Source organism: Musa acuminata, chromosome BXJ3-7 (genome assembly GCF_036884655.1).
Source record: "Musa acuminata AAA Group cultivar baxijiao chromosome BXJ3-7, Cavendish_Baxijiao_AAA, whole genome shotgun sequence".
Taxonomy (NCBI): domain Eukaryota; kingdom Viridiplantae; phylum Streptophyta; class Magnoliopsida; order Zingiberales; family Musaceae; genus Musa; species Musa acuminata.
In genome coordinates this window covers 22413129-22485217 of record NC_088355.1, presented here as the reverse complement: position 1 = coordinate 22485217, position 72089 = coordinate 22413129, and positions in this window count along the sequence as shown.

Sequence of the window (72089 nt, the reverse complement as noted above, 5' to 3'; positions counted from 1 at the left end):
ATGTCCTTGTGATCCAAGTCGATCCCATGTCCAACTGCTTGGGAGCTACTTGTTATTTCTTTGCCTAATTTGATTCCTTGCGGATGTGCACTAAATTTGTCATTGTCATTTAGCCAAATAAGTACATCTGAAGGGTTGTTCCTGATTGGAATAGCTGTGATAGTCGGCCAAAGTGATAACATGTCAGGAAAATAGGAGTAGGGAGACACTAGTTCCATTAGCAATGAACTAGGAAACCTTCTAATCTTTGGGAGCCCCAAGGTCTTTTCGTATTCTATCACCATATAATTGAAATATACTTTTCCCATTCATCCAAGGATCGTACCACATATTAGTATTAGTTCTAGTAGAGATTTTGTAAGAAATGTGTTTGATTAGCCAATTTCTTGCCTTTAAAATTCTTTTCCAAGCTGTAGAGTAGTATGTTCTTGTTGAAATTTTCCAAATCGATTCCTTTGAAAGATACCTAGCAGAAACCCATTTTGACCATAAGGAACATTTGTTTTGCAAAAGGTCCCACAATTGCTTTATCAAACATGTTTTATTCCAATCTCTAGTATTTCTCAAGTTCAACCCCCCTTCTTCTTTCGGTTTGCAGATGCTGTCCCAATTTGCCATATGCATTGTCTTATCATTTGTGCCATTCCAGAAGAAGTTTATTAATAACCGTTCAATATCTTGGAGTAGTCCAATAGGCAGAAGAAATCCATTAAACCAAAATATATAGTAAGAGTACAACACCGAACGGATGAGTTAAAGTCATCCTGCTTTTGAAAGAAGCCTATTTTTCCAGGAGGAAATTCTATTCTTTATTTTTTGCAGGATAGGCTGACAGTAGGTTTTATGAATGCTAGTGGTTTTGAGTGGGATACCAAGATATGTAACTAGCAGATTTCTCTCACTAACCCCTAGGGTATGTGCAATAACATCTTTGTCCTCAATGCAAGGGCTCATGTAAACTTTACTTTTCGTATGATTTAACTGAATGCCAGAAACTATACCAAAATTATTCAGAATATTAGCCAGGTTTCTTACTGAAGTTAAATCATTCCGAGGAAAGATAAGAAGATCATCTGCAAATATTATATGTGATATATGAATAGGGCCAGCATGGGGTACCTTAATACTGCCATCAGAGACCGCATATTCCAACGTATAGCTAAGTCCTTCTATTGCAATAGTAAAGAGATATGGAGAGAGTGGATCGCCTTGTCGGATGCCATTCTTACTCCCAAAATAATCAATAGGTGAGCCATTGAAGATTATTGAAAACTTTGGAGTTTCTAAGAAACATTCAATCCAATTGACCCATTGTTGAGAGAAGTTCATACCGTGGAGCATCTTATAGATAAAGTTTCTATTAACTATGTCAAAGGCTTTTCATAGATCAGCTTTAAAATAGATTTTTGTCCCTTTTGCTTTTGAGTATAGATCCTTGACCAAGTCAATAGCAAGTAGAATATTATGATATATACTTCTCCCTTTGATGAAAGAAGCTTGATTTTGACTAATTATCTTGTGTATTACCTTTTGCAATCTATCTACTAACAGTTTGGAGATGATATTATAAATAAAGTTACATAAACATATGGGTAGATAGTTCTCTAGTGAATCAGCCCCTGCATTCTTGGGAATTAAAGAAATAAAAGTGCAATTCATCTCTTTAAGAATATAACTTGACGAGAAAAAGTGTTGGCAAAGCTTTAATCACATCATTACCAATAATAGACCATGTAATTTGGTACAATTCAGCACGAAATCCGTCTTGACCAGGGCTTTTGTACTTTGGTGACTTAAAGACAACTCTTACTGTTTCGTCCTCTGTAATTAGGACATTGAGGATAGAAATGGCACTCGAATCAAGCTTTCTAGTTGGCTCCACATGAATATTATTAGGTTGCCCCTCTTGGTTGAGTAAGGAATAAAAAAATTGCTCAGTGTATGCTTTAACCTCATCTAAATTCTCAATAAGATTGTTATCTTTGTCTCTGCATTTCCTGATGCGATTAACGGCTCTTCGAGTAGCAATAGAAGCATTAAAAAATTTAGTATTGGAATCCCCTAAAGTAAGCCAATGCTGTCGAGACTTCTGTTTTGCAAAACTTTCCTCCTGCTTTAAGGCTTGCATGAAGTTATTTATAGCTTCTGTCTCTTCGTCGATAAGATTCTCATCATGGGGCATAAGCTGCAGCTCATGTTGCATTGGCAATAGTTCCTTTCTGTAAAATTAAACTCGGGTGGTAATATTGCCAAAGGTATTTGTATTCCACTCCTTAAGTGCTGCTTTGCAGGCTTTGAGTTTTTGACATAAGATGTAAGAGGGGGATCCATGCACATTAACATTCCAAGCTGATTGTTAGAACTCTTGCAGATTCTAAACTTGGGGTTGATCTCTTTAGGGGATCGGCCTCCTTAGAACTCTATAGGGGTTCCTCCCTCCAAGTTGCTGCTCAAAGGCTGTAGAAAAGATTCATCTATTGCTTGAGAAAAGAGGAGGAATAAATGGCTATTTATAGGGCTTCTAAACCCTAACTCCTAATAGAACTCCTACTTAAGACTCTTACTTCTAACCAACTCCTAATAGGACTCCTACTCAAAACTCCTATTCCCTTACAACTTCTAATTCTTCTCTAAGAAAAAACCTCCTACATGAATGTCCCTCTCAATTAGGACTCTCCTAACTAGAGTCCTAACAGAATGTCCCTCTCAATTAGGACTCTCCTAGTTAGAGTCCTAACAGAATGTCCCTCTCAATTAGGACACTCCTAGCTAAAGTCTTAACAGTTTTACATGAATGTCCCTCTCAATTAGGACTCTCCTAGCTAGAGTCCTAACAAACCCGCCCTCTTCAAATCAGCCTTGTCCTCGAGGCTAACGATTCATGAATCTTGGGAATTTGATCTTCAAGTCATCATAGTACTCCAAAGTGGCATCTTCTGTTAGTAGGTTTGCCCACTGTATTAGCAATTCAGTAGTGGATCGTCGTCGTCGAGTCATATTCCGTCAATCAATAATGGCACTTGGCTGAGTCTGAAGTCCTCCTTGGATAGTCATATTTGGTGGGTGGCTTTGGGCTATCTCCAAGCACCTATTTACAACTTCTGTCTGGCCGTCGGTTTGTAAGTAATATGCCATACTCCTTTTCAATTTAGTACTCTTATAGTGTAATTCTTTTGAGTCCCAATTGTAATGAGCTACAGAGCTTAGTGCTACCTCCAATTTTTTTATAATCTTACTAGTCTCTGAATCTTCCTACCATTCCATCTTAATATCCTTAAGGAAGTCGCTGGTCGGAAGTGAAATGGCCAAAACTTCAGCTTGCTCGGGTAGCTGCGAAAGCGCATCTGCAAGAACATTCTCTTTCCCCTTTTTGTAAGTTATTTCATAATCAAATCCAAGAAGTTTTGTTACCCAGTTTTGCTGCTCAGGGGATGATATCTTTCGCTCCAAAAAGTACTTGAGGCTTCTATGGTCGGTTTTAATTTGAAATCGTCGACCAATCAAGTAGGGTCTCCACCTCGTTGCTGCGCGCACAATGGCGAGCATCTCCTTATCATATATTAACTTATTTTGATGGGAGGGAGATAATGCATTGCTAGTGTATGCGAGTGGTCGACCATCTTGCTTGAGAATTGCTCTAATTCTGACTCTAGATGCGTCGGCCTCAATAATAAAGGGTCGGTTGAAATATGGTAGTGTTAGCACCGGCGTCGTCGTCATGGCTGCCTTAAGTTTGTCGAAGGCAACGGAGGCTCTGTCCGACCATTGGAAGACATCTTTTTTCAGAAAGGAAGTAAGTGGTGCACTGATCTCTCCATAGTTTTTCACGAACTTGCAGTAGTAGCCTTTTAAACCCAGAAAGCCATGTAGCAATTTTATGTTCTTCGGGGTCAGCCAATTTTGCATTGCTCCAATTTTGAAGGGGTCTACTGCCACACCTTCCTCTGATATGATATACCCAAGATATTCCACCTTCTTTTGAAGAAAGCAAAAATTTATAGTAGTTATTGTGTGTTCAGAAGGTGGTTTTCGGTATGTCTTCTTCGCATACTCGTATTTGATGATACCCGGATCGAAGGTCTAGCTTTGTGAAGATTCGTGGTCCCTTTCATCTTGCAACTCATCTACTACTGGAATAGGGTATTTATCCTTGATGGTTATGCCATTGAGAGTTCGGTAATCAACACATAATCGCCATATTCCATCCTTCTTTCGTATGAGGAGCACCGGTGAAGAGTAGGGGCTACAACATTGCTGAATAACTCATGTTTTGAGCATCTCTTTTACAATTCTTTATATTTCATCATTCTGGAGATGTGGATACTGATATGGCTGAGCATTTGCTGGAGATTGGCCTGGAAGAATCGTTATACAATGATCATGCTGACGGGTAAGATGTAGATTGCGTAGTTCGTCAAATATATCTGAAAATACAGCAAACAAAGGAAGTAGATTTGGATCTTCCAATTTTGTTGGCTCTCCCTTAGTTTGCTGCTCAAGTTGTACCAAGAAGCCACTGCATGCTTTATGCAAAACCTTCTTCATTTGTTGTGTGTAAATCATCGTTACGTCGCCCCCACGTTTCCCACGCAGTATCACCTGTTTCTCCTTACTGTAAAATTTCATAATTGTTAGGATCGAGAGCACTAAGAGGGGGGGGGGTGAATTAGTGCAGCGGAAATCTTACAGCAATTTAAAAGCTAAAGCTGCGTTCGTCCGATAAAAAATGATTTCGATATAAAAGCAGAATCACAGTGCAGTTTGCGTCTAAGCGCAGTTTTGCGTCTAAGTGCAGTTTGCGTCTAAACACAGTTTGCGTCTAAGCACAGTTTGCGTCTAAGCGCAGTTTGCGTCTAAACTCAGTTTTACGTCCAAACGCAGTTTTACGTCAAAACGCAGTTTTACGTCTAAACGCAGTTTTGCGTCTAAACGCAGTTTTGCGTCTAAACGCAGTTTTACGTCTAAACGCAGTTTTACGTCTAAACGCAGTTTTGCGTCTAAACGCAGTTTTACGTCTAAACGTAATTTTACGTCTAAATGTAGTTTTGCGTCTAAAAGCAGTTTTGAACCTTGAAAAGCGTTTTACGTAGAAAGCAATTTGCAGTTATAAATGGAATCCGAATGTAAGCGTAAACTGTAGTGTGAAGATCGTACGAAAACACGATTTACGTTTGAATGCAGATTCTGAAAGATCAGAGCTTAGAAACTCGTTCGTAAAGGCGCAGAGGGCAGTAGCAATGTAGGAGGTTTGCAGTAATGATAAAGTGCTCAAGGTAAAAGCAAACCAGAGATTTAGAGTGGTTCGGTCAGTCTTGACCTACTCCACTTTTGGCTTCCTCCTCCGACGAGGTCACCGACGTCAACTAGCTGCCTTCCTTCAATGGGCGAAGGCTAACTGCCCTTTTACAGTTTCTCTCCTTTTGACAGGCTTAGGAGACAACCTTTACAGATCTTTTCTCTCCTCTCTTTACAACTCAAGACTTAAAGAACAGAAGGAGGAGAACTTTAGGACTTTACACAAATTTGAGCTCTTAGAATCACTGAAAAGATCAAGAATTCGGTGTGGATCTGTATCCTTTCAGTGTTGAATGGGTGGGGTATTTATAGGCCCCAACCCAATTCAAATTTGGAGCTCAAAACGATCAAATCCCGGAATTCCGGGATCAGGCGGTTGCACCTCTTGACTGGAGAGGTGGCACCGCCTGGCAGAGCTCGAAGACTGAGCTCAGGCGATTGCACCTCTCTGCCAGAGCTCGAAGACTGAGCTCAGTGGTTGCATCACCTGGCAGAGCTCGAAGTCTGAGCTCGGTGGTTGCATCACCTGGCAGAGCTCGAAACTGACCTCAGGCTGATGCACCTCTCTGCCAGAGGTGGTTGCACCTCTCTGCCAGAGCTCGAAGACCGAGCTCAGGCGATGCATCACCTGTCCAAAGAGGTTGCACCTCTCTGCCTATAGCTCGAAGACCGAGCTCGGTGGTTGCACCTCTTGGCAGAGCTCGAAACTTGAGCTCTGGCGGTGCTACCTCTTGACAGAGGAGGTTGCACCGCCCAGTCTCGCTTGGAGACTGAGCCCTGGGCGGTTGCACCTCTTGGCTGGGGCGGTTGCACCGCCCAATCTCGCTGGGAGACATAGCCTGGGCGGTTGCACCTCTTGGCTGGGGCGGTTGCACCTCTTTTACTATTCCAGCTCACTTGGTTTGGCTCCAAACTTGGTCCAAACCAGTCCGAACTTAGGCCTAATTGGCCCCTACTTGGGTTATAGGATTAACACCTAATCCTAACCCTAATTAACGTGCTAACTATGAATTTAAAGACATTTTCTAAGCTATTACAAAGTCCGAAAGTCAAGACTTCTTCTAGCGAGCTTCCGGCAAACTTCCGGCGGTCTTCCGATGAACTCTCGGAAACCATTCTGCGGACTCCCGGCAAACTCCTAGACTTCACGATTTGATCTTAGCGAGTTCCAACGAGCTTCGTCGGCAAGCTCTGATCTTTCTCGGCGAGCTCCGTGAACTTCCAACGAACCTTCCGGCAAGCTTCCGAAAAACCCTTCGGCAAGCTCCCAACTCATTCTCGGCTAGTTCCGGTAGCATTCCCGACGAACCTTCGGACTTCCGTCGAACTCTCGAACTCGCAACAAATCCGTCGCGCTTGACTCCGACACTTTGTTTCGCTTTATGTCTTCATTGTTATCATAGTTAAGCCTGCACAATAAAACAAAACTTCAATCGAGACAATTAATCCTAAGCAATTAACCAAGTTGTCCGACATGTCATTGGTCCCTCGACGCTTCGTCCGATTCTTCGGCGCATCGTCCTCTCGTGCAGCCTATTGCCCAATCGGCCAGTTGACTCCGCAACTCCGATATCCTTGGCACAATACCCGCTCTTCTTGGCCCGATGCCCGAGTCCACGGCCCGAAGCCTTCTGTCGATACGCCGACCGATCCACCGGCCCGACGTCCAATCTTCTGACATGTTCCTTCGGCACAACATGATTTTCCTGCTTTAATTGTCTCATCCTGATCGAAGTATCCTGCGTCACTCAAAACGCAGATTAAATCATAAACATATATCAAGTAGTTTCATCATCAAAATACGAGATTCAACAATAATTAGTTTCATAAAATTCCAAGAAAAATCACCTAATGTTGTCAACCATTTAATTCTGAGCATGGCCTCATGATCATCAAGAGGGAGAAGGAAGAAATCTGCAATTATCTCTTGGTCCTGCAGCAATAGTTTCTCCTGCGAGCGCCTACGATCACACTTCAAAATCCGTCTGTCGGTGACCTTAACATCAAACCTACAACGATTCTCGTTAGGTAATGTCATTCGGATAGCAACCTTACTGTTTAGGATATTATTAGTGCTGCCCGTGTCGATAAAAATAGTGATCGGTTGTAGTTTGAGAAGGCCACCAACTTTCATCATTTAATTTTGAACACACAATAACCACTATGAATTTTTGCTTTCTTCAAAAGAAGGTGGAATATCTTGGACATATCATATCAGAGGAAGGTGTGGCAGTAGACCCCTTCAAAATTGGAGCAATGCAAAATTGACAGATCCCGAGGAACATAAAATTGCTACATGGCTTTATGGGTTTAACAGGCTACTACTACAAGTTCGTGAAAATCTATGGAGAGATTAGTGCACCACTTACTTCCTTTCTAAAAAAAGATGTCTTCCAATGGTCGGACAGAGCCTCCGTTGCCTTCAACAAACTTAAGGCAGCCATGACGACGACGCCGGTGCTAACACTACCAGATTTCAACCGACCCTTCATTATTGAGGCTGACGCATCTGGAGTCAGAATTGGAGCAATTCTCATGCAAGATGGTCGACCACTCGCATACACTAGCAAGGCATTATCCCCCTCCAATCAAAATAAGTCAACATATGAAAAGGAGATGCTCGCCATCGTGCGCGCAACAACGAGGCGGAGACCCTACTTGATTGGTCGACAATTTCAAATTAAAACCGACCATAAAAGCCTCAAGTACTTTTTGGAGCGAAAGATATCATCCCCTGAGCAGCAAAAATGGGTAACAAAACTTCTTGGATTTGATTATGAAATAACTTACAAAAAGGGGAAAGAGAATGTTCTTGCAGATGCGCTTTCGTAGCTACCCGAGCAAGTTGAAGTTTTTGTCATTTCACTTTCGACCAGCGACTTCCTTGAGGATATTAAGATGGAATGGCAGGAAGATTCAGAGACTAGTAAGATTATAAAAAAATTGGAGGAAGCACCAAGCTTCGTAGCTCATTACAATTGGGACTCAAAAGAATTACACTATAAGAGTACTAAATTGAAAAGGAGTATGGCATATCACTCACAAACCGACGGCCAGATAGAAGTTGTAAATTGGTGTTTGGAGATAGCCCAAAGCCACCCACCAAATATGACTACCCAAGGAGGACTTCAGACTCAGCCAAGTGTCATTATTGATCGACGGATTATGACTCGACGATGACGATCCACTATTGAATTGCTAATACAGTGGGCAAACCTACTAACAGAATATGCCACTTTGGAGAACTATGATGACTTGATGATCAAATTCCCAAAATTCATGAATCGTCAGCCTCGAGAACAAGGCTGATTTGAAGAGGGCGAGTTTGTTAGGACTCTAGCTAGGAGAGTCCTAATTAAGAGGGACATTCTTGTAAAATTATTAGGACTTTAGCTAGGAGAGCCCTAATTGAGAGGGACATTCTGTTAGGACTCTAACTATGAGTGTCCTAATTGAGAGGGACATTCTGTTATGACTCTAGTTAGGAGAGTCCTAATTGAGAGGGACATTCATGTTGGAGGTTTTTTCTTACAGAAGAATTATGAGTTGTAAGGGAATAGGAGTCTTGAGTAGGAGTCCTATTAGGAGTTGGTTAGAAGTAAGAGTCTTAAGTAGGAGTCCTATTAGGAGTTAGGGTTTAGAAGCCCTATAAATAGCCATGTATTCCTCCTTTTTTCATAAGCAATAGATGAATCTTTTCTGCATCCTTTGAGCAGCAACTTGGATGGAGGAACTCCTATAGAGTTTCAAGGAGGCCGATCCCCTAAAGAGATCAACCCCAAGTTTAGAATCTGCAAGGGTTCTAACACGACCCCTATTAAAGAGGTGAAGTGGCCGGTTAGGGTTAGGAGGTTATTTCTTAGAGAAGAATAAGAAGTTGTAAAGGAATAGGAGTTTTGAGTAGGAGTCCTATTAGGAGTTGATTAGAAGTATGAGTCTTGAATAGGAGTCCTATTAGGAGTTGGTTAGAAGTAGGAGTATTAAGTAGGAGTCCTATTAGGAGTTAGGGTTTAGAGGCCCTATAAATAGTCATGTATTCCACCTCTTTTCATAAGCAATAGATGAATCTTTTCTGCAGCCTTTGAGCAGCAACATGGAGGGAGGAACCTCTATAGAGTTCCAAGGAGGCTGATCCCCTAAAGAGATCAATCCCAAGTTTAGAATCTGTAAGGTTTCTAGCACGTATCAACCCTCCCGCCACCGTCGCCAGCCCTAGGGGCTGTCGCTGTCATGTTTGATCCCTCTTCTGGTCGCCGCTACAGTATCGTCACCCTTTGGGAGAAGCCGACGTTGCAGGAGGTTTGACCACCACCACAATAGCATCGCCCTAGGGAGATCAGATCGTTGCTACAGGCCTATCGCCCGTGTGAGAAAGCCAACACTGCAGGAGTCAGATCACCCTAGGGAGATCTGATAGCCGCTATAGTACCGTCGCCCTTGGGAAACAACCGACGGTGTAGGAAATCAGATCACCGTTACAGTACCATCGCCCTAGGGAGATTTGATCGTCGCTATAGTGTTGTCGCCTATTGCCCGTGAGAGAAAGTCGACACTGCAGGAGTCAGGTCGCCCTAGATCTAGTCGCCGCTACAGTACCGTCGCCTTAGATCTGGTCACTGCTACAGTGTCGTCGTCGCTACAGTACCGTCGCCCCTATATCTGGTCCTCGCTAAAGTGTCATCACCACTACAGTACTATCGCACTAGATCTTGTCGCCACTACAGTGTCGTCGCAACCTAATAATATTCATGTGGAGCCAACTAGAAAGCTTGATTCGAGTACCATTTCTATCCTCAATGCCCCAATTACAGATGACGAAATAGTAAGAGTTATCTTTAAGTCACCAAAGCACAAAAGCCATGGTCCAGACGGATTTCCTACTGAATTTTACCAAATTATATGGTCTATTATTGGTAATAATGTGATTAAAGCTTGCTAACATTTTTTCTCTTCAGGTCATATTCTTAGAGAGATGAATTGAACTTTTATTTCTTTAATTCCCAAGAATGTAGGGGCTGATTCACTAGAGAACTATCGACCCATATCTTTATGCAACTTTATTTACAAGATCATCTCCAAACTGTTAGTAGATAGATTGCAAAAGGTAATACACAAGATAATTAGTCCAAATCAGGCTTCTTTCATCAAAGGGAGAAGTATACATCATAATATTCTGCTTGCTAATGACTTGGTCAAGGATCTGCACTCAAAAGCAAAAGGGACAAAAATATGTTTTAAAGCTGATCTACGAAAAGCCTTTGACTCAGTTAATAGGAACTTTATCTATAAAATGCTCCATGGTATGAACTTCCCTCAGCAATAGGTTAATTGGATTCAATGTTGCTTAGAAACTCCAAAGTTTTCAATACTCTTCAATAGCTCACCTATTGGTTTTTTTTTTATAGCAAGAATGGCATCCGACAAGGTGATCCACTCTCTCCACATCTCTTTTTTTTTTGGTAAGTAAAAGTAAATTGATTATGTGTAAAAAATTATACAAATAGTTTTATCTATACAAGTCATAGACAAAGCCAAGTAACTCATAGAGTGCAAATGCGATAGTTATGACAACACATGCTGTAGACTATAACTCCTAATTATAGTCAACATAGAAAATGTTTATCCAGATATATCAAAACTACCTATGGGTACATAATTTGGCATTATTCCCAAGATCTTTAGCTAATAGCAAAATTAAATTTGATAAAAATATCTTTTTCTCTTCGGGTAAAGTGCTCCGTTTTGAGATCTTGCTCCATACAGGATCTTGAGTCTCTAATAATCTCTTTCAAGAGCTGAGCATTGTTTGTGTGTTGACATTCAAAGATTCTATTACATCTCTCCTTCCACATCCACCAAATAGCGTATCTGAATGTAACCTTTGCTAGTTGTATAAGAGGCCCTTTTCTTGAGAAACATTGCATGAGGTCGCCTAGTTCTTGGTGGAAGTTTGGTTCTGGAAGTCTATTGAGTTCAAATCGCTGGAGAATCTCCTTTCATATCCAATTTGTATAATTACAAGCAAAATATAGGTGGTCAACATTTTCTTCTTATTGCATACAAAGGGAGCATCGGTTAACATTATAGATACCTCTTCTTTTCATATTGTCTATTGTAGGTAGTTTATTGAGAAGGGCCTGCCATGTACATAAGGAATGTCTTTGTGATCCCGATCGATCCCATGTCCAACTGCTTGGGACCCACTTGTTATTTCTTTGCCTAATTTGATTCCATGCGGATGTGGCACTAAATTTGCCATTGTCATGAGGCCAAATAAGTATATCTGAAGAGTTGTTCCTGATTGGAATAGCTATAATAGTCGGCCAAAGTGATAACATTTTGGGAGAAATAGGATAAGGGAGACACTAGGTACCGTTAGCAATGAACTCAGAACCTTAAAATATTTGGGAGCCCCAAGGTCTTTTCATATTCTGTCGCCATATAATTGAAATATACTCTTCCCATTCACCCAAGGATCATACCACATATTAGTACTAGTTCCAGAAGAGATTGCATAAGAAATGTGTTTGATTAGCCAATTCCTTGCCTTTAAAATTCCTTTCCAAGCTGTAGAGTGGTATGTTCTCGTTGAAATTTCCCAGATTGATTCCTTTGAAAGATACCTAGCAGAAACCCAATGTGACCATAAGGAACATTTGTTTTGCAAAAGATCCCACAATTGTTGTACCATACATGCTTGATTCCAATCTCTAGTATTTCTCAAGTTTAGCCGCCCTTTATCTTTCGATTTGCAAATGCTATCACAATTTACCATATGCATTGCCATATCATTTGTGTCATTCCAGAAGAAGTTCATTAATAACCGTTCAATATCTTGGAGAAGTCCAGCATACAGAAGAAATGCATTACACCAATATATAGAGTAGGAGTGCAATACCGAACGGATGAGTTCGAGTCATCCTGCTTTTGATAGAAACCTATTTTTCCAAGAAGAAATTCTATTCTTTATTTTTTGCAGGATAGGCTGACAGTGGGTTTTGTGAATGCTTGTGGATATGAGCGAGAGACCCAAGCAACTGGTAGGCTTCCCTCACTAACCCCAAAGTTTATGCAATAAAGACCTTATCCTCAACGTAAGGGCTCGTATATACTTTACTTTTCGCATGATTTAACTGATGTCCATAAACCATACCAAAGTCTTTCATAATAGTAGCCAGGTTCTTTACTGAAGTTGGATCATTTTGGAGAAAGATAAGTAAATCATCTGCAAATGTTATATGTGATATATGAATAGAACCAGCAATGGGTACCTTAATGCTACTATTTAAGACTGTGTGTTCCAACATACAGCTAAGTCCTTCCATCGCAATAGTAAAGAGATACGGAGAGAGTGGATCACCTTGTCGAATGCCATTCGTGCTCCCAAAAAAACCAATAGGTGAGCCATTAAAGAGTATCGAAAACTTTAGAGTTTCCAAGCAAGATTGAATCCAATTAACCCATTGCTGTGGGAAGTTAATATCGAGGAGCATCTTATAGATAAATTTCCTATTAACTGAATCAAATGCTTTCCGTAAATCAGCATTAAAACAGATTTTTGTCCCTCTTGCTTTTGATTGCAAATCTTTGACCAAGTCATTAGCAAGCAAAATGTTATGATGTATACTTCTCCCTTTGATGAAAGCAGCTTGATTTGGGCTAATGATCTTGTGTATTATCTTTTACATTCTATTTGCCAATACTTTGGAGATGATCTTGTAAATAAAGTTGCATAATGATATGGGTCGATAGTTCTCTAGTGAATCAGCCCTTGCATTCCTCGGAATTAAAGAAATAAAAGTACAATTCATCTCTCTAAGAATATGACCTGAAGAGAAAAAATGTTGGCAAGCCTTGATCACATCATTTCCAATAATAGACCAAGCAGTTTGGTAAAATTCAATTGGAAATCCATCTGGACTTGGGCTTTTGTGCTTTGGTGACTTAAAGACAACACATACAATTTCGTCATTTGTAATTGGGACATTGAGGATTGAAATAGCTTCCGAATCAACTTTTCTAGTCGGCTCCACATGAATGTTATTAGGTTTCCCAGCTTGATTGAGTAAGGAATAAAAAAATTGCTCTATGTGTGCCTTAACCTCATCTAAATTCTCAATAAGATTATCATCTTTGTCTCTGCATTTGCTGATATGGTTAACAGCCCTTCGAGTAGCAATTGAAGTATAGAAAAATTTAGTATTGGAATCCCCTAGTGTAAGCCAATGTTGTCGAGACTTCTGCTTTGCAAAACTTTCCTCCTGTTTTAAGGCTTGCATGAAGTTATTTCTGGCTTTTGTCTCTTTGTAGATAATATTCTTATCTTTTGGCTGAAGTTGTAGCTCATGTTGCAATGACATTAGTTCCTTTCTGCAAAATTGAACTATGGTGGTAATATTGCCAAAGGTATTTGTATTCCACTCCTTTAGTGCTGCTTTACAGGCTTTGAGCTTTTGAAATAAGATGTAAGGGGGGGATCCATGCACATTAACATTCCAAGTAGATCTGATAACATCAAGAAATTGAGGATGAGTACTCCACATGTTAAAGAATCTAAACGGTTTCTTGTCTCTTGGTGTCGCTTTGTCTGCGTGTATATACATTAAAGAATGGTCAGAAAACAAAGAAGCACCATACTCAAGAAGTGAATCTGGGTAAACTGTTAACTATTCATGATTAATCAAACACCTATCAAGTTGAGCCATTATTTTTCTGTTAGCAGCACCTTGATAACTCTAGGAGAGCCAATTACCCACAGATTTCATAGCAAACAATGCTACAGTGTCAATGTAATCATTAAAGCTTTGAAGCTGGCTTTCTGAAAGTTGTCTACCCCCCTCTTTTTCATTTGTGTACCGAACATTATTAAAGTCTCCAAGAACAATCCAAGGTACATTGAGACAGCCATTTACAATATTAGTCAAGTCAGACCAAAGAGTATTTCTTTCTTGCATACTGTTTGAAGCATATATACCAGTGAAATTGAATTGACAGTCAATCTTTTTGTCCTCTACCTTAAGATAAATGAATTGATCAGTAGTAGAAATAAACCAAGCAATAATAGAGTTAGGATGCCATAAGACCCATATTCTACCAAAAGTTTCATTTGAGTCATTGGTAAACAGTTCTGCGTCCGGCCATATTAAATTCTTTTGAGCTTGAACGCGCGATTGTTTAATTTTCATTTCTACTAGAATAACAATATCACATGCGGCAGACTTGATTATTCTGTTGAGCTCCCAACAATTCTCCGGCTTATTAAGTCCGCGAACATTCTAGGATGTTATCTTCATCAGTAATAAACAAATAAAAAGGTGGTAAGCTATTCATCCTACGACTTTGGATGGACTGTTCCATCCTTTTTCTTATCCTTCGATTTTGTATTTTCCTCCCGCACAATATCCTTACCTTTTATGGCTATGTTCCTATATTTATCCACTTCATCTACAGCTTGCAGATTTTTAAACTTTAAAATACCTTGAATCATGTGGTCTTGATTGGCAGGGTTTGTTGAAGCACGATAAGATTGCTGTAGCATAATATCCTGGATAGTACTTGTTGGAGCAGCCTAGCTAGAGAGGTTTGTTGAGACAGAATATCCTTGTTGGCGATGTTTGTTCTAGCCTGAGTTTGTTGAGGAAGAATATCCTTGCTGGCGAGATTTGTTTGGGCCTGAGTTCGTTGAGCTATTGTGGACGGATCCAATGATATTGGAAGAGATGAAGTTCCTGACTTATGTTTCTCCTGTCCACTAGTACCATGGGAAACCTCTGTTGTGGAAGGCTCTGACATTATAGGAAGAGATAAAGTTTTGGATTTGTCCTTCTTTCCGCGGTGCTTTCCTTGCGAGTCAGAATGCTCAATAGTATTCGCCACCATCGGTGCAACTGCCATTAGAGAAGAATCACTTTGTTGCTGAGGCGCTTGACGTGGTCGATAGACCTTTGTGGTTGGTTTTGGGGTTTGCTAACAAGCTCCATTTGCATGACCAAAAGATAAGCAACACTGACATCTTTGTGGCTTCCAGGAATATGAGACATGTACGTTCCGAGTGTTCCCGTCAAGATCACGATAGAAAACCTCATTAAGAAGATCTTCGTCGAAAGAAACCAGCACACATGCTCGTGCAAATGCTAATCTCGTCTGAGCTACTGTTGCTTTGGCGATGTAGAGTGGCTGTCCTAGAGTGCTGCATAACTTTGCAATAAAACGTCGACTCCAAAGATGTAGAGGCAGCCCTTGAAAGGATACCCATAATGGAATAGACTATAGGCTATCTAACTCCAAACGGACATCAGGAGACCAACGTCGTAGAATCATTGGATGATCGCGAATAGTCCATAATCCTTCGAGGATCCGTTGCAAATCTTCTTCAGAGTATAGCTTGGAAACAAAGAATCTGTTCTCTAGCATATGAAGATCAAATGACGATATTCCCCATCGAGTTTTGATAAATGAGGATAGTGGGAAATAAGATGTTTTGAGACCTACCACATAGCCAACAATCACCATAGACCATGTCTTAATCAGCTCTGCTGAATCAGTAGTCACGTATACAGCAATCTTCTTATCTGCCTGAACTTCTAGAGTAAAGAATTCCAAGCTTAGATCCGGACTTCCAACCCGAGCCTTGAAGAGGCTAGTCCAAGGCCGAGGATCACTGGAAATGAGATCAGGCTATCGCGATCTAGAGCGCGACCTGCTTCGATGCTGCTTCGTCGAAGGAGTTTCTCTTTGGAAAGGATATGGTGGAGGAGCAACTTGAGGGGTAACAGTAAGGAGCCTTGCCATCGTTTCAACCCTCCCGCCACCATCGCTAGCCATAGGGGTCGTCGCTGCCATGTTTGATCCCTCTTATGGTCGCCGCTACAGAATCGACGCCATTGGGAAAAGCCACCGCTGCAGTATATTAGATCGCCACTACAGTACCATCGCCCTAGGGAGATCTGGTCGCAGCTACAGTATCGTTGCCCTTGGGGAGAAGCCGACACTGCTGGAGATCAGATCACTGCTACAGTATTGTTGCCTATGGGAGAGAGCCAATGCTGTAGAAGTCAGATCGCCCTAGGGAGATCTGATCGCCGCTATAGTACCGTCGCCCTTGGGAAACAGCCGATGCTATAAGAAATCATATCACCGCTACAGTACCATCGCCCTATGGAGATCTGGTCGCCGCTACAGGGTCGTCGCCGCTACAGTACCGTCGCCCTAGAACAAGTCTCCGGTATAGTGTCGTCGTCGCTACAAATCTGGAGCCCAAGATCTGGTCGCCGCTATAGTACAATCGCCCTTGGGAAACAACCGACGCTGTAGGAAATCAGATCACCGCTACAATACCATCGCCCTACGGAGATATGGTCGCCGCTACAATGTCGTTGCCCTAGTCGCCGCTATAGTGTCGTAGCCGCTATAGTTCCAGTTCTCCCCTCCCCATATCTCTTTACTATTGCAATGGAAGGACTTAGCTATATGTTGGAATATGCGGTCTTTGTTGGCAGAATTAAGGTACCCCATGCTGGCCCTATTCATATATCACATATTATATTTGCAGATGATCTTCCTATCTTTCTTCAGAATGATTTAACTTCAGTAAGAAATCTGACTACTATTCTGAATGATTTTGGTATAGTTTCTGGCCTTTAGTTAAATCATGTGAAAAGTAAAGTCAACATGAGCCCATGCATTGAGGACAAAAATATTATTGCACATACCCTAGGGGTTAGTGAGGGAAATCTGCCAGTTACATATCTTGGTCTCCCACTCATATCCACTGGCATTCACAAAACCCACTGTCAGCCTATCCTGTAAAAAATAAAGAATATAATTTCCTTCTGGAAAAATAGGCTTCATTCAGAAGCAGGACGACTTGAACTCATCCGTTCGGTGTTGTACTCTTACTCTATATATTGGTCTAATGCATTTCTTCTGCCTATTGGACTTCTCGAAGATATTGAACGGTTATTAATAAACTTCTTCTAGAATGACACAAATGATAAGACAATGCATATGGTAAATTGGGACAACATTTGCAAACCGAAAGATGAATGGGGGCTGAACCTGAGAAATACTAGAGATTGGAATAAAGCATGTTTAGTAAAACAACTGTGGGACCTTTTGCAAAACAAATGTTCCTTATGGTCACAATGGGTTTCTGCTAGGTATCTTTCTAAGGAATCGATTTGAGAAATTTCAACAAGAACATACCACTCTACAGCTTGGAAAGGAATTTTAAAGGCAAGGAATTGGATAATCAAACACATTTCTTATGCAATCTCTACTGGAACTAATACTAATATGTGGTACGATCCTTGGGGGAATGGGAAAAGTATATTTCAATTATATGGTGACAGAATACGAAAAGACCTTGGGGCTCCGAATGATTGGAAGGTTTCCGAGTTCATTGCTAATGGTACCTGGTGTCTCCCTACTCCTATTTCTCCTGAAATATTATCACTTTGGCCGATTATCACAGCTATTCCAATCAGGAACAACCCTTCAGATGTAATTATTTGGCTTCATGATAATGGTAAATTTAGTGCCACATCCGCATGGAATCAAATTAGGCAAATAAATAATAAGTGGCTCCCAAGCAGTTGGACATGGGATCGACCGGGATCACAGAGACATTCCTTATGTACATGGCAGGCCCTTCTGAATATACTAACTACAATAGATAATATGAAAAGAAGAGGTATCCATCATGTTAACCGATACTCCCTTTGCATGCAACAAGAAGAAACTGTTGACCATCTCTATTTTGCTTGTGACTATACTAAATGGATATGGAAGGAGATTCTCCAACGATTCGAACTCAATAGAAGGCCGCAACCAAACTTACATTAAGAATTAGCTAACCTCATGCAATGTTTTTCAAGAAAAGGGCCTCTTACACAATTGACAAAGGTTATATTTAGATGCACTATTTAGTGGATGTGGAAGGAAAGATGTAGCAGAATCTTTGAGTATCAACACACAAACAATGCTCAGCTCTTGACAGAGATTATTAGAGACTCAAGATCATGTATCGAAAATGATCTTAAAATGGAGCACCTTACACAGAGAGAAAAAGATATTTTTATCAAATTCAATTTTGCTATTAGCTAAAGATCTTGGGCATGATATCAAAAGCTATATTGACACGAAATCTTGGCATATCTGAACCTTAAATTTTATTAGTTGGCCACAGTTAAGAGTTATAGTCTACAGCATGTGTAGTCATAACTACCACATGAGTACTATATGAGTTACCTCGCTTCGTCTATAACTTGTATAGATAAAGCTATTTGTAGAAACTTTACACAAAATCAATTTACTTTTACTTATAAAAAAAAAAAAAAAAACTTACTCTAGTGCGTCAATCGCTTCTTCCGGTGAGCTTCCGACGAACATCCGACGAACCTTCGGCGATGCTCCGGCGGACTTCCAGCCAACTCCTGGACTTACGACGATCCACTTAGTGAGTTCCAATGAGCTTCTTTGGCAAGCTCCTGGACTTCTTGTTCCCGTAGAACCTCCGACGACCGTCTGAACTTCCGTTGAACTCTCGAACCCCCAACGTGATCATGGTCTTGACTATGATGTAACTCCTGCTGCATGTCTTTCTTCTGTTAGAACCCTTGCAGATTCTAAAGTTGGAGTTGATCTCTTTAGGGGATCGGCCTCCTTGGAACTCTATAGGGGTTCCTCCCTCCAAGTTGCTGCAGAAAAGATTCATCTATTGCTTATTAAAAGAGGTGGATTACATGACTATTTATAGGGCTTCAAAACCCTAACTCCTAATACGACTCTTACTTAAGACTCTTACTTCTAACTAACTCCTAATAAGACTCCTAATCAAGACTCCTACTTCTAACCAACTCCTAACAGAAGCTCAAATGTCGTCTTTGACGTTGCATTCATATCATTCTTATCCAAAGCATGTACAAAAACACATAACCAAAGCTCTGGATATCATATCAAATATACAGAGAGTGTAGTGGGACCACAGATAGATTGTGATTCATCCATTTCTGAATGACCACCAGACAGAAGTCTCCCACATCTGGGAGCTCCATCCACCCACGTATAGGTGAAGTTAGAGGGGGCCGGCAGAGCATCGCTAGCTCTATGCGTAACTCCCTTTACCATTTCTGGCAAATGTTCACATTATCCCACAACACTAGAGTACAAAAGGTAGTATGAACAAAACATAGCATATATCGGAAGCACATGCGGAACAACAAAATGTACTTGTGCCTTTACGAGTCAATACGATGCAAGCAACAATCTCTCACAAATGTATTCCGATTTGGAATGAAATGAAAGCAAGAGTATACATGGATTCCAAGCAATCATATATAGCTCAATTCAAATAAGAAGGTTAGATGAATTTGATATCCAAAGGAATGAAACTATAATAGACACATATCGAAAGCAAATGCGAAACAATGGGATATACATGTGCCTACACGTGTCAATGCGATATAGCTTAAACGTTACACAAAATGTTTCAAGAATATAAATAATTTATAGACAAAAGCAAACTAGAATCCAAGCACTAACATAAGCATCAATTGAGCGAAGGGGACTGAATGGAATCTATTTCCAAACGAATGAAACAGAATACGCGAAATCGACCAAAACTCGATTTCTGGCAGAATTCAAGAGGCACATTGAACAAATGCTTCAGATTATCAATTATGCTCAAATACCCTAAAAAAGGCTATTGTCAAAATATATATCAATCTATTTTCTATTGAAATAAGTTTCGTATTAATTATGATTTCCAACAAGGAGTTACCTTTGATTTGGTAACACAAGGTCAAAAACACAATCACTGTTTTGCAGAATTCATAGGGTCGGATTTAACAGATAATAGGGTAGGCATTTGAATTCCAAATTTTTCAAACGATATTTCAAAAGAAAGGACTACAAGTCTAATTTCGGACGAATTCAGTTTGGTACAAATCAGAATTTCCAACAGGGACTTATAGGTATTTTAGTATCAAAAGGTCAGAAATTTTGATCCCTGTTCTGCAGCATATATAGGCTCATTTGAAACAGATGTTTGGGTAAGTATTCTGTGTCCAAAATCTACAAAATCAGTGTCAAAAGAAAGATATAAGAGTCTAATTTCAAACAAACTATGTCCTACCAGAATCCACATTTGGTGCTAAATATTATAGTGGAAAAAGTGTATAGGGATCAGTTTACCAAAAAAATTTCAGATCCTTGGTTTTTTGTCCAAAGAGAGAAATATCAGGTTCTAAGCACAAGTCTTTCAGAATCAATATAGGAACATAGACTAATACTTCTGTAGGATGGGGTTAAAACACTTGTCTTTAAGAATTTTGACCCTAAATGAGAAGATTTGAGCAAGAAACCTCAAAGCCCCAATTTTTTTTTCTTCTTCTTCTTCCTCCTTTTTTTTCTTCTCTTCTTCTTTCTTTCTTTCTCCTGTGCTTCCACGTAGCTGCCTTCTCTGGTTCCTTATGAACGAAGGCAGATATGCTTAAATGGTGGGATTTGTATTTTTTTTTGCATTTTGCAGTTTAGTCCTTGTATTTATTATATTTACGATTAGGTCCTCAGATTTTTTTTTTTAACAAATCCTCCAACTCTTATGAATAAGTTCTCAGATTTATACTTTGACTTTTTATCAAATTTAAAATAGATACTTACATTACAATTAGAAACTTATACGAAAATTCAGAAATGAGGGATGTAACATGACCGAACACCACTTTAAATTGGTGTGTTCTCTAGTTTGCATTTACTTATTGTCTTTTATATTACTGCAAACCATCTTCACTTTGATGCTCTACTTCTTTGTCTCCTTCTTACATATCCCTTTAAGTTAAAACGTAATCGAAACGGTTTCAAACGAAACGCTGCTTTTATCATACGAATTTTCCGAAAGTGTTTAAATCGTCAAAAGTTTATCGTACTTTACCGCTGCACTAATTCACCCCCCCCCTCTTAGTGCCGCTCCAATCCTAATAGGAAGGACTCAATGATATGAGATATCCAAGTGCCTCTTCCACGCTAGGATGACTGAGAGGACATCGGTTTAGAACCATGCTCTAAAGATGATTGAGTGGATAGAAAGACTCATAGGTCTAGGACTGGTCCTAGAGGATAACTTGTGTGTGGATCTTGTGCTTTAATCCCTACCAGATTCTTTTTCATAGTTCATATTGAATTTTAACATGAACAAACTTGAGATGACTTTCCTTGAGCTTCTCAATATGTTGAGGGAGGTAGAGAGCACTATAAAAAAAGAGAAGTTTGTTCTCTATACTGGAGGGACCAAAAAGAAAAGAAAGGTAGAAAAGTCTCTAAAGAAGGGCAAGGGCAGACTTGGTAAATCAAAGGTTGCTAAAAGGGACCAAGCAAAGGATAAAGGTCAACGCTTCCATTATGGTGAAGATGTGTACTAGAAAAGGAACTACAAGGAGTGCCTTGTAGAGAGGGCGAAACAGAAGCTTGGAGAAGCTTCAGGTACATTCAGGATCAATCTCAATTTGTCAAACTCTTATGATAACATATAGGTATTGGATACTGGTAGTGCTTATAATATTTATAATTCATTGCAGGTTTTGGCATGACCTAGGAGATTGGCGAGAGGTGAGATGAACCTTAAGATGGGCAATGGAGCAAAAGTTATTGCAGTAGCTATTGGCGAGGTCACCCTACGTTTGCTTGGTAGAGCTATTATTACATTGGATACATGCTATTTTGTTCCTTCTATTATCAAAAATATTATTTCCATTTCACATTTGATAGTTAGTGGATATAAATTAGTTTTTGAGAATAATGGTTGTTCAATACTATTAGATGATGAAATCATCATGAGAGGAACATTGCATAATGGTTTGTTTATGCTAGATACTACTTCACGTATCATGAATGTAAGTGTGTCCAAGAGGAAACAAGATGAGGTGAATAGTGCCATACCTGTGACATTGTAGGCTAGGTCACATCCATGAGGGAAAGATTCAAAAGTTACTAAAGGATGGATATCTAGATCCATTTGACTATAAGTAGTCATATGCAACTTGCAAGCCTTGCCTTCGTAGAAAATTAACCAACTCTCCTTTAAATGGAATTGGAGAGAGAGCCACTGAGCTGTTGGAACTCATACATAGTGATGTATGTGGACCCATGCCAACTCAATTCATAGGTGGTTACTCCTACTTTATTACTTTTACTGATGATTTCTTAAGGTATGGATATGTGTACTTAATGAAGTACAAGTCGGAGGTCTTTGAGAAATTCAAAAAGTATAAGAATGTAGTGGAGAACCAAACTGGAAAGAGTATCAAGACTCTTTGATCAAATCGAGGATGTGAGTACTTGAATATAGAGTTCACCCAATTCCTCAAAGACCATATGATTCAATCCCATTGGATACCTCCTTATACTCCTCAGCTCCATGGTATATCTAAAAGGAGGAATCGTACACTGTTAGACATGGTGTGATCCATGATGAGCTTCGTTGGGCTACCTATCTCATTCTGGGGATACAGACTAGAGATCACAACTTACCTTCTGAATAGAGTTCCAACTAAGTCGGTAATATCTACACTATATGAGATATAAAAAGGGAAGAAGTCCGATTTTAAGGTTTTTAAGATTTGGAGCTATCATGCCCATGTTAAAAGACAACCTCGATAAGTTGGAATTGAGAACGGAGTGGAGCAAGTTTGTGAGATACCCCAAAGAAACTTTTGGGTATTATTGTTGAATCTCATATTTTGAGGATGAAACCACTTGATATATTTTTATGATTTAATCTACGTTTTAAGTGACTCAGGATGCTTCGATCAGGATGAGACAATTAAAGCAGGAAAAATCATGTTGTGCCAGAGGAACATGTCAGAAGATTGGATGCCGGGCCGGTGGACCGGTCGACGTATCGACAGAAGGCTTCGGGCCGTGGACTTGAGCATTATGCCAAGAAGAGCGGGTATTGCACCAAGGATATCAGAGTTGCGGAGTCAATTAGCCGATTGGACAATAGGCCACAGGAGAGGACGATGCGTCGAAGAATCGGACGAAGTGTCGAGGGACCAATGACATGCCGGACAACTTGGTTAATTGCTTAGGATTAATTGTCTCGATCGAAGTTTTGTTTTACATGTGCAAGATTAATTACGATGGAAGTAAGACATGCAGCAGGAGTTACGTGTTGAATCTCGGATTTTGATGATGAAGTCAATTGTCATTTTTATCTAATCTATATGTTGAGATAAGTGTGCAGGATTAACTACGATGAAAGTAAGATATGCAACAGGAGTTACACCGGAATCAAGACAATGATCACATTGGGAGTTTGAATTTATCTAACTTTCGTATTTCAATTGAGCTATATATGATTTCTTAAAATCCTTGTATGCTCTTGCTTTTGTTTCCTTTCAAATCTGAATACATTTATGAAAGATTATGTTTGTATCGTATTGACTCGAAAGGCATATGTACATTTCGTTATTCTGCATGTGCTTCTGATATATCCCAATTCATTATTCACAATACCCTTTTGTACTCTGGTGTTTGTGGGATTATTTGGACCTTTACTAGAAATGATAGAGGGTATGTACTTAGAGCTCGCGATGCTCTACATTATGTTTGGTGGTCATTCAGAAATGGATGGACCATATTATGTTTGGAATCCAACTTCACCTTCTATCTGTTTGATATGAAATTCAGAGCCGACCTAGCACTTGGGCAGGATGAGAGGGCTCGAGTAGGAAAGGGCTACCCATGGATGGAGTCGAGAACTCATCACGGCGTGGAGCCACCACTGAGTTAAACCTCACATGCACTATGCTAGAGTACGACGTTTGAGCTTCTATTTCGTATTTGTTCTTTGATATGTTCTGAAATGCTTCTTATGCTTTCGAAATATTTCCATATGCCATTGATATGTTTTGAAGCATTTCATTTACTATTGATATGTTCCAAACTGTTTCATATGCCATTGATATCCAAAATGCTCCTTACGTCTTTGTTATGCATTGAAAACTACTATATGTCATCGATATGCTCCTTATGCCAATGATATGCTCCAATTATCTTTCCTCGATTGTATGAACAAAATGTGATTCAAACGAAATGACATCGTAATTCTGCATTCATGATATCCAAAATGGTCCTTACGTCTTTGTTATGCCTTGAAATTACCATATGTCATCGATATGCTCCTTATGCCAATGATATGCTCCAATTACATTTTCTCGATTCTATGAACAAAACGTGCTTCGAACGATATGACATTGTAATTCTGCATTCAAACAAAACATGCTACTGTTTCATCGTGTATCTCTGCTTTGTATTTTGATACCTTATTTGTTTGAAACCTGTCTCTTTGCTATGGATATGTTAGTCACTTGCTGAGCTTTATATGCTCACCCCGTTGCTATATAAATTTTTCAGGATAGCTTATCGCTCACTAAAATGTTTAAATTGGGTTGAGGCAGTGGAAGACTAGAAGATTTTGGGACAAATATTTTGTACTTGATAGGTTGATATTGTATAAGTTCTTTTTGGGAGAAATGAAATATCAATGACAAATCTAGATTGATGTATCTTGTAAATATTTGAAAAGTACCTCTTACGTCAGGATTTTGGAAATGTTAAGTCTAAACTATGTACTGATATAAACATATAGTACATGTTGGTTTTGTGATTGCTTTAATTGCCGCACTTAAGGATTTATGATATGGTTATGGTTTAGTTAAGTTACCTTTGGATTTTAAGAATCATCTAATGACATGATGTATGATGATAAACTACACAAGTTTTGTGAATTGTGGATTGTAGAGGTGAATGACTTGAATGTTTTTCTTAGTGACATCAAATGTGTGATTGGATCCTGGATTGTTTGTTGAATTAAATATTATCAATCTTGAATTAGGTTCATACCTCCAGAATGAAAATTATATTCGGGGGGTGGGGCGTGACAGGCAGGAGGTGCAACCGCCCTTGACAGGAGGTGGCAACGCCTAGAGGCTCAGTCTTCGAGCTCTGCCAGGCGGTGCAACCGCCTCAGTCAGGAGGTGCAACCGCCAGATCCCGGAATTCCGGGAATTGATAGTTTTGAGCTTGAAATTCAAACTGGGTTGGGGCCTATAAATACCCCACCCTTTTAGCACTGAAAGGGCACCCAGAAACCACCAAAATTCTGATTTTACTTTGTGATTTTTAGAGCTCAAAAGTGTTGTATGAGTTAAAAGTTCTTCTTCCTCTCTTCTTCCAAGTTCTAATCTGATAAGAGAGGAAAGAAAATTCTATAAGGGTTGTCTCCTAAGCCCGTCAAAAGGAGTGAAACTGTAAAAGGGTGGTTGACCTTCGCCTATTGAAGGAAGGCCTCTAGTGGATGTCGGTGACCTCGTCGGAGGAGGAAGCCAAAAGTGGATGTAGGTCAAGATTGACCGAACCACTCTAAATCTCGGTTTGCATTTACTTTGAGCATCTTATCTTTACTGCAAACCTCCTCAAAAGCTTACTGCCTTCTGCGCATATACGATCGTTTTTCAAAGTTCAGTATTTTCCGAATCGGCGTTTAGACGTAAATCAGTTTTATCGTACGAACATCATATTTCAGCTTGCACTTACATTTTAACTTTCATCATAAATGCAAACTGTCTTCATAGATTTCCTTTAACTACATCTCGCTTGATTACAAGTTAAAGAGATTTACGAATCAGCTTTTCTACCGAAATCGCTTTTATCGTACGAACACTTTTTTAATCGTTGAAAGTTTTCCACTGCACTAATTCACCCCCCCTCTTAGTGCTCTTAATCCTAACATTGCGCCGGAGTCAAGACTATGATAACATTGGGAGTTCGAGAGTTCAACGGAAGTCCGGATGGTCGTCAAAGGTTCTGCGGGAACAAATCCGAGAAGTCCAAGAGCTTGCCAAAGAAGCTTATCGGAACTCGCCAAGTGGTTCGTCGGATGTTCGCCGAAAGCTCGCCGGAAGAAGTGATTGACGCACCGGAGCAAGTTGCAGGAAATATCTTAAGAAATATCATAGTTAGCATGTAGATTAAGTTAGGAATGAGAGGTGATCCCATTAACTTAATTTGGGGGCAATTGGGCCCTTGATAGACCTAAATTATGTCGAGTGGATGAACCCATTCAGACGAGAATTTCTGCAAGGCGGTGGCACTGCTAGGGTCGGTGGTGGCAACACCCAGGAGATGGTCTCTCAAGAAAGCTGGGTAGTGCAACTGCCCTAGCTAGGCGGTGGCACCGCTTGGGCTCAGTCTCCGAGCGAGACTGGGCGGTGCAACCGCCCTTGACAAGAGGTGGAACCGCCAGAGCTCGGTCTACTAAGCGGTGCAACCGCCCCTGTCAGGCGATGGCACTACCTAGAGGCTCAGTCTCTGAGCTATGCTAAGCGGTGCAACCGCCCTTGATAGGAGGTGGCACTATCTAGAGGCTCAGTCTCCGAGCTCTGCCAGGCGGTGCAACCGCCCCAGTCAGGCGGTGCAACCGCCAGACCCCGGAATTCCGGGAGATAACAGTTTTGAGCTCGGAATTCAAACTGGTTTGGGGCCTATAAATACCCTACCCTTTCAGCAATGAAAGGGCAACCAAATGCATCGAAAATCCAATCTTACTTTGTGATTTTTAGAGCTCAAAAGTTTTGTATGAGTTAAAAGTTTTCCATCCTCTTTTCTTCCAAGTTTTGATCTATGAAGAGAGGAAAGAAAATTCTGTAAAGTTTGTCTCCTAAGCCCGTCAAAAGGAGTGAAACTGTAAAAGGGTGGTTGGCCTTCGCCTATTGAAGGAAGGTCTCTAGTGGATGTCAGTGACCTCGTCGGAGGAGGATGCCAAAAGTGGATGTAGGTCAAGATTGACCAACCACTCTAAAATTGCGGTGCTCTCTAGTTTGCATTTATTCTTGCTGCTTACCTTACTACAAATCTCCATATGTGCTTTACTTCCTCTTTACTTTCGCTGCACTCCTTTACGAACTCGCTTTCAAGTTATGTTTCTGAAAATAGTTTTACATCGGAAACGATTTCATCATACGAACACAGTTTTAAACTTCGAAAGTTTTCCGCTACACTAATTCAACCCCCCCCCCCCCCCTCTTAGTGCTCTTGATCCTAACAATTATTTCTATCATCCCAAGGACCAAAAGGTCTTTGTAGCCAAGAGAGCGGTGTTCCTTGAGAAGGAACACATTCTTGGCGGAGGCAGTGGGAGCTGTTAGGATCAAGAGCGGTACTAAGAGGGGGGGGTGAATTAGTGTAGCGAAAAACTTTCGTGAATTTAGAAAAATATTTGTTTTGACTAAAATAATTCCAACAAAAATGGTTTCGATTCAATATGTTTTGGAGAGAATTTGAACTTGAAAGCTTTCGAGAAAGTGCAAGAGAAGATTAAGGAGGTTTGCAGTAATGTAAATTACACAAATGAAAAGCAATCCAGAATTTAGAGTGGTTTGGTCAATGTGACCTACATCCACTTTTGGATTCCTCCTCCGATGAGGTCACTAGCATCCACTAAAGGCCTTCCTTCAATAGGTGAAGACTATTTTTATTTTTTTTTAGTCAATAGGTGAAGACTGAACACCTCTTTACAACACTTTCTTTTTTTCCCAGGTTTAGGAGAGATAACCCTTGCGGTACCACTGTCGTTATTGGGCGGTACTACCATTGCTGATCTGATATTGGGTGGTACCATCGCATGATTGGTGTGGTACCACCATTGGTAGCATTCACTGTCGGAGGTACCACCGCCTAGTCTGGGTGGCACTAATTTCCAAGTAGTGCCACCACCGGCCAATAATTTAAGGGCTGAATTAGCTGATCAATTTTGCGTAATTCAGTCATTTTCAAGGCATAGTTGGCCCGTAATTAAGTTAGTGGGATTACTGTTGAATCTCGAATTTTGATGATGAATCCACTTGATATATGTTTATGATTTAATCTACGTTTTTGAGTGATGCAAGATGCTTCGATCAGGATGAGAAAGTTAAAGCAGGAAAAAAAATCATGTTGTGCCAAAAGAACATGTCAGAAGATTGTACATTGGGCCAGTGGATCAGATGTATCGACAGGAGGCTTCTGGCCGTGGACTCGGGCATTGGGCCAAGAAGAGTGGGTATTGTGACAAGGATATCAGAGTTGCGGAGCCAACTAGCCGATTGGGCAATAGGCCGCAGGAGAGGACGATGCGCCGAATAATCGGACGAAGCGTCTAGTGACCAATGACATGCCGGACAACTGGGTTAATTGCTTAGGATTAATTGTCTCGATCTAAGTTTTATTTTATATGTGCAGGATTAACTACGATGGAAGAAAGACATGTAGTAGAGTTGCGACGGAGTCAAGACCTTGATCATATTGGGAGTTCGAGAGTTCGATGGAAGTTCGGCCGGTCGTCGGAGGTTCTACAAGAACAAATCCGAGAAGTCCAAGAGCTTGCCAAAGAAGCTCATCGGAACTCGCCAAGTGGATCGTCGTAAATCCAGAAGTTTTCTAGAAGTCCGCTGGAGCATCACCGAAGGTTCGTCGGATGTTCACCGGAAGTTCGTCGAAAGAAGCGATTGACGCACCAGAGCAAGTTGCAGTAAATATCTTAAGAAATATCGTAGTTAGCATATAGATTAAGTTAGGAATGGGAGGTGATCCCATTAACTTAATCTGGGGGCAATTGGGCCCTTGATAGACCCAAATTGGGCCAAATGGATCAACCCATTCGGACTGGAATTCTTGCTAGGCGGTGGCACCGCTAGGGTCGACGGTGGCACTACCCAAGAGATGGTCTCCCAGGAAAGCTAGGTAGTGCAACCGCCCAGGTTAGGCGGTGGCACCGCTTGGGCTCAGTCTCCGAGCGAGCAAGCGGTGGCACCACCTGGGCTCAGTCTCCGAGCGAGACTAGGCGGTGCAACCGTCCCTGTCAGGCGGTGGCACCGCCTAGATGCTTAGTCTCCGAGCTTCCAGGTGGTTGTACCGCCCCAGTCAGGAGGTAGTACTGCTAGGACCCCGAAAATCTGGGAAAAGACACTTTTGAGCTCTAAATTCAAACTAGTTTGGGGCCTATATAAACCCCACCCTTTCCTGCATGAAAGGACAACCAAAGGCATTGAAAATCCAATCTTACTCTGTGATTTTTAGAGCTCAAAAGTGTTGTAAAGGCTAAAAGTTCTCCTCCCTCTTTTCTTCCAAGTTTTGATCTTTCAAGAGAGGAGAGATTGTGGCGGTACTGGGACGGTACTGTGGCGGCGACGACCAGATCTAGGGCGACAGTACTGTAGCGGCGACGACACTATAGCGGCGACCATATCTCCCTAGGGCGATCTGACTCCTGTAGCGCCGGCTTTCTCCCGCAGGCGACGGGCAATGACACTGTAGCGGCGATCAGATCTCCCTAGGGCGACGGTACTGTAGTGGCGGTGACGATACTGTAGCAGCGACTAGATCTAAGGCGATGGTACTGTGGAGGCGACGACACTGTAGCAGCGACCAGATCTAGGGTGACGGTACTGTGGCGGCGATGACACTGTAGCGGCGACCAGAACTAGGGCGACCTGACTCCTGCAGCATTGGCTTTCTCCCACGGGCGATGGTACTGTAGCAACGATCTGATCTCCCCTACTGTAGTGGTGATCGGATCTCCTACAGAGTCGACTTCTCCCCAAGGGCGACGATATTATAGCAGCGACCATATCTCCCTAGGGCGATGGTACTGTAGCGGCGATATGATATACTACGACGGTGGCTTTTCCCTATGACGACGATTCTGTAGCGGCGACCAGAAGAGGGATCAAACATGGCAATAACGACCCCTAGGGCTAGCGACGGTGGCGGGAGGGTTGATACGATGGCAAGACTCCCTACCATTACCCCTCAGTTTGCTCCTCCACCATATCCTCTCAAGAGAGAAACTCCTTCGACAAAGCAGCATCGAAGTAGGTCGCGCTCTAGATCGCGGCAGCCTGCTCGCATTTCCAGTGACCCTCGGCCTTGGACTAGCCTCTTCAAGGCTCCGGTTGGAAGTCCGGATCTAAGCTTGGAATTCTTTACTCCATAAGTTCATGCTGATAAGTAGATTGCTGTATACGAGATAGTTGATTCAGTAGAGCTTAGTGAGACATGGTCTATAGCGATTGTTGGCTATGTGGTAGTTCTCAAAACATCTTATTTCCCACTATCGTCATTTATCAAAACTCGATGGGGAATATCGTCATTTGATCTTCATATGCTGGAGAACGGATTCTTTGTTTGCAAGCTATACTCTGAAGAATATTTGCAATGGGTCCTCGAAGGATTCTGGACTATTCGCGGCCATCCAATGATTATACGACGCTGGTCTCCTGATGTCAGTTTGGAGTTAGATAGCCTACATTCTATTCTATTATGGGTATCCTTTTAAGGTCTTCCTCTACATCTTTGGAGTCAACGTTTTATTGCAAAGTTACGCAGCACTCTGGGACAGCCACTCTACATCGACAAAGCAATAGCAGCTCAGACGATATTAGCATTCGCACGAGCATGTGTATTGGTTTCTTCCGACGAAGATCTTCCTAATGAGGTTTTCTATCGTGATCTTGATGGGAACACTCGGAAAGTACATGTCTCATATTCTTGGAAGCCATAATGATGTCAGCATTGCTTATCTTTTGGTCATGCAAATGGAGCTTGTCAGCAAACTCCAAAACCGACCACAAAGGTCTTTCGACCACGTCAAGGGCCTCATCAACAAAGCGAGTCTTCTCTAATGGCAGTAGCACCATTGGTCATGAAGACTTTTGAGCATTCCTACTCGCAAGGACAACACTACGGACAGAAGGACAAATCCAAAACTTTACCTCTTCCTATAATGTCTGAGCCTTCCATAACAGAAATTTCCCATGAGATAGAACCCTTGCAGATTCTAAACTTGGGGTTGATCTCTTTAGGGGATCGGCCTCCTTGGAACTTTATAGGGCTTCCTCCCTCCAAGTTGCTGCTCAAAGGCTGCAGGAAAGATTCATCTATTGCTTATGAAAAGAGGTGAAATACATGACTATTTATAGGGCTTCTAAACCCTAACTCCTAATAGGACTCTTACTTAAGACTCCTACTTCTAACCAGCTCTAATATGACTCCTGCTCAAGACTCTTACTTCTAACTAATTCCTATTAGGACTCATATTCCTTTACAACTCCTTATTCTTCTCTAAGAAATAACCTTCTAACCCTAGCCGGCCACTTTACCTCTTTAATAGGGGTCGGCTTAGGTAGGTTTTACATGAATGTCCCTCTCGATTAGGACACTCCTAGCTAGAGTCCTAACAAACCCACCCTCTTCAAATCAGCCTTGTCCTTGAGGCTGACGATTCATGAATTTTGGGAATTTGATCTTCAAGTCATCGTAGTTCTCCCAAGTGGCATCTTCTGTCAAGCCCCTCAAAATATCGACAATATTAAAATTTTTATCACAACTAATCCAGGATCCAAACACACATTTGAGGTCACTAAGAAAACATTCAGATCAAGATTTCACCTCTATAGTCTACAAATTTATAACCCTGTGCAGTTCATAAACATACCACACATCACTCGATAATTCATACAATCTGAACTCAACTCATCAAAATAATAACCACAACATAAATTCACAAGTGGGGAAGTCTATGCAGTCACCAAACCAACGATAACCATAAGTTCATATCATTACATGAATTTAACTTAACATTCCAAAATCCTAAACATGAGAGATCCTTTAACTTACACAAAATCCACAGGTTTAGATTCATCGTCAACATTTCATTAGATGTAGAGTGGCTTATACAAAAAATACATATATGCTAATAAAGATCTGCCCAAAATCTTCTAAACTTTCCACTACCTCAGCCCAATCTTAATATTTAAGCAAGCGATACGCTATCCTGAAAAATTTATCAACAACGGGGTGAGCATATAGAGCTCAGCAAGTGACTAACATATCCATATCAAAAGAGGACAATTTCCAAAGAGATAAAGTTTTACAATACAAGGCAGGATATAAGAACTCATAGACATAATATCATTAGGTGCAGAATCACAAGGTCATTTCAATCAAACATACTTGGTTCATAACAGATGGGGTATAGAGTAATTGGAGCATGTTAGTAATAAATGAAACATTTCGGAGTTTATCAATAGAGTATGAAATGTTCCGGAGCATATCAACGGCATATGGAACAATTCGAAGCATATCAATAGTGAATGAAACATTTCAGAGCATATCAATAACAAATACTATACAGAGGCTCAAACGTCGTCTTTGACATTGCAATCATATCGTTCTTATCCAAAGCATGTATAGAAACACATAACCAAAGCTCTGGATATCATATCAAACATACAGAAGGTGTAGTGGGACCTCAGACAGAACGTGATTCATCCATTTCTGAATGACCACCAGACAAAAGTCTCCCACGTCTGGGAGCTCCATCCACCCACGTCTAGGTGAAGCCAAAGGGGGCCGGCAGAGCATCGTAGGCTCTAAACACATACCCATTATCATTTCTGGCAAAGGTTCGGACAATCCCACAACACCAGAGTACAAGAGGGCAGTTTTAACAATAAGTAGCATATATCGGAAGCACACATGGAATAACAAAACGTACATGTGCCTTTTCGAGACAATACGATGCAAGGAACAAATCTCTCACAAATGTATTAAAATTTGGAATGAAATTGAAAGAAAGATTAAACAAGGATTCGAAGCAATCATATTTAGCTCAATTCAAATAAGAAGGTTAGATGAATTCAAAATCCAAAGGAATGGAACAGAATACGCGAAATCGACCAAAGCTGGATTTCTGACAGAATTCAAGTGGCACATCGAACAAATACTTCATAATATCAATTATGCTCCAATACCCCCAAGAAAGCTATGGTCGAACTATATATCAATCTATATTCTGATGGAACAAATTTCATATGAAACAGGGTTTCCAACACGGAGTTACCATGGATTTAGTAATCAAAGGTCAAAACAAAATCACTATTCTATAGAATTCATAGGGTCGGGTTCAACAGATAACAGGATAAGCATATGAATTCCAAATTTATCACTCTATGTGTCAAAAGAAAGGTTTACAAGTCTAGTTTCGAATGAAGTCAGTTTTGTACAAATCAGAATTTCCAACAGGATCTTATAGGTATTTTAGTATCTAAAGGTCAGAAATCTTGATCCCTGTTTTGCAGCATCCATAGGCTCATTTGAAACAGACGTTTGGGTAAGTATTCGGAGTCCAAATTTTTCAAATTCATGTCAAATGGAAGGTATAAGAGTCTACATTCAAATAAATAAGGTCCTGCCTAAATCCATATTCGGTACTGAAAATTATGGCTGAAGCAATGTATAGGGGTCAGTTTACTGAAAAATTTCAGATCCATGATTTTTGTATCTTAACAAGAGAAATATCCGGTTCTAGGCTGAAATCTTTCAAATAATTCAGAACAAATATGAGATCAAAGGCTAATAATTCTGTAGGATGGGGTTAGAACACTTGCCTTTGAGAATTTTGACGCCAAGTGAAAAGATTTGAGCAAGAAACCTTAAAGCCCCAATTTTTTCTTCTTCTTCCTTTCTTCTTCTTCTTCTTCTTCTTTTCTTTCTTTCCCTGATCATCCATGCAGCTGCCTTCTCTGCTTCCTTATGAACGAAGGCAGAGAGGCTTAAATGGTGGGATTTGTCATTTTGTATATTTTGCAATTTAGTCCTTGTATTTATTATATTTTCGATTAGGTCCTCAGGGTTTACATATAGGTCCTCAGATTTTTCTTTAACAAATCCTCCAACTCTTATGAATAAGTTCTCAGATTCATACTTTGAAATTTTATCAAACTTAAAATATATACTTACATTACAATTTGAAACTTATACGAAAATTCAGAAATGAGGGATGTTACATCTTCTGTTAGTAGGTTTGCCTACTGTATTAGCAATTCAGTAGTAGATCGTCATCGTCGAGTCACAATCCGTCGATCAATAATGGCACTTGGCTAAGTCTGAAGTTCTCCTTGGGTAGTCATATTTGGTGGGTGGCTTTGGGCTGTCTCCAAGCACCTCTTTACAACTTTTGTCTGACCATTGATTTATGGGTGATATGCCATACTCTTTTTCAATTTAGTACCCTACATATGAAATAATTTTGTCCAAAATATGCTCGTGAAGATGCAAGTAGAATTTCTCATAAGCACAATGCATCCCTTATAGTGTAATTCTTTTGTGTCCCAATTGTAATGAGCTACGGAGCTTGGTGCTTCCTCCAATTTTTTTATAATCTTACTAGTCTCTGAATCTTCCTGCCATTCCATCTTAATATCCTCAAGAAAGTCGTTGGTCGGAAGTGAAATGGCCGAAACTTCAGCTTGCTCGGGTAGTTGCGAAAGCGCATCTATAAGAACATTCTCTTTCCTGTTTTTGTAAGTTATTTCATAATCAAATCCAAGAAGTCTTATTACCCATTTTTGCTGCTTAGGGGATGATATCTTTCGCTCCAAAAAATACTTGAGGCTTTTATGGTCGGTTTTAATTTAAAATCGTCGATCAATCAAGTAAGGTCTCCACCTCGTTGCTACGCTCATAATGGCGAGCATCTCCTTTTCATATATTGACTTATTTTGATGCGAGGGAGTTAATGTTTTACTAGTGCATGCGAGTGGTCGACCATCTTGCATGAGAATGGCTCCAATTCTGACTCCAGATGCGTCGGCCTCAATAATGAAGGGTCGATTGAAATCTAGTAGTGTTAGCACCGGCGTCGTCGTCATGGCTGCCTTAAGTTTGTCGAAGGCAACGGAGGCTCTGTTCAACCATTGGAAGACATCTTTTTCCAATAAGAAAGTAAGTGGTGCATTGATCTTTCCATAGTTTTTCATGAACTTACGGTAGTAGCCTATTAAACCTAGAAAGCCCTGTAGCAATTTTATGTTCCTCGAGGTAGACCAGTTTTGTATTGCTTCAATTTTGAAGGGGTCCACCATCACACCTTCCCATGATATGATATATCCAAGATATTCCACCTTTTGTAGAAGTAAGCAAAAATTCACAGTGGTTGTTGTGTGTTCAAAAGGTGGTTTTCGTTATGTCTTCTTCGCACACTCATATTTGATGTACCCGGATCAAAGGTCTAGCTTTGTGAAGATTTGTGCTCCCTTAGCAATTCATCTACTACAGGAATATGATATTTATCCTTGATGGTTATACCATTGAAAGCTCGGTAATCAACACATAATCGTCATATTCCATCCTTCTTTCGTATGAGGAGCACCGGTGAAGAGTAGGGGCTGCAACATGGCCGAATAACTCCTGTTTTGAGCATCTCTTTTATAATCCTTTCTATTTCATCCTTCTGGAGATGTGGATACTAATATGGCTGAGCATTTGCTGGAGATTTGCCTGGAAGATGTCAGGATCGGAGCAGCACTAAGAGGGGGGGGTGAATTTGCTAGTCATAAGTGCCCAGCAAGCCAATCACGTGAGTGATGGCACGTGTGACTTGATACAGAATCTTTTTGCTTATTATATTTTGGCGTATATCACTTTATAACTATTGCATAAATGCATATATATTGTGATGTCCTTGGATTTGTGCAATGGGAATCGGATCGTGATGAGATCACGATAATGAGATCGATTCACCTTTAAACACATATCCTAAATAATCCCGGTCATAAGTTACTCGAGAGGGACATCGTGATAACCGGATAGACTGGTGTGCTGTATACCCGTCCATATGATGGATGCAGCTGGTCTCATAGCTGCTCGTGTAGGGACACTAGGGATATAGTACAGGTGCTCATTGGAGAATGAGTTCACTGATTGATCCGCTTACGGAATGCTGGATGGTTGATGATGCCTTATTGTCAGACAACGATTCCGTAGTCCTAGTGGTGTATCTGGTTCTTAGACTTGAGACACCAAGGATGTCCTGTATGAGTGCTCCACTCTTTGATACCAGACTTATAGGTTTGGCTGTTCCCAGATCTAGTACAGTTGGTCATTGGGAGTGGTAGTCGACCTTACGAGGGCTATTGAGTGTCGATAGAGGATCATCCACTCTCGGTATCATGAGAGGAATATCCCATGTGTTCTTGCTCAGACAAATCCCTGGCCAGGGTCATTCGGGTTGAGAGAGAAAGAGTTCTCCGGGAGAATCCGATTAGAGCGAGACTCGAGTAGAAACCGTATGGGTCTGACAGCACCATGCTCGATATACGGTCTCTGGGATATTAGATGGATGAGGGACTATAGGTACATGGTAACTGAGGACAGACAGGTCCAATGGATTGGATTCCCCTGTATCGTCTGGGGACTACGGCGTAGTGGCATAGTACTTCCGTAGTCGATGAGTCGAGTGAATTATTACAGAGATAATAATTCACTGAGTTAGAAGGAGTTCTGACAGGTATGACTCACGGCCAGCTCGATATTGGGCCTAGAGGGTCACACACATATGGTAGGCATTGCGATGAGTAGAGGTTCGGATATGAGATATCCGACGGAGCCCTTGTCTTATTGGATGCAGATCCAATACCCACTAGGGAAAGGACCCATTAGGGTTTTGACACGGGATCTCTATAGATAGGAGGGATTCATAGCCTCATAGGCTAGAGTCTTTGCTTGCCCTTCCTATTCTCCTCTCCCTCTCCCCCTCAGAGTAGGCCTGGAGTTTTGAGGAGCGTCGTCGCAACCCTGCTGTGTGGATCACCGCTAGAGAGGAGGACGCTTGACCTCCTTCACCCTCTCCTAAGGATCTGCAAGGAAACAGGGATATACGATCTCCCTATGTAACACAATCTTTATACGTAGTTTTGTGTTTTTTGCGGATTTTGCGCACCAATCTTCGCACGACGATGAACATCTTTTTGGGAATCGGGGATTTTTGTTTTCTTGTTCTTCCGCAGCGCATATGATGTCGCCCCCTATGATTTCCCAACAGTGGTATCAGAGCCAGGTTGTTCGTGCGAATGATTGGTTTTTGAACTGCGTGTGTTGTGTTTAAGAAGAATATTGACGTCAAAATCGTTGACGCAAAAGCAAGGAAGGGCAGCAACAGTTGCTGCCCTCGATCTGCATGCCTGCAGCCAGCCGCAGCCGCAGCCAGGCAGCACAGCGCCGGCGCATACGCAAGCGCTATGCCTGCAGCAGCCGGCCGGCGGTCTGCTTGCAGCAGGCTTGCGGCCAGCGGGGCTGGCAGCCCGCTCGGTAGAAGCGCCTGCGGCCACTGAGCCCGCGGGCAGAGGCGCCGCGGGGCAGCAGCGCGGGCTGAGGCACCGCAGGGCAGCGGCGCCTGTGGCCGCTGCTCCCACGGGCAAAAACCTCGCAGGGGCGGCCGCCAGCGAGACAGCACCACCTGCGGGCGCTGACTCGCGGGCAGAACCGCCCGCGGAGGCGGCGGCGCCCGCGGGGGCGCCCACCTGCAGCGGCTGAGACCCCAGCGGGTGTGCCACCTGCAGGCGAGGGCAGTGCCCTCGCCCTCGCCGCACAGGCCGCCGCCAGCAGGGTGGCGGCGGCGGCGGCGCAGCAGCAAGGGGGAGAAGGGCATTAGGGTTTTCTGGGCAAAAAGACAGTTTTGCCCCCTCGGAATTTGAGAAATTCCAGTTTCTGTCTTTTGTCCAAATTATGAAAATAACCTTAGGAATTGAGAAATTCCCTATATATCCCTGATTTCAGAAAATATTAATTAATTAAAAGGTTTAGTTGATTATTATTTTTATTATTATCTAGTAGTCCTACATGATGATGATTATTTATACATGTGATGTATGATGAGTGGACGGATGATCATGGACCGTGTGATGTGTGTACTTGTGATTATTATTATTGAGGTCTGCGAACCTCCGTTATATTTCTCGTTTATTGTCGGGCCTGCGTGCCTATGATTAAGTTGTAATCACATGAGGAGGCGCTGCGGGAGCGTGGAAGCCATAGCGGGACCCACGAGACGGACGATCGTGATGCATGGAGATGCATCAAGATGTCGACGGAACCGACGAGGACGAGATGGACGATCATAAGGCATGGAGATGCACCGTTGCACACATAGATCTTGATGTGAGTGATTAGGCCTACTGGCTTGGGCCTAATCATATTAGGTTGTGGTCCATGATCATCTGGTGTGATTGCTTATACACATACTAGATATGTATATATATTTGCATGCGATGTAGATATATATTAAATATGTATATGTGTGACATGTCATATTAGGAGACCAAATCATAGAAACATCTCTCGATAAAATTAAGTCGGTAAACGTGAGGCAATTAGATTGACCCACGTGGCCTTCCATCGTTATGAGTAGGAACCGAATCTCGGTGTAGGTTGAGTTGGTCGAGTCCCTCGAGACTCACCTATATCGCGATTCGCTATCTTGCTTACGACATAGAGATGTCACCGGTGACCTGAGGGCATGATATGCTTGGTCGAGTCCCTCGAGGGTATATCATCAAATCAGACTCATCTTGTAACGAAGGTGTTGACTTAACCGAGCATCATGGTTGGTCGAGTCCCTCGAGGCCATGGTGATTCGGAGGCCGAACAGGACGGGAATCACAAGGAGTTGTGATCGGCAAGAGTTGTCTACCTTTTAGGCTTAGTGTGATTGGTCGAGTCCCTCGAGGTTACACTAAGACGCTGATTGGATCCTGATCCCCACTAGAAGTCTGCCGGAGACTTCCGTTTCACGTGCTGAGGGTGTCGCGTGACTCGTTAGTAAAATAGTGGGAGCATATTAAGATAGAAGTCCATATCTTGATAGTTTATTTCTTGCAAAATCTGCATGTTATTCATTTTTGCTACATCTTTATTTTCAGAAAATGTCGCTTTCAAATCCCTTACGTGGCATACTTGATGTCAACCGCCTCACTGGTCCAAATTATACGGATTGGCTCCGTAACTTGAGAATTGTTCTCACAGCGGAGAAAATCGTGTACGTCCTTGATACAGTGATGCCTACGCCCGAAGAAGGGGCAAGCGAGGATGAGATCGCTCGCTACGTGAAGTACATTGATGACTCCACTCTTGCTCAGTGCTATATGTTGGGCTCTATGACTCCAGAGTTACAGAGACAACATGAAAAGATGGATGCCAGATCCATTCTCCTACATGTCCGTAAATTGTTTGAGGAACAGGGAAGGACTCAACGATATGAGATATCCAAGAGCCTTTTCCGCGCTAGGATGACTGAGGGGACACCGGTTCAGAACCATGTCCTAAAAATGATTGAGTGGATAAAGAAACTCACAGGTCTAGGAATGGTCCTAGAGGATAACTTGTGTGTGGACATTATGCTTCAGTCCCTACCAGATTCCTTTTCACAGTTCATAATGAACTTTAATATGAACAAGCTTGAGGTGACTCTCCCAGAGCTCCTCAATATGTTGAGGGAGGCAGAGAGTACTATTAAGAAAGAGAAGCCAGTTCTCTACACTGGTGAGACCAGAAAAAAAAGGAAAGCAGAAAGGTCCCTTAAGAAGGGAAAGGGCAAGGGCAAACAAGGTAAAGCAAAGGTTGCTAAGAAAGACCCAACAAAGGACAAAGGCCAGTGCTTCCACTGTGGTAAAGATGGGCACTGGAAGAGAAACTGCAAAGAGTACCTTGCAGAAAGGGCGAAACAAAAGCTTGATGAAGCTTCAGGTACATTCATGATCAGTCTCCATTTGTCAGACTCTTATGATAACACATGGGTATTAGATACCGGTAGTGCTTATCATATATGTAATTCGTTGTAGGTTCTAGCAAGGCCTAGGAGACTAGAGAGAGGCGAGATGGACCTCAAGATGGGTAATGGAGCAAAAGTTGCTGTATTAGCTGTTGGCGAGGTCGCCCTACATCTGCCTAGTGGAGCTTTTGTTGCATTAGATGCATGTTATTTTGTTCCTTCTATTATCAAAAACATTATCTCCATTTCATGTTTAACAGTTAGTGGATATAAATTTATTTTTGAGAACAATGGTTGTTCGATATTATTAGATGATAAGATCATCACGAAAGGAACATTGCATAATGGTTTATTTATGTTAGACACCACTCCACATATCATGAATATAAATGTGTCCAAAAGGAAACGAGATGAGTTGAACAGTGCATACCTGTGGCATTGTAGGCTAGGTCACATCCATGAAAGAAGGATTCAAAAGTTGCTAAATGATGGATATCTAGATCCATTCGACTATGTGTCTTATGCAACTTGTGAGCCTTGCATTCGTGGAAAACTGACCAACTCTCCATTTAGTGGAACTGGAGAGAGAGCCACTGAGTTGTTGGAACTCATACATAGTGATGTATGTGGACCCATGTCAACTCATGCCATTGGAGGTTACTCCTACTTCATTACATTTACTGATGATTTCTCAAGGTATGGATATGTGTACTTAATGAAGTACAAGTCGAAGGCCTTTGAGAAATTCAGAGAGTATAAGAATGAGGTGGAGAACCAGACTGGAAAGAGTATCAAAACTCTTCGATCAGATCGAGGAGGTGAGTACTTAAGTACAGAGTTTACTCACTTTCTCAAGGACCATGGGATATTATCCCAATGGACACCTCCTTATACACCTCAGCTCAATGGTGTCTCTGAAAGGAGAAATCGTACATTATTAGATATGGTACAGTCCATGATGAGTTTCGCTGACCTACCCATCTCATTCTGGGGATATGCCCTAGAAACCGCAGCTTACCTTCTGAACAGAGTTCCAACTAAGTCGGTGGTGTCTACACCATATGAGATATGGAAAGGGAAGAAGCCTGATCTTAAAGTAGTTAAGATTTGGGGCTGCTCTGCCCATGTTAAAAGACACAACCCCGATATGTTAGAATCAAGGACAGGGCGATGTAAATTTGTGGGATACCCCAAGGAAACTTGTGGGTATTACTTCTATCATCTCGAGGACCAAAAGGTCTTTGTAGCTAAGAGAGCAGTGTTCCTTGAGAAGGAACACATTCTTGACGGAGACAGTGGGAGAATGATAGAATTGAGCGAGGTTGGAGAACCAAGCTCAAGCACCACTCTACAGCCCGAGTCTGTTCAGGTATCTAATACACAAGTTTCAACTTTACGCAGGTCTGATAGAGTATCCCATCCTCCTGAGAGATATGTGGGACATATTAGAGCAGAGGATGTAGAGGATATTGATCCTCAGACCTACGAGGAGGCTATTATGAGTATAGACTCCGGGAAGTGGAAAGAAGCCATGAATTCTGAGATGGATTCTATGTACTCCAATAAGGTTTGGAACCTAGTTGATGCACCCGAAGGTATTGTACCCATCGGTTGCAAGTGGATCTTTAAGAAAAAGATCGGAGTAGATGGAAAGGTAGAGACCTATAAAGCAAGGCTAGTCGCTAAGGGGTATCGTCAAAGGCAAGGTGTTGACTACGACGAAACTTTCTCACCCGTAGCAATGCTAAAATCCATCAGAATTCTATTGGCTATTGCAGCACACTATGATTATGAGATCTGGCAGATGGATGTGAAAACCGCATTCCTCAACGGGAACCTGGAGGAGGAGGTGTATATGATGCAACCTGAGGGATTCGTGTCCAAGAACTGCCCAGATAAGGTGTGTAGGTTGCTTAGATCCATTTATGGACTAAAGCAAGCTTCCCGAAGTTGGAACATAAGATTTGATGAGGCAATCAGATCTTATGACTTCGTTAAGAACGAAGATGAGCCTTGTGTATACAGAAAGGTAAGTGGGAGCGCTATTAGCTTTTTGGTGTTATATGTGGATGACATCCTCATCATTGGGAATGACATAGGAATGCTATCCACAATAAAGGCTTGGTTATCTAGACACTTCTCCATGAATGACATAGGAGAAGCATCTTATATCTTGGGGATTAGAATCTATAGAGATAGATCCAAAAGGATGCTTGGCTTGTCCCAATCCAGGTACATAGAAACTATTGTCAAAAGGTTTGGCATGGAAAATTCCAAAAGAGGTCTCATACCGATGAGACATGGGATATCGCTTTCTACGAGTATGTCCCCAAAGACTCCAAAAGAAAGGGCGAACATGGATATGATACCTTATGCCTCAGCAATAGGGTCTATCATGTATGCCATGCTATGTACTAGGCCTGATATAGCGCATGCTCTGAGTGTCACGAGCAGGTATCAGGCGGATCCAGGCTTGGAGCACTGGAAAGCAGTAAAGTGTATCCTTAAGTACTTGAGAAGGACTAAGGATCTTTTACTAGAATATGGAGGTAATAGCCTTAAGGTTGAAGGCTACACTGACTCAAGTTTTCAGTCTGATGTCGATGATAGCAAGTCGAATTCAGGGTATGTGTACACCTTGAATGGAGGAGCAGTGTGCTGGAAGAGTTCCAAGCAAGATACCACTGCTGACTCGACCATAGAGGCGGAGTACATTGCTGCATCAGATGCAGCAAAGGAGGGAGTCTGGTTGAAGAAGTTCATCAAAGATTTGGGAGTCGTGCCGGATAGTGAGGAAACTACTTGTAAAAGGTTGTAAGAGAGGTATTTGCCCTTCCATTTCAAGAGATTTGCTAGTGGAAGGTGGGAGCCTCATCGAAGAGGGGCCTCGCAAGTGGATGTAGGTCATTTGATCGAACCACTCTAAAATCGGCATGATCTCTGGTTTGCTTTTCATTATTGCTATTTACTTTACTGCAAACCTTCTTACATGCTTTAGTTCCTTATTACCTTTGCTGCGTAACTTTAAGAATACGCTTTCAAGTTAAGCTTTTCAAGTTCCGTTCTTATCGTATGAAAGATTTGTCGAAACCAACGTTTTAATCCGTTGTACTTATTCACCCCCCCCCTCTCAGTGCCACTCCGATCCTTACAGAGACAGCCCAAAGCCACCCACCAAATATGACTACCCAAGGAGAACTTCAAACTCAGCCAAGTGCCATTATTGATCGACGGATCGTGACTCGACGACTACGATCCACTACTGAATTGCTAATACAATGGGCAAATCTACTAACAGAAGATGCCACTTGGGAGAACTATGATAACTTGAAGATCAAATTCCCAAAATTCATGAATCGTCAGCCTCGTGGACAAGGCTGATTTGAAGAGGGCGGGTCTGTTGGGACTCTAGCTAGGAGAGTCCTAATTGAGAGGGACATTCATGTAAAACCTACCTAAGCCGACCCCTATTAAAGAGGTGAAGAGGCCGGCTAGGGTTAGGAGGTTATTTCTTAGAGAAGAATAGGGTGTTGTAAAGGAATAGGAGTCTTGAGTAGGAGTTGGTTAGAAGTAGGAGTCTTGAGTAGGAGTCCTATTATGAGTTAGTTAGAAGTAGGAGTCTTAAGTAATAGTCCTATTATGAGTTAGGGTTTATAAGCCCTATAAATAGTAATGTATTCCATCTCTTTTCATAAACAATAGATGAATCTTTTCTGTAGCCTTTAAGCAACAACTTGGAGGGAGGAACCCCTATAGAGTTCCAAGGAGGCCGATCCCTTAAAGAGATCAATCCCAAGTTTAGAATCTACAAGTGTTCTAACAAAATGCTCCTTACGTCTTTGTTATGCCTTGAAATTACCATATGTCATCGATATGCTCCGTATGCCAATGATATGCTCCAATTACCTTTCCTCGATTGTATGAACAAAACGTGCTTCGAACGATACGACATTGTAATTCTGCATTCAAACAAAACATGCTACTATTTCATCTTGTATCTCTGCTTTGTATTTTGATACCTTATTTGTTTGAAACCTATCCTCTTTGCTATGGATATGTTAGTCATTTGCTGAGCTCTTTATGCTCACCCAGTTGCTATATAAAATTTTCAAGGTAGCTTGTCACGCACTGAAAATCTAGAATTGGGTTAAAGCAGTGAAAGGCTAGAAGATTTTTGAGCTAATTTTTGTTGGATGATAGGTTTTTGTTGTATAGTATAGTTTATTTCTAATGTAATGTTAAGGATCTATTGATACTTATGTGTTGTAAAAGTTTAAAGGACCGCTCATGTGTATGGAATGATAAGTTTAAGTTGTATAAGGATAAGAACTCATTGTAAATAATTATCTTTTTGTGATTGTAGATACTTCTACGATTATGGATTTGTGTTGTGGTTGATGTTTAATTGAGTTGCCTTTGGATTTTTGTGAATCTCTAAGTGAAGTGGATTATGATTTATGTAACGTACATGTTTATGAATTGTGAACATTGATTTTTGAATGATTCTTAGTATCCTCAAATTGTTAGATTGGATCCTGGATTGGACTGATGATGAATTATAATATTATTGATTTTAGACAGGGTCACACTTCCTTAATGTGATAATTCGGGGGGCATGACAGAGTTGGTATCAAAGCTCAAGTTTGAGGATCACTGAAATATTTGATATGCTGACGTGCAAAATATATTGAGGTCTAGTGAAATATAGTGATTGGTAAAAATTTCTTTGATGTCTTTTTGGAAATCTACGAGGACGAGGACATTTAGTTCTCCTACTTCATCTAGTTTTGATTAATTAAGTGAGATGAAAGGGGTGATCGAGGATATTGAATCAGAGTGGCCTAACAGAAGCATTTAATATACTTGAGGAATGAAGTTGAAAAGGGATTAAAGTTGAATTTTCAAATTTCAGATGATGGCCTATTGAGATTTGGGGTTAGAATATGTATTCCAAATGACTCAGATATCAAGAACTAAATCTTGAACGAAGGTCACAAATCAAACTACACTATGCATCCTAGTAGTACAAAAATATACAGAGATCTCCAAAGTCATTATTGGTGGAAAGGCATGAAGAAGGAGATTGCAATATATGTTTCAAGGTGTTTGACTTGTCAGCAAATCAAAGCAGAACACCAGAGACCTGGAGGTTTGTTACAACCTTTAGATATTCATGAATGGAAATGGGAATGCATTACTATAGACTTTGTTTCTAGACTACCTAGAACCTCTAGAAAGCACGATGCTATTTGGGTCATTATTGATAGATTAAACAAATCTGTACATTTCTTACCAATCAATATGACTTATTCTCTTGTTAGGCTTGCAGATTTGTATTTTGATAAAATAGTAAGACTTCATGGTGTCCCGAAGGAGATCATCTCGGATAGAGACTACTGAAAAGATTCAGGTTATCATAAAAAGGCTAAAGGCTGCTCAGAGTTGGCAAAAGAGCTATGTTGATAACAGAAGACGAGATATCGAGTTCCATGTATGGGATTTTGTATTCCTAAAGGTCTCCCCTTCCAAAGGCGTTGTAAAATTTGGAAAGAAAGGAAAGTTAAACCCAAGGTTCATTGGACCTTTTGAGATCCTTGAAAGAATTGGTTCTATCACTTACAAGATTGCCTTACCACTATCGATGTGTCATATTCATGATATATTTCATGTGTAAATGCTCAGAAAGTATATACCTGATCCCTCTCATGTCATTGAGTATGAGCCGATTGTGATTGAGAAAGACTTATTTTACAAGGAAGAGTCCATTCGGATTATTGATAAAAAAGAGAAGATCTTAAGAAATAGAATCATTACTCTGGTTAAAGTAATTTCGAAGCATCATTCTACAAATGAAACGACCTGGGAGCTAGAGGAAGAAATGAAGAAAGCTTATCCTCATCTTTTCGCCGAAAGAGGTATGCAAAATTTAGAGGACTAAATTTTCTTTTAAGGAGGGGAGAGTGTAACATCCCTCATTTAAAAAAAAAAATTAGTAAATACTTGTTTGAAAATATGAGGATTATTTAATATATTTTTTTATTAAATAATATTATATTAAAGTTTATGGCTAAGGACCTAAGAGTAAATGTTAAAATTTTGATATGATTTATAGAATATTCAGAATTGAGTAAATAAAAAATAAAATAAAATAAAATGGAGGACATGTGTCATTAACAAGGATGAGCCACTTGCATTTATTCTAAAGTTGACACCTAAACCCCCATGCATGCTTGCCACCTCACTATTTTAGCATGAGTCAAACCTAAGTAATTTAAGGCACCATTAAAAAGAAACTTTGCAGCCAAAGTTAGTTTGAGGAGAAGAAGAAGAAGAGAAGAAGAAGAAGGAGAAGAAGAAGAAGAGGAAACTTTGTTTGAGGTTTTGCATCAAATCCCTATATTTGGGAATCAAACTCATCTAAGGCAAGTTTTCTAACCCCATCCCACAGTAACCTTAATCTCTGTTTCCATTTTTATTCTGCAAAATTTGAAAGATTTCAACTGAGAATCAAACCTTCTTTCGTTTTGATATAAAGCTATGAATCTGTAATTTTTCGGAAATCTGACCTCTATGCAATGTTTCGGTCATAACATTTTGTAATAAACTCTGATTTAGACAAGACCTATTCCATTTGAAAGTAGAAAAAAAAATCTTTATTTTGTTACTAAGATCGAATGATTTGGAATTTAAATGCCTACTAAGACTTCTGTTTAAATTAACCCTATAGATTCTGCAAAACAGGGACTGAAATTTCTGATCTCATGTTGCTTAACTACTTATAACTTTATACTATGAACTCAGATTCATATGATTTATTCGAAGCTAGAATCAAAATGCTTTCTATATATACCTAATTTGAAATTTTTAGAGTGCAATTGCTAACTGAGACATCTGTTGTCATCGACCCTATGGATTCAGTAAAACAGAACTAATATTTTCAGACCTTTCACTACGAAATTATCTGTAACTCCCTGTTGTAAATTTCAATTCTTGTTAAACTTCATTTGCCTAAAACTTGATTGTCAAAACTTTCTAATGACATCTATTTTGTACAAATTGGAGCATAATTGGTTATCCAAATAGTTCACACAATGTTCCTATCAAATTCTGCCAGAATCGAGCTTTGGTCGATTTCGGCTTTCCTTGTTTCTTCTCTTTGGAAATTGATTTTGGCAATAACTCTTACATCAGTTAAGCTTTACATTATTACCTTAAATTCCTGTATACTTTTGTCCTTTATTTATTTGTACATCTGCAGCTATCATCTAAAGATCATGTTTGCATCGTAATGATTCGGCACATGCATCCCATTGTTCCGTATTTGCTTTCGATATGTGCCTCTTCCAGTTTCATTTCTTTAGACATTGAATTTATCTAACTTTCTTATGTCAATTGAGCTATATATGATTTCTTGAAATCCTTGTATGCTCTTGCTTTTGTTTTCTTTCAAATCTGAATACATTTATAAAAGATTATGTTTGTATCGTATTGACTCGAAAGGCATATGTACATTTCATTGTTCCGCCCGCATGTGCTTCCGATATGTCCCAATTCATTATTCATAATACCCTTTGTACTCCGGTGTTTGTGGGATAAATGTGAACCTTTGTTAGAAATGGTAAAGGGAGTTATGCTTGGAGCCCGCGATGCTCTATCGGCCCCCTATGACTTCACTCAGACATGGGTGGATAGAGCTCCCAGACATGGGAGACTTATATTTGGTGGTCATTCAGAAATGGATGGACCATATTATGTTATGATCCCACTTCACCTTCTATCCATTTGATATGAAATTCAGAGCCGACCTAGCACTTGGGCAGGGTGAGAGGGCTCGAGTAGGAAAGAGCTACCCGTGGATGGAGTCGAGAACTCATCACAGCGTGGAGCCACCACTAAGTTAAACCTCACATGCACTTTGCTAGAGTACGACGTTTGAGCTTCTATTTCGTATTTGTTTTTTGATATGTTCTGAAATGCTTCTTATGCTTCCGAAATATTTCCATATGCCGTTGATACGTTCTGAAGCATTTCATTCACCATTTATATGTTCCGAACTGTTTCATATGCCATTGATATCCAAAATGCTCCTTACATCTTTGTTATGCCTTAAAATTACCATTTGTAATCGATATGCTCCTTATGCCAATGATATGCTCCAATTACCTTTCCTCGATTGTATGAACAAAATGTGCTCTGAACGATACGACATTGTAATTCTACATTCAAACAAAAATGCTACTGTTTCATCTTTTATCTCTGCTTTGTATTTTGATACCTTATTTGTTTGAAACCTATCCTCTTTGCTATGGATATGTTAGTCATTTGCGGAGCTCTTTATGCTCACCCCGTTGCTATATAAATTTTTTAAGGTAGCTTGTCACGCACTGAAAAGCTAGACTTGGGTTAAAGTAGTGAAAGGCTAGAAGATTTTTGAGCTAATATTTATTGGATGATAAGTTTTTATTGTATAGTATACTTTATTTCTAATGTAATGTTAAGAATCTGTTGATACTTATGTGTTGTAAAAGTTTAAAGGACCGCTCATGTGTATGGAATGATAAGTTTAAGTTGTATAAGGATAAGAACTCATGGTAAATAATTATCTTTTTGTGATTGTATATACTTCTACGATTATGGATTTGTGTTGTGGTTGATGTTTAGTTGAGTTGCCTTTGGATTTTTGTGAATCTCTTAGTGAAGTAGATTATGATTTATGTAACGTATATGTTTATGAATTGTGAATATTGATTTTTGAATGATTCTTAGTATCCTCAGATTGTTAGATTGGATCCTAGATTGAATTGATGATGAATTATAATATTATTGATTTTAGACAGGGTCACACTTCTTGAATGTGATAATTCGGGGGGCGTGACAGAGTTTGTATCAAAGCTATAGTTTGAGGATTACTGAAATATTTGATATGCTGACGTGCAAAATATATTGAGGTCTAGTGAAATATAGTGATTGGTAGAAATTTTCTTTGATGTCTTTTAGGAAATCTACAAAGACGAGGACATTTGGACATCAAGTTCAAAAGGCGTTGTAAGATTTGGAAAGAAAGGAAAGTTAAACCCAAGGTTCATTGGTCCTTTTGAGATCCTTGAAAGAATTGGCTCTATCGCTTACAAGATTGCCTTACCATTATCGATGTGTCATATTCATGATATATTTCATGTGTCAATGCTCAGAAAGTATATATATGATCCCTCTCATGTCATTGAGTATGAGCCGATTGTGATTGAGAAAGACTTATTTTACAAGGAAGAGCCCATTCGGATTATTGATAAAAAAGAGAAGATCTTAAGAAATATAATCATTACTCTGGTTAAAGTAATTGGAAGCATCATTCTACAAATGAAACGACCTGGGAGCTAGAGGAAGAAATGAAGAAAGCTTATCCTCATCTTTTCGCCGAAAGAGGTATGACAAATTTAGATGACTAAATTTTCTTTTAAGGAGGGGAGAGTGTAACATTCCCCATTTAAAAAAAAAATTAGTAAATGCTTGTTTGTAAATATGAGGATTATTTAATAATTTTTTTTATTAAATAATATTATACTAAAGTTTATGGCTAAGGACCTAAGAGTAAATATTAAAATTTTGATATGATTTATAGAATATTCAGAAATGAGTAAATAAAAATAAAATAAAATAAAATAGAGGACATGTGTCATTAACAAGGATGAGCCACTTGCATTTATTCTAAAGTAGACACCTAAACCCCCATGCATGCTTGCCACCTCACTATTTTTGCATGAGTCAAACCTAAGTAATTTAAGGCACCATTAAAAAGAAACTTTGCAGCCAACATTAGTTTCAGGAGAAGAAGAAGAAGAGAAGAAGAAGAAGAAGAAGAAGAAGAAGAAGAAGAGGAAACTTTGTTTGAGGTTTTGCATCAACTCCCTATATTTGGGAATCAAACTCATCTAAGGCAAGTGTTCTAACCCCATCCCACAGTAACCTTAATCTCTGTTTCCATTTTTATTCTGCAAAATTTGAAAGATTTCAACTGAGAACCATACCTTCTTTCATTTTGATATAAAGTTATGAATCTATAATTTTTCGATAATCTGACCTCTATACAATATTTCGATCATAACATTTTGTAATAAACTCTAATTTATACAAGACCTATTCCATTTGAAAGTAGACAAAAAAATATTTATTTTGTTACTAAGATCGAATGATTTGGAGTTTAAATGCCTACTAAGACTTCTGTTTAAATTAACCCTACAGGTTCGGCAAAACAGGGACTGAAATTTCTGACCTCTTGTTGCTTAACTACTTATAACTTTATGCTGTGAACTCAGATTCATATGATTTATTCGAAGCTAGACTCAAAATGCTTTCTGTATATACTTGATTTGAAATTTTTGGAGTACAATTGCTAACTGAAACATCTGCTTTTATCGACCCTATGGATTCAGTAAAACAGAGCTAATATTTTCAAACCTTTCGCTACGAAATTATCTGTAACTCCCTGTTGTAAATTTCAATTCTTGTTAAACTTCATTTTCCTAAAACTAGATTGACAAAGCTTTTAAATGACTCCTATTTTGTACAAATTAGAGCATAATTGGTTATCCAAATAGTTCATACAATGTTCCTATCAAATTTTGCTAAAATCGAGCTTTGGTCGATTTCGGCTTTCCTTGTTTCTTCTATTTGGAAATCGATTTCGGTAATAACACTTTATGCAGTTCAGCTTGACATTATTACCTTAAATTCCTGTATACTTTTGTCCTTTATTTATTTGTACATCTGCAGCTATCATCTAAAGATCATGTTTGCATCGTAATGATTCGACACATGCATCCCATTGTTCCACATTTGCTTTCGATATGTGCCTCTTCCAGTTTCATTTCATTAGACATTGAATTTATCTAACTTTCTTATGTCAATTGAGCTATATATGATTTCTTGAAATCCTTGTTTGCTCTTGCTTTTGTTTTCATTCAAATCTGAATATATTTATGAAAGATTATGTTTGTATCATATTGACTCGAAAAGCATATGTACATTTTGTTGTTCCGCATGTGCTTCCGATATGTCTAAATTCATTATTCATAATACCCTTTGTACTCCGGTGTTTGTGGGATAAATGTGAACCTTTGCCAGAAATGGTTAAGGGAGTTATGCTTAGAGCTTGCGATGCTCTACCGGCCCCCTATGACTTCACTCAGACATGGGTGGATGGAGCTCCCAGACGTGGTAGACTTATATTTAGTAGTCATTTAGAAATGGATGGCCCATATTATGTTATGATCTCACTTCACCTTCCATCCGTTTGATATGAAATTCAGAGCCGACCTAGCACTTGGGTAGGGTGAGAGGGCTCGAGTAGGAAAGGGCTACCAGTGGATGGAGTCGAGAACTCATCACTGCAAAGAGCCACCACTGAGTTAAACCTCGCATGCACTATGCTAGAGTATGATGTTTGAGCTTCTATTTCATATTTGTTCTTTGATATGTTCTGAAAAGCTTCTTATGCTTCCGAAATAGTTCCATATGCCATTGATACATTCTGAAGCATTTCATTCACCATTGATATGTTCCGAATTGTTTCATATGCCATTAATATCCTAAATGCTCCTTACGTCTTTGTTATGCCTTGAAATTATCATATGTCATCGATATGCTCCTTATGCTAATGATATGCTCCAATTACCTTTCCTCGATTGTATGAACAAAACGTGCTTCGAACGATACGACATTGTATTTCTATATTCAAACAAAACATGCTACTGTTCATCTTGTATCTCTGCTTTGTATTTTGATACCTTATTTGTTTGAAACCTATCCTCTTTGCTATGGATATGTTAGTCATTTGTTGAGCTCTTTATGCTCACCCCGTTGCTATATAAATTTTTCAGGGTAGCTTGTCACGCATTGAAAAGCTAGAATTGGGTTAAAGTAGTGAAAGGCTAGAAGATTTTTGAGCTAATCTTTTTTGGATGATAGGTTTTTGTTGTATAGTCTACTTTATTTCTAATGTAATGTTAAGGATCTGTTAATACTTATGTATTGTAAAAGTTTAAAGGACCGCTCATGTGTATGGAATGATAAGTTTAAGTTTTATAAGGATAAGAACTCATGGTAAATAATTATCTTTTTGTGATTGTATATACTTCTACGATTATATATTTGTGTTGTGGTTGATGTTTAGATTTTATCCTAGATTGAATTGATGATGTATTATAATATTATTGATTTTAGACAGGGTCACACTTCCTAAATGTGATAATTCGGGGGGTGTGACAGATACCAAATGTCACGACCTGAGTCCGATGAGCCAACTGGCCAATAACTCCATTTTGGTTTTTCAATCACAGACCAAAATGCTTAAGCAAGAGTTAATGTAGTACACTCATCAAGCCCATATAAGCCAATCATACACATTACCCACTTCCGATGTGGGACTAATTGGATGTTACAATATCCCCAACTCAATTGGCATGACGTCCTCGTCAAGGCCCAACATATCCTTGATCGAACCTTAGCATAGTACATGTGAGGTTTAACTCAATGGTGGCTCCACGCTGTGATGAGTTCTTGACTCCATCCATGGGTAGTCCTTGTTAGGATCAAGAGCACTAAGAGAGGGGGGGTGAATTAGTGTAGCGAAAAACTTTCGACAATTAAAACTGCATTTATACGATAAGAGCGATTTCGGTAGAAAAGCCGATTCGTTAATCACTTTAACTTGTGATCAAGGAAAATACAGTTAAAGCGAATCTATAAGGGCAGTTTGCAGTGATGATGGAAATCAAAATGTAAGCGCAAACTGAAATATGATGTTCGTACGATAAAACTGATTTACATCTAAACATTGATTCGAAAAATACTGAACTTTGAAACATGATTGTAAATTCGCAGAAAGCAGTAAGCTATTGAGGAGGTTTGCAGTAAAGATAATATGCTGAAAGTAAATGCAAACTAGAGAGCACCATGATTTTAGAGTGGTTCGGTCAATCTTGACTTACATCCACTTCTGGCTTCCTCCACCGACGAGGTCGCCGACGTCCACTAGAGGCCTTCCTTCAATAGGCGAAGACCAACCACCCTTTTACAGTTTCACTCCTTTTGACGTGCTTAGGAGACAACCCTTACAAAATTTTCTCTCATCTCTTGAAAGATTAGAACTTGGAAGAAAAGAGAGAATAACTTTTAACTCATACAACATTTTTTAGCTCTAAAAATCACATAGTAAGATCAGGATTTCGGTGGTTTTCGTTTCTCTTTCATTGCTGAAAGAGTGGAGTATTTATAGGCCCCAAACCAATTTGAATTCCGAGCTCAAAACTGTCAATTCCTGAAATTCCGGAGTCTGGCGGTTGCACCACCTAGCAAAGCTCGGAGACTAAGCCTCTTGGCGGTGCCACCGATTGTCAGGGGCGGTTGCACCTCCTGCCAGAGCTCGGAGACCGAGCTCAGGCGGTGCCACCGCCTGACTAGGGCGGTTGCACCGCCCAGCCAGAGCTCGGAGACCGAGCTCAAGCGATTGCACCTCTGTTAGAGGAGGTTGCACTACCCAGCTAGAGCTCGGAGACTGAGCCTTGGGCGGTGCCACCGCCGACCCAGGCGGGGCCACCTCTGGCCAAGTAATCTAGGTCCGAATGGGCTGATCCATTCGGCCCAATTTAGTTCTTTTAAGGGCCCAATTGCCCCAAGATTAAGTTAATGGGATCACCTTCCATTTCTAACTTAATCATCGTGCTAACTATGAATTTCTTAAGACATTTACTGCAACTTGCTCTGGTGCGTCAATCGCTTCTTCCGGCGAACTTCCGGCAAACATCCGACGAACCTCCGACGATGCTTCGAAGGACTTCCGGCAAACTCCTGGACTTGTGACGATCCACTTGGCGAGTTCCGACAAGCTTCTTTTGGCAAGCTCCTAGACTTCTCGGATTTGTTCCCGCAAAACCTCCGACGACCGTCCGAACTTCCGTCGAGCTCTCGAACTCCCAACGTGATCATAGTCTTGACTCTAGCGTAACTCCTGCTGCATGTCTTACTTTCATCGTAGTTAATCCTACATACTTATCTCAACATATGTATTAGATAACAAATGACAATTGACGTCATCATCAAAATCCAAGATTCAACAATCTCCCCCTTTTTGATGATGACAATCAATTGATAACAGAGTTAACCTTAACTTCTCCTATCTATGTGCCATAATTGAGATAAGTCATTCTTGAATTCAAAGCCTTTGAATTCAAGAGACATATTGATAAGTTAAAATCATTTAACCTTATCAATACTCCCATCATGATGTATCTCTCTAAAAATGATGTATGATGTCAAGGTTTGACATCCATTTTCAAATTTCAAATGTGAATGATGGTCATTGTAGCAATTCATCATATGATAAGATATCAACACGTACTTATCAAAATAAAAGATATCAACACGTAAAATTACGATGCAAATTCTTGATATCTTAACATGATGCAAATATGGCAATCATGGCATAATGCAAATATGGCAATCATAATTATCATCAATTCATATATTTTTGATGATGGTCATGGTAGCAATTCATCATATGGTAAGATATCAACACCTAAAATTACGATGCAAGTTCTTGATATCTTAACATGATGCAAATATGGTAATCATGGCATAATGCAAACATGGCAATCATAGTTATCATCAATTCATATATTTTTGATGATGCAGTCATAGCATAATCATGGCATCAATAATCATATATCTGCTTCTTTCAACATAATATGACATTTATAGCATCAATTCATATACTTCTCCCCCTTTGTCATCAACAAAAAGGAGAACGATATAAACAACTTTTAAATATACATGTGATGCCATAAGTAGGTTCATGTCATTTTTAGGATACAAATATCTCAAGAAAAACATGACATGGAGATTATTTACATAGAGTGAAAACTTCTTCCTTTTTATTTGTTATTATCTTTTTTGCATGAAGGAGGAAAGCATGCTTTACAAGGATCAGGATATTTATATGAATCAAATCCTTGCAAAAAATGTCTTCCTTTTATAAGAAGGAATCATCAAATCTATTTCTCAAAGGGAATATTTTTCATATGATAAGTCTAAAAGATATGCATTTGCTAAATGATTCTATTTGTCAAAAATCAATGATGTGAATCAAAGTCCGAAAGAGAATAATGTATTCATGAAATCCGATTGGAAATGAAAATTTAATTTAACACTTTCAAGCAATCGGACAAGACTATACAATCATGAAGATATGCTCATTGTTATGGAAATTTTTGTATTAATTTCCAACATGTTATTTTAGTGATTTGATCATTCAATTAATAAAGTCCGAATAATTTTAACAATTTTATGCATTCGGACACATCAACATTCCTAATTCTCTTCTTATGAAATCAAATTGTTCTTCACTTAGAGGTTTTGTAAAAATATCAACTAGTTGATGCTTAGTATCTATGAACTCTATAATTACATCATGATTAGTAACATGATCTCATATAAAATGATGTCTAATATCAATATGTTTTATTCTTGAGTGTTGAATGAGATTTTTTATTAAACATATTGCACTCGTGTTATCACATTTAATGAGAATATTTTTAAGATAGACTTTATAATCTTCTAAGGTATTTTTCATCAACACAACTTGTGCATAGCATGCACTAGCTGCAATATATTCAGCTTTAGTTGTTGATAGAGCAACCGAGTTTTGTTTCTTAGATGACCAGGAAACAAGGGAATGTCCCAAAAATTGACATGTTCTTGTTGTGCTTTTTCTATCTAGTCTACACCTAGTAAAATTCGCATCAGCATAAGCAATTAACTCAAAATTTTTGGATTTTGGATACCATAATCCTAGATTTGTGGTACCTTTAAGATATCTAAGTATTCTTTTAACTGCTTTAATATGAGATATCTTAGGGTTTGAATGAAACCTTGCACAAATTCCTACACTGAACATAATATCTGGTCAAGTTGCAGTGAGGTAAAGTAAACTTCCTATCATACCCCTATAGGTTTTTTTATCAAAGCTTTCTCCACTCTCATCAACTTCTAACTTAGTGGAGGTGCTCATAGGGTTGTTAATAGCCTTTGAGCTATCCATATTAAATCTTTTCAGTAGGTCTAAAGCATATTTAGTTTGACTAATAAAGATGTCATTGCTTAGGTGCTTAATTTGTAAGCCTAAGAAAAACATTAATTCTCCCATCAAACTCATTTCAAATTCGAGACTCATGGTTTTTGCAAAAGATTCACAAAGAGATTTATTAGTAGAACCGAAAATAATATCATCAACATAAATCTGAATAATAAGAAAATTATTTTTAAAATTCTTGATAAACAATGTAGTATCGACCTTGCCTTTTGTGAAATTGTTTTCAATAAGAAAAGTGCTTGGTCTATCGTACCAAGCCCTTGGGGCTTGTTTTAAACCATAGAGAGCTTTGGTTAATTTAAATACATGATTAGGAAGGCTATTATTTTCAAATCCGGGAGGTTGTTCAACATAAACTTCTTCAGAAATAAAACAATTAAGAAAAGCGCTTTTAACATCCATTTGAAACAACTTAAAATTATTATTACTAGCATAGGTAAGGAGCATCCTTATGGCTTCTAGTCTAGCCACAGGAGCGAAGGTTTCTTCGTAATCGATACCTTCTTCTTGGTTGAAACCTTTGGCCACTAATCTAGCCTTGTTTCTCACCACGATACCATATTCATCTTGCTTGTTTCTAAAGACCCATTTAGTACCAATAACTAAATGGTCATTTGGCCTAGGAACAAGCTTCCACACCTCATTTCTCTTAAATTGATTTAACTCTTCTTGCATTGCGATAATCCATGAATCATCTTTCATGACTTCGTCAATACATTTAGGTTCAATTTGGGAGAGAAAAGCGATGTTGGTATAAAAATTTTTAAGAGATGAACGTGTTTGAACCCCCTTAGATGTGTCTCCTAGGATTAGCTCCTTAGGATGAGCATCTACATACTTTCAATCCTTGGGTAAGGATGTTTCAGAAGTTGATGCATCCAAGTTGCTAGTTGGAGAAGGGGTTTCATTTAAATTCAAAGAATCGAAATTAACATCATCATCAAAGTCATTTTTCTTGATTTCGGAAATCTCATTGAAAACAACATGAATGGGTTCTTCTATAATTAAAGTCCTTTTATTGAAGATACGAAAAGCTTTAGAAACCGAAGAATAACCAAGAAAAATTCCTTCATCGGATTTAGCATCAAATTTTCCCAAGGCATCATTTTCATTCAAGATAAAACACTTACACCCAAAAACTTTAAAATATGAAACATTAGATTTTTTATTGTTCCACAACTCATAGGGAGTTTTGGTGCGTAAGGGTATTACTAAAACTCTATTTAGAATATAGTACATAGTGTTTACAACTTCGGCCCAAAAATATTTGTGTAGACTATGTTCATTCAACATAGTTTTTGTCATTTCTTATAAATTTCTATTCTTTCTTTCTACTACTCCATTTTATCGAGGATTTCTTGGAGTAGAAAAGTTATGGTTGTATCTATTAGATTCACAAAATTCTTGAAAATCACGGTTTTGAAATTCACCACCGTGATCACTTCGAATTGATGAAATCATAAAACCCTTTTCATTTTGAACAAGTTTGCAAAACTTGGTGAAATATCTAAAGTATTCATTTTTGTGTTTCAAGAAATAAGTCGATGTGTATCTATTATAGTCATCTATAATGACGAAGGCGTATTTGCTACCTCCTAGGCTTGATATAGAGATTGGTCCGAATAAGTCCATATAGATCAATTGTAAGGGCCTAGATGTGCTTATTTGATTCTTAGATTTGAAACTACTCTTAATTTATTTTCCTAATTGACAAGCATCACACACATTATCTTTGATGAAATTGATGTGAGAAATTCCTCGTACAAGTTCTTTGGATGATATTTGAGTGATCAGTTTCATGCTAGCATGACCTAATCTCCTATGCCAAAGCCAAGGATCCTCATTCAAAACTTAGAAACATACTTTATTGCAAAGATCACTAATGTTAATGGTGTATACGTTATTATATTTTAATGCAATCATAGATGTGTTTTTGTGTGGTTTTTCAATGATGCAAGCATTAGATTCGAATTTGACGATATATCCTTTATCACATAATTGACTAATACTCAAGAGGTTATGTTTTATACCATCAACTAACAAAACATCTTTAATAAAAAAGTTGGATTTGTTACCTATGGTTCCTTTGCCAATGATTTTACCCTTGTTGTTGTCTCCGAATGTGACATAGCCTTCGTCTATGCTAGTGAGCTTAGAGAATTGAGATGGATCTCCGGTCATATGCCTTGAGCATCCACTATCAAGGTACCATCTCTTGCTCCTAGCTTGTGATGGTGTATGTCTCTACAAGAAAGGATAATTTTTAGGTACCCATTTACTTTTGGGTGCCTCAAAAACTGATCTACATTGTTTGTCATGTTGCATAGAGTTTATCATGGTTCCTTTAGGAACCCAAATTAATTTGTTCGGACTAATTTTCTTGAATGGACAATAATGCTTTTTGTGTCCATGTTTGTAAAAAAAGTTACATTTGCTTTGGTGTCGAACATGTGGGATGGGGCCTTTTACGAAGGTGGTTGGATTTTGGTGAGGATTTCTCACAAATCCGATTCCACTTCTTTTGGGAACGTGACCCTTGTTTGTAAAGATCATGTTCAAAGGCTTACTACCAACCTCGAATTTCTTCAAGATGTCCTTAAGTAACAAGTTTTCCTTTTGGATAGTTTCTAGATCATGGCATTTTATACAAGAACCTAAACTTTCATGATATTCAGTTTTTAACTTATCGAAATTACAAGTAAGACTATCAAGCTCCTTTTCTAGCAATTTGTATTTTCTACCAATAATCTTGCATTCATCAAATAAGTCATGAAAGGTATTTAATAACTCATCAAATGATAAATCTGCATCAATTAAATTTGTTACCTCCTCTCCGAAAGCCATTACGGCGTAATGAGCAACTTGTTCGGTGTTGGACTCCTCTTCTTTAGACGCGCTCAAGTCATCCCATGTTGCTTTGAGGGCCTTCTTCTTTGATGTTCTCTTCTTGGCTTGAGGACAATCACACTTGTAGTGTTCCGGCTTTTTGCACTAATAGCAAATAACTTGGTCCTTTTTGGGTTCAAGTTTATTTTTTGTGTCAATTTTAAACTTGTTTCTCTTAATTTATTTTTTGAATTTTATTGGTAGAAGTGCCAAGTCATCGTCACAGTCCTTATCACTTGAGTTTTCTCTCAAGTGGTCATCTAAAGTTTTAGGTGTCATATCCTTCCTGTTCTTTGGAAGGATGTCTTCTTGCTCTTCATGAGCCTTACATGTTATTTCATAGGTCATTAATGACCCGATTAGTTCTTCAAGAGGGAAGTTGTTTAAATCTTTAGCCTCTTGAATAGCAGTGACTTTAGGGTCCCAACTCTTAGGAAGGGATCTTAGAATCTTATTCACGAGTTCAAAATCTGAAAAACTTTTGCCGAGTCCTTTTAGACCATTGACGACATCCGTGAAACGAATATACATGTCGCCAATAGTCTCGCTCGGTTTCATTTGGAAAAGTTCGAATGAGTGAATCAAAAGATTAATTTTTGACTCTTTCACTCTACTTGTGCCTTCGTGCGTCACTTCGAGTGTATGCCAAATATCAAACGCGGTTTCACAAACCGAAACATGATTAAACTCATTTTTATCAAGCGCACAAAATAAGGCATTCATAGCCTTTGCATTAAGAACGAAAGTCTTCTTCTCCAATTCATTCCAACCGATCATTGGAAGAGAAGACTTCGAAAATCCATTTTCGACAAGATTCCAAAGTTCAAAATCCATTGAAATAAGGAAGATCCTCATTCGGGTCTTCCAATAGGCGTAGTCCGTCCCATTGAACATGGGTGGACATTTAATAGAATGGCCCTCTTGGTTTCCGGCGTATACCATCACTTTTGGGTTTTAATCCGTTTGAGAGTTAACCCCACTCTGATACCAATTGTTAGGATCAAGAGCACTAAGAGAGGGGGGGGGGGTGAATTAGTGCAGTAGAAAACTTTTGATAATTAAAACTGCGTTTGTACGATAAGAGCGATTTCGGTAGAAAAGCCGATTCGTAAATCACTTTAACTTGTGATCAAGCAAGATGCAGTTAAAGCGAATCTATAAGGGCAGTTTGCAGCTATGATGCAAATCAGAATGTAAGCGGAAATTGAAATATGATGTTCGTATGATAAAACTAATTTACGTCTAAACACCGATTCGAAAAATATTGAACTTTGAAACACGATTGTGAATTCACAGAAGGCAGTAAACTATGGAGGAGGTTTGCAGTAAAGATAATATGCTCAAAGTAAATGCAAACCAGAGAGCACCACAATTTTAGAGTGGTTCGGTCAATCTTGACCTACATCCACTTCTGGCTTCCTCCACCGACGTCCACTAGAGGCCTTCCTTCAATAGGCGAAGGCCAACCACCCTTTTACAGTTTTACTCCTTTTGAAGGGCTTAGGAGATAACCCTTACAAAATTTTCTCTTCTCTCTTGAAAGATCAGAACTTGCAAGAAAAGAGGGAGAACTTTTATCTCATTGTTAGAACCCTTGCAGATTCTAAACTTGGGGTTGATCTCTTTAGGGGATCAGCCTCCATAAGCAATAGATGAATCTTTTCTGCAGCTTTTGAGCAGCAACTTGGAGGGAGGAACCCCTATAGAGTTCCAAGGAGGCCGATCCCCTAAAGAGATCATCTATTGGGGTTCCAAGGAGGAACTCTATAGGGGTTCCTCCCTCCAAGTTGCTGCTCAAAAGCTGCAGAAAAGATTCATCTATTGCTTATGAAACGAGGTGGAATACACGACTATTTATAGGGCTTCTAGACCCTAACTCATAATAGGACTCTTACTTAAGACTCCTACTTCTAACCAACTCCTAATAGGACTCCTACTCAAGACTCCTACTTCTATCCAACTCCTAATAGGACTCATACTCAAGACTCCTATTCCTTTACAACTCCTTATTCTTCTCTAAGAAATAACCTCCTAACCCTAGCCGGCCACTTCACCTCTTTAATAGGGGTCGGCTTATGTAGGTTTTACATGAATGTCCCTCTCAATTAGGACTCTCCTAGCTAGAGTCCTGACAAACCTGCCCTCTTCAAATCAGCCTTGTCCTCGAGGTTGACGATTCATGAATTTTGTGAATTTGATCTTTAAGTCATCATAGTTCTCCCAAGTGGCATCTTCTGTTAGTAGGTTTGTCCACTGTATTAGCAATTCAGTAGTGGAACGTCATCATCGAGTCATGATCCATCGATCAATAATGGCACTTGGCTGAGTCAGAAGTTCTCCTTGGGTAGTCATATTTGGTGGGTTGCTTTGGGCTATCTCCAAGTACCTATTTACAACTTCCGTCTGGCCGTCAGTTTGTGGGTGATATACCTTACTCCTTTTCAATTTAGTACCCTGCATATGGAATAACTTTGTCCAAAATCTGCTCGTGAAGATGCAAGTAGAATTTATCATAAGCACAATGCATCCCTTATAGTGTAATTCTTTTGAGTCCCAATTGTAATGAGCCATGGGGCTTGGTGCTTCCTCCAATTTTTTTATAATCTTACTAGTCTCTGAATCTTCCTGTCATTCCATCTTAATATCCTCAAGGAAGTCGCTGGTCGGAAGTGAAACGGTCGAAACTTCAGCTTGCTCGGGTAGTTACGAAAGCACATCTGCAAGAACATTCTCTTTCCCCTTTTCGTAAGTTATTTCATAATCAAATTTAAAAAGTTTTGTTACCCATTTTTGCTGCTCAGGGGATGTTATCTTTTGCTCCAAAAAGTACTTGAGGCTTTTATGGTCGGTTTTAATTTGAAATCGTCGACCAATCAAGTAGGGTCTCTACCTCGTTGCTCTGCGCACAATGGCAAGCATCTCTTTATCATATGTTGACTTATTTTGATGGGAGGGAGATAATGCCTTGCTAGTGTATGTGAGTGGTCGACCATCTTGCATGAGAATGGCTCCAATTCCGACTCTAGATGCGTCGGCCTCAATAATGAAGGGTCGGTTGAAATCTGGTAGTGTTAGCACCGGCATCGTCTTCATGGCTGCCTTAAGTTTGTTGAAGGCAGAGGAGGCTCCATCTGACCATTGGAAGACATCTTTTTCAGTAAGGAAGTAAGTGGTGCACTGATCTCTCTATAGTTTTTCACGAACTTGCAGTAGTAACCTTTTAAACCAAGAAAGCCATGTAGGAATTTTATGTTCCTCGGGGTCAGCTAGTTTTGCATTGCTCCAATTTTGAAGGGGTCTACTGCCACACCTTCCTCTGATATGATATGCCCAAGATATTCCACCTTCTTTTAAAGAAAGCAAAAATTCATAGTGGTTGTTGTGTGTTCAAAAGGTGGTTTTCGGTATGTCTTCTTCGCATACTTGTATTTGATGATACCCGGATCGAAGGTCCAGCTTTGTGAAGATTTGTGCTCCCTTTCATCTAGTAACTCATCTATTACTGGAATAGGGTATTTATCTTTGATGGTTATGCCATTGAGAGCTCGGTAATAAACACATAATCGCCATATTCCATCCTTCTTTCGTATGAGGAGCACCGGTGAAGAGTAGGGGCTACAACATGGCCGAATAACTCCTATTTTGGGCTTCTCTTTTACAATCTTTTCTATTTCATCCTTTTGGAGATGTGGATACTGATATGACTGAGCATTTGCTAGGGATTTGACTGTAAAAATCATTATACAATGATCATGCCGATGAGTAAGAGGTAGGTTGTGCGGCTCGTCAAAAATATCTGAAAATTCAACAAGTAAAGGAAATAGGTTTGGATCTTCAAATTCTATTAGCTCTCCTTTAATTTGCTACTCAAGTTGTACCAAAAAGCCTCTGCATGCTTTATGCAAAACCTTCTCCATTTGTTGTGTGCAAATCGTTGTTACGTCGCCCTCAAGTTTCCCGTGTAGTATCACCTATTTCTCCTTATTGTAAAAGTTTATAATTATTTGCATAAAATTCCAAGAAATATCACCTAATGTCATCAACCATTTAATTATGAGTATGGCCTCATGATCATCAAGAGGGAGGAGGAAGAAATATGCAATTATCTCTTGGTCCTACAGCAATAGTTTCACCTACGGGCAACTATGATCACACTTCAAAATCCATCCGTTGGCGACCTTAACGACAAACCTGCTGCAATTCTCAATAGGTAAGTTCATATGGACAGCAACCTTACTGTTTAGGAAGTTATTAGTGCTGCCCGTGTCGATGAGAACAGTGATCGGTTGTTGTTTGAGAAGGCCTCCAACTTTCATCGTTTGCGGGTTTGAGTAGCCAGCTAGTGTATGTACCGTAACTTCGGTCGGTTGTGGCTCTTCTTCTGCATCTTCTTCTTCATGTTCAAGGCTTTCTTCTGGATGTTCAATGATCTCTTCTTCTATCATTTCAATCATAAGAAGTCCCCCTTTACTACAGCGATGCTCACGGCTCCACGGCTCGTCACAATGCCAACATAACCCCTTCGCATATCGCTCCCGAAGCTCTTCTCTTGTTAACCTCTTTGGTGTAGGGACTATTAGGATCAAGTGCACTAAGGGGGGGGGGGGGGGGGGGGGGGGGGTGAATTAGTGCAGTGGAAAACCTTCTAGGATAAAAACTGAGTTCGTTCATTAAAAGTGATTTCGGTAGCACCACCTGGGCTAAGTCTCCTAGGGAGATTGGGCGGTGCAACCGCCCCAGCCAGGAGGTAGCACCGCTTGGGCTCAGTCTCTGAGCGAGACTAGGCGGTGCAACCTCCCCTGACAGGAGGTAGCACCGCCTGAGCTCGGTCTTCGAGCTCTGGTAGGCGGTGCAACCGCCCCAGTCAGGAGGTGCAACCGCCTGAGCTCGGTCTTCGAGCTCTGGTAGAGAGGTGCAACCGCCCCTGACAAAGGTGGCCCCCCCAGAGGCTCAGTCTTCGAGCTCTGCCAGGCGGTGCAATCGCCCCAGTTAGGAGGTGCAACCGCTTGATCCTGGAATTCCGGGAATTGACAGTTTTGAGCTCCAAATTTGAACTGGGTTGAGGCCTATAAATACTGCACCCATTCAGCACTAAAAGGAAGTAACTTACACTCGAAATCTTGATCTCTTTTTGTGATTCTTAGAGCTCAAAATTGTTGTAAAGGCCAAAAGTTCTCCTCCCTTTGTTCTTCAAAGTCTTGAGTTATAAAGAGAGGAGAGAATATTTGTGTAAGGGTTGTCTCCTAAGCCCGTCAAAAGGAGTGAAACTATAAAAGGGTGGTTGGCCTTTGCCCATTGAAGGAAGGCCTCTAGTTCACGTCGGTGACCTCGTCGATGGAGGAAGCCAAAAGTGGAGTAGGTCAAGATTGACCGAACCACTCTAAATCTCGGTTTGCATTTACTTTGAGCATTTTATCTTTACTGCAAACCTCCTAAATAGCTACTGCCTTCTGCGCTTTTACGAACGAGTTTCTAAGTTCAGAGCTTTCCGAATCTGCGTTTATACGTAAATCAGCTTTTTCGTACGATCATTACATTTCAGTTTACGTTTACATTTTGATTTCAATCATAACTGCAAACTGCCTTCTGCGCATTTATAAAATATATCTCAAAGTTCAATATCTTCAAAATTAGCATTTAGACGTAAACCGGTTTTATCGTACGAACGTCGCATTTCAGTTTGCGCTTGCATTCTGATTTTCATCATAAACTGCAAACTGCCTTCGTAGATTTACTTTAACGTCATCTTGCTTAATCTTAATTTAAAGTAATCATAGAATCAGTTTTTACATCTAAATCATTTTTATCAAACGAACGCAGCTTTCGGTTGTAATCGCAGAAAGTTTTCCGCTACACTAATTCACCCCCCCCCTCTTAGTGCTCTCGATCCTAACAATTGGTATCAAAGCGGGGTTAACTCTCAAACGGATTAAAACCCAAGATAGATGGCTTATGCCGGAAACCAAGATGGCCATTCTATTACACGTCCACCCATGTTCAATGGGACGGACTACACCTATTGGAAGACCCGAATGAGGATCTTTCTTATTTCTATGGATTTTGAACTTTGGAATCTTGTCAAAAATAGTTTTTCGAAGTCTTCTCTTCCAATGATCGATTGGAATGATTTGGAGAAGAAGGCTTTCGCTCTTAATACAAAGGCTATGAATGCCTTATTTTGTGCACTTGATAAAAATGAGTTTAAATGTGTTTCGATTTGTGAAACCACATTTGATATTTGGCACACACTCGAAGTGACTCATGAAGGCACAAGTAGAGTGAAAGAGTCAAAAATCAATTTTTGTTACACTCTTTTGAACTTTTCCAGATGAAACCGAGTGAGACTATTGGCGACATGTTTACTGGTTTCACGGATCTCGTCAACGGTCTAAAAGGACTCGAAAATTTTTTTCGGATTTTGAGCTCGTAAATAAAATTCTAAGATCCCTTCCTAAAAGCTGGGATCCTAAAGTCACTGCTATTCAAGAGGCGAAAGATCTAAACAACTTCCCTCTTGAAGAACTAATTGGGTCATTAATGACCTACGAGATGACTTGCAAAGCTCATGAAGAGCAATAAGACATCCTTCCAAAGAACAGGAAGGATATGACACTTAGAACTTCAGAAGACCACTTGAGAGAAAACTCAAGTGATGAGGACTGTGACGATGACTTAGCACTTCTAACAAGAAAATTTAAAAAATTCATTAAAAGAAACAAGTTTAAGAATGACACAAGAAACAAACTTGAACCCAAAAAGGACCAAGTCAGTTACTATGAGTGCAAAAAGCCGGGACACTACAAGAGTGATTGTCCCCAAATCGAAAAGAGAACACCAAAGAAGAATGCGCTCAAAGCAACATGGGATGATTCGAGCGCATCCGAAGAAGAGGAGTCCAACACCGAGCAAGTTGCTCATTACGCTCTAATGGCCATTGGAGAAGAGGTAACGGATTTAATTGATGTAGATTTACCTTATCTTGAGTTATTAAATGCTTTCCATGAATTATTTGATGAATGCAAGATTATCAATAGAAAATATAAATTGCTAAAAAAAGAGCATGATAATCTTACTTGTAATTTTGATAAGTTAAAAACTGAATATCATGATAGTTTAAATTCAAGCATCAAATGCCATGATCTAGAAACTCTCCAAAAAGAAAACTTACTACTTAAGGACTGTTAGGACTCTAGCTTGGAGAGTCCTAATTGAGAGGGACATTCATGTAAAACTATGAAGACTCTAGCTAGGAGAGTCCTAAATGAGAGGGACATTCTGTTAGGACTCTAGCTAGGAGAGTCCTAATTGAGAGAGGCATTCAAGTAGGAGGTGTTTTCTTAGAGAAGAATTAGGAGTTGTAAGGGAATAGGAGTCTTGACTATGAGTCCTACTAGGAGTTGGTTAGAAGTAAGAGTCTTAAGTAGGAGTCCTATTAGGAGTTAGGGTTTAGAAGCCCTATAAATAGCCATGTATTCCTTCTCTTTTCACAAGCAATAGATGAATCTTTTCTGCAGCCTTTGAGCAGCAACTTGGAGGGAGGAACCCCTATAGAGTTCCAAGGAGGCCGATCCCCTAAAGAGATCAACCCCCAGTTTAGAATCTATAAGGGTTCTAACACCTGGTATCAGAGCAGCGTTCTTGGCGTCTCGCTGCCCTTCCACAGCCATCCATCAACCCTCTACAACCATCCAAAGCAATTCCCATAATTGCTTAAAAGATCGTCACCGAATTCCGTCATCATCTCCACCACCACGGATCGTCCTTTGATCTCCCCGTGAATTGCAACAGGTTCTGGTTTCCTACCTTACTGCTGCTGCAATTTAGTTATCCTTATTCGAAAATCCAAAAAAAAAAAAAAAAATCGTTCCTATATTGCTGCATAAACTTTTCGTCACAAAGTTTTCATCTCTATGACGAAAGATACATTGCAGAATTCAAGCCGCATAGCACCATCTGTTTGATCTTGCTACTGTGCTTTTTCTATCCAAATTTCTACGAAATTTTTATGACATCTTTGACACTTCTTAATTGTGGATTTCCCTTTGGTTTCATCAAAAAATTCTCAATATAAACTACTAATCTTTTATGTCCAATCTGCTGCACTTGAATTGCAGAATTCAAGCCGCATAGCACCATCTGTTTGATCTTGCTACTGTGCTTTTTCTATCCAAATTTCTACGAAATTTTTCTAACATCTTTGACACTTCCTAACAGTAGATTTCCCTTTGGATTCATCGAAAAATTCTCAATATAAACTACTAATCTTTTATGTCCAATCTGCTGCACTAGAAAATCTATGCTGCAGAAAATTTCAGCTGCATATCGTTGCCTTAACCCATCTATTTGCAATCTTTTTGAATGAAATTTTTTATACACTTCATAGATTATCTTGGCTTCCATCTAAGATTGATCTATTAAGAAATTCATCTCTAAAAATGATTTTATGTTGCTGCAAATTTTCATCGTATCCCGCTGAAATGTTTCGACGATAATTCTGCAATTGCAACTTGCACCAATTTCCATGCTATTATACTGCCAATATTTTCTTGATTAAATTAGATATCCTTGCTGTCATATAAACTATGATTTTGCTATCAATTCCCTCCTCAATTCTCCCAAGTTTTTGGTGGAAATTACGTCGAGAAACCGTTGTTTCTTCGGCGACAATTCTGCTCTAACAAGACAGCACATACTTGCTGCAACTTCCACTGATTTCTCTCAAACCTTTGCTGCCATCTACCACAGATCCAAAACTTTCATCCACAGCCCTAAAACTCCACCATACCACACCCTCAAACTGCACCCAAAATAGCCACAAAACAAGCCTAAATCGTAGCCTACATCCACCGATCCACCAACCCTTTCGACCATCACTTCTCTCAACCTATACATACCTTTAACCTGACAACAAAAGAGAGATCTTAACATCATAGATTTGGAGGCATATACTATGGCATCTAAGGAGGCAATCGATGCTAAATTCGAAGCCTTGGAGGCACGAATGGAGGATAAGATTCGGACGCTCTTTACCGAACTCAGATTGGGCCGACTACTAAGCCCGAAAAAATCATATCATGGAGAGAGCTTTGCCCAATCGCACCAGGCCCGAAGAGATGAGTTCCAAGGGAGGGGAGGTTCTATGATTGATCCCAACTATCCACACATAAAGGTGGACTTCCCTAGATGGGAAGAAGGAAACCCGATTGGTTGGATCTTGCACGTTGAGCGATATTTTCGATACCACAAAACCGCGGATGCATCTATGATGAAAATTGCAGCTATACATCTTGAAGGGGATGCTATACAGTAGTTTGACTGGTTTGAACATACTTATGGAGTCCTTTCATGGAACCAATTCAAAGAAGGACTGCTGATCCGCTTCAAACCAACCGATTACGAGAATATTGACGGACAACTAGCAAAGATCCGACAAACCTCCACCATTCAGGAGTACCAAACCAGGTTTGAAAGGTTATCTAATCAAACTCTTAATTGATCTCAAAAACAGCTATTGAGGACCTTTATTGAGGGCTTGAAGCCGGAGATCCGAGGAGAAGTTAAAGCACGTCAACCGTACACGCTTATTGCAGCCATCTTTTTCACACGACATCAAGAGGAGCAATTGAACCATGAAGCTCGAAGGACTAGGGTCACTCCTCAACCAGTAATATTGAAGCCCTTAGCCCCCCCTATTGTTGACCGAGTCCCTGCAGCAAAAAGGTTGACAAGAGAAGAGCTTCAGGAGCGATCTACGAAGGGGTTATGTTGGCATTGCGACGAGCCGTGGAGCCATGAGCATCGCTGTAGTAAAGGGAGACTTTTTATCATCGAACCAGTAGAAGAAGAGGTTATTGAACATCCAGAAGAGAGCATTGAATATACAGAAGAAGATGCAGAAGAAGAGCCACAACCGACCGAAGTTACGGTACATGCACTAGCCGGCTACTCAAACCCGCAAATGATGAAAGTTGGAGGCCTTCTCAAGCAACAACTGATCACTGTTTTTATCGACACGGGCAGTACTAATAATATCCTAAACAGTAAGGTTGCTATCCAAATGGCATTACCTATCGAGAATCGTTGCAGGTTTGATGTTAAGGTCACCGACAGACGGATTTTGAAGTGTGATCGTAGGCGCCCGCAGGAGAAACTATTGCTGCAGGACCGAGAGATAATTGCAGATTTCTTCCTTCTCCCTCTTGATGATGATGAGGCCATGCTCAAAATTAAATGGTTGACAACATTAGGTGATTTTTCTTGGAATTTTATGAAACTAATTATGAAATTTTACAGTAAGGAGAAACAGGTGATACTGCATGGGAAACGTGGGGGCGACGTAACGATGATTTGCACACAACAAATGAAGAAGGTTTTGCAGAAACCATGCAGTGGCTTTTTGGTACAACTTGAGCAGCAAACTAAGGGAGAGCCAACAAAATTGGAAGATCCAAATCTACTTCCTTTGCTTGCTAAATTTTCAGATATATTTGACGAACTACGCAACCTACCTCTTACCCGTCAGCATGATCATTGTATAACGATTTTTCCATGCCAATCTCCAGCAAATGCTCAGTCATATCAGTATCCATATCTCCAGAAGGATGAAATAGAAAGGATTGTAAAAGAGATGCTCAAAACAGGAGTTATTCGACCATGTTGTAGCCCCTACTCTTCACCGGTGCTCCTCATACGAAAGAAGGATGGAATATGGCGATTATGTGTTGATTACCGAACTCTCAATGGCATAACCATCAAGGATAAATACCCTCTTCCAGTAGTAGATGAGTTGCAAGAAGAAAGGGAGCACAAATCTTCACAAAGCTGGACCTTCGATCCGGGTATCATCAAATACGAGTATGCGAAGAAGACATACCGAAAACCACCTTTTGAACACACAATAACCACTATGAATTTTTGCTTTCTTCAAAAGAAGGTGGAATATCTTGGGCATATCATATCAGAGGAAGGTGTGGCAGTAGACCCCTTCAAAATTGGAGCAATGCAAAATTGGCTGACCCCGAGGAACTTAAAATTGCTACATGGCTTTCTGGGTTTAACAGGCTACCACTGCAAGTTCGTGAAAAACTATGGAGAGATCAGTGCACAATTTAATTCCTTTCTGAAAAAAGATGTCTTCCAATGGTCGGACAGAGCCTCCGTTGCCTTCGACAAACTTAAGGCAGCCATGACGACGACGCAGGTGCTAACACTACTAGATTTCAACCGACCCTTCATTATTGAGGCCGACGCATCTGGAGTCGGAATTGGAGCAATTCTCATGCAAGATGGTCGACCACTCGCATACACTAGCAAGGCATTATCTCCCTCCCATCAAAATAAGTCAACATATGATAAGGAGATGCTCGCCATTGTGCGTGCAACAACGAGGTGGAGACCCTACTTGATTGGTTAACGATTTCAAAATAAAACCGACCATAAAAGCCTCAAGTACTTTTTGGAGTGAAAGATACCATCCCCTTGTTAGGATCGAGAGCACTAAGAGGGGGGGGGTGAATTAGTGCAGCGGAAATCTTACAGCAATTTAAAAACGAAAGCTGCGTTCGTCCGATAAAAAACGGTTTCGATATAAAAGCAGAATCACAGTGCAGTTTGCGTCTAAGCGCAGTTTTGTGTCTAAGCGCAGTTTTGCGTCTAAGCGCAGTTTGCGTCTAAACACAGATTGCGTCTAAGCGCAGTTTGCGTCTAAGCACAGTTTGCGTCTAAGCGCAGTTTGCGTCTAAGCGCAGTTTGCGTCTAAACTCAGTTTTACGTCCAAACGCAGTTTAACGTCTAAACGCAGTTTTACGTCTAAACGCAGTTTTACGTCTAAACGCAGTTTTGCGTCTAAACGCAGTTTTACGTCTAAACGCAGTTTTACGTCTAAACGCAGTTTTGCATCTAAACGCAGTTTTACGTCTAAACGTAATTTTACGTCTAAATGTAGTTTTGCGTCTAAAAGCAGTTTTGAACCTGAAAAAGTGTTTTACGTAGAAAGCAATTTGCAGTTATAAATGGAATCAGTATGTAAGCGTAAACTGCAGTGTGAAGATCGTACGAAAACACGATTTACGTTTGAATGCAGATTCTGAAAGATCAGAGCTTAGAAACTCGTTCGTAAAGGAGCAGAGGGCAGTAGCAATGTAGGAGGTTTGCAGTAATGGAAAAGTGCTCAAGGTAAAGGCAAACTAGAGATTTAGAGTGGTTCGGTCAGTCTTGACCTACTCCACTTTTGGCTTCCTCCTCCGACGAGGTCACCGACGTCAACTAGCTGCCTTCCTTCAATGGGCGAAGGCTAACTGCCCTTTTACAGTTTCTCTCCTTTTGACAGGCTTAGGAGACAACCTTTACAGATCCTTTCTCTCCTCTCTTTACAACTCAAGACTTAAAGAACAGAAGGAGGAGAACTTTAGGACTTTACACAAATTGGAGCTCTTAGAATCACTGAAAAGATCAAGAATTCGGTGTGGATCTCTCTACTTTCAGTGTTGAATGGGTGGGGTATTTATAGGCCCCAACCCAATTCAAATTTGGAGCTCAAAACGATCAAATCCCGGAATTCCGGGATCAGGCGGTTGCACCTCTTGACCGGAGAGGTGGCACCGCCTGGCAGAGCTCGAAGACTGAGCTCAGGCGATTGCACCTCTCTGCCAGAGCTCGAAGACTGAGCTAGGTGGTTGCACCGCCTGGCAGAGCTCGAAGACTGAGCTCGGTGGTTGCATCACCTGGCAGAGCTCGAAACTGAGCTCAGGCTGATGCACCTCTCTGCCAGAGCTCGAAACTTGAGCTCTGGCGGTGCTACCTCTTGACAGAGGAGGTTGCACCGCCCAGTCTAGCTCGAAGACTGAGCCCTGGGCGGTTGCACCTCTTGGCTGGGGCGGTTGCACCGCCCAGTCCCGCTGGAAGACATGGCCTGGGCGGTTGCACCGCCTGGCTGGGGCGGTTGCACCGCCCAGTCCCACAGCCCTGGCGGTTGCACCTCCTGGCCTAGGCGGTTGCACCGCCTGGTGCAATCAGGGTCCGAATGGTTCGCTCCATTCGGCCCAATTTGAATCTTTTCAGGGGCCCAATTGCCCCAAGATTAAGCTAATGGGATCACCTCCCATTTTCAAGCTTAATCATCGT